Raw genomic sequence first — 72,089 nt, 5'->3', positions numbered from 1 at the left:
ACCAAAGCAAGGAGACATCCTAACATGTTTGGTATGAAGTTGAAGGGATTGATAAGGATTGATATATCAGGAATATCTCAGGAAGTTATTTTGCCAACTTTATGCTCATTTTGTGAGAGCTGGTCATAGTGAGTTACGGCTTTCTTGTTCTGAGCCCTCGAAATCACTAAGATAGTCTTACCTCAGGATCCCGTAGGTTGAGATCGCCACCAAATATGACAGCGTTGTGTACCGCTGCTGTTTTCATGCGTTCAAAAGCAATTTTGAGTTGTTTAACTCTTTCTGTGGCAAAGTCTTTAGTACTTTCCAGATGTGAGCACATTAAAGTTAGATCTGCACCAGCACATTTCACCTGCAAATACAAGCATCATGATGTAATCAGTGGAGGCGTTCCAGTTGAAATCCACACTACCCCTGTGGAAGATTTCCCTGTGGAAGATTTTGGAAATATCTTCTACAGAGGGAATATGTTTTTCAAATGTAATTGTTCAGGGTTGATCATTTTGAAACCTATACACCCCTGTATTATGGTTTTACAACTTCCACAACTGTAGTGAGTATTTCAAATGGAAGTTACCAAATTGTCTATTCTATTTAAAACTCATACTCCCACTGTGGAAGACTTTAGCTAAATCTTCCACAGGGGGAGTGTGGATTTTACATGAAATAGCCCAATGGGTGCACAAAGGTTGCCAGAAAACATTTTAAATGTCAGGTTACATAAAGGTTAAACATATTTTAAAAGGCAGCCACAAAACAGTGTAACATGTTATTTTAAGCAATCAGTGTGTTTTTTTAACCGGTTCGGGTCGGACAAGTTTGGAACTGTCAAGCTTTCGTCAGGAGTAGCTTTGACTTCTTCAGGACACAGTACCATACTTTGTCCACAAATCCTTCCCACAGAGCCTAATCTGTGGTCCTTCCTATACAGGTATAGGTACAATGAACATGAAAAGAGTGTATTGCACGAGTATGACTCAGGCAATGTAATGCCAAAAATGAAAAGGGGTCCATTTCACTAAACTTGTAACCCTTCATAACTCAAGCAACCATTCGTAAGTTATGAATAACCTTTTACTAGACGTAACATAAGGGTCCTGGTAGCAAATCACTATTACTTACAAAGGGTACAGTTTGTAAGTTTGGTGTAATGGAATGACTCATCGTAAGTTACAACTGATTTTGAGACCTACGAAGCCTCGTAGGGCCGTTTTCTTGAAGCATGGCCATCAGGCTTAAGCCCAATTAGTCCTATACCAGTGCTTGTATTTTCACATCTAGATAGATAAATCAATAAAATGGAACCACATTGGTAGGGCTAGCCTGCTGACTTAGGATGCCTGACCACTAGCCAAGCTTCGAGAAATTGGACTGTAAAGTTTAGTGAAATGGACCACAGGACACTAAATTACCGTACTGAGCCTGGAGTATAGTCCCACCTTGAGTAAAGTCCCACCCCAAATTTTCGAGTTATTTATTTTTTTCGGCTTTGGAGTGTCCCAGGACCTAGACCTAAATGCTAGGATCATTCATGGTTGACCTAAAAAAATATAAAAATTTCAAGATATTTTGTATTTTAATATGAAAATTGATAATTTGTATTCATGTCATACTCTATTAATGATTTCAAAATGCATTCAAATTCAATGCATTTTGAAATCATTAATAAATATGACATGAATACAAATATCAATTTTCATATTAAAAATACAAAACATCTTAATTTTATTTTTTATTTTATTTTTAAAGTCAACCATGAATGATCCTAACATTTAGGTCTTTTTTTTTTTTGAAATTGAGTATAGTCCCACCCCCAATTTTGAAAAATGTTCACCCAAAAGCGGGGTGGGACTATACTCTGGCCAGTCATCTGTATTACCTGGACAGTTTGAATTTTACGCTGCATTACAGTTCCAGGAAATGGTTCTATGTCATCAGACAAGTGCTGCACCGTTGTTTTTTTCAGTAGGACTGCTGTAAAATAGTCCTGTTGACCACCAACAATGAGTTTGTAATCTGGAAGAGATGAACTTATAAGGCCACATGAGAGAGGAATAACTTCTTGAAGGTACACTACATCAGGTACATACCTGTAATGGATATAAATCATCATCACCTATTAATTTCATGGTGTACTTCTTATTCCAAAACATTTTTAAAACTGTTAATTTCATCTTCACAACCAGATTCCTATTGCTGCCACCTCAGTGGTACACGGGTTCCCGGTCAGTCTGAAACCCTGTCAGTCCGAACCACCGCTAGTCCGAATTTTAAGCTTACCTAACGCTAACCCTAACCCTTACCCAACCCTAAACCTAGATTCGGACTAGCAGTGGTTAGGACTGACGGTGTTTCGGACTGACGGGGAGACCTGTGGTACACTGCTAACCAGCTACTTCATTGGTACCCTGTACCGGGACCCTGTAGTACCTGTGGGTATTTTAGAGTACACATACTGGATAGATACTGCACCGGTATTCTTAGAGTAGCCACAAAGTAGCTGGGCAGCAGTATAATACCTCTGGGGTTATTGTAAATCAACTTAATTTCGCGGATACTTTATTTCGCGAATTGGGGATTGTCAACATTTTCGCGGAGATTTAATTTCGCGAATTCAAAATTTTGACATGAATCCAAGTCTTCCGAATTTTGAAGTCAGTAAGCTTATGCATTTTAATTTTCAATTTCCACCCCAATAATATTACAAAAATACCTTAATGGGAGCATGCTGTACTGGGTCTATAAAACATGCAGTTCCATGGTTTGAGTAGGCCTAGGCCTACTCTAGTAAAAATATATTCCATCACAAGGCTGAATAATGATTCCATGAATTAGCTGGTGATCGTAAAAATTGTTCTTCTGATCATTAATTTTCTGGCGATGTTTTGATCGTGTTGACAGCTGACAGCTACACCACTGTTGCAAATCCATTAGTACTTCTGAATTTCCTAAACGGCTCTTCATTTTATAGTCACAAAATAGGAAAGCAGATCAATTCTTTATTATAGTAACACTAGTCCAAGAAGAATGGCACGAGTGGTGTGTTCAATCAATTCGATGAGCTGAGCACATGTTTTGTTTTGTGAGCTATGGCTAGCCCGGATGTGCTCGTAGTCTTATTCTAAGTCTCACTTTACTGACACTTTAATTGGCACGCATACAGATCGGTTCGGGGGTGTCAGATGCTGGTGAGGCAGTAAAGTTTGAACAAATTCTATTACTTGGTGAAAGGAAAATGTTTCATAATTTGCCTACAGCAGTTATAAAGAAATTTAAAGATGGAGAGGAAAGAAAAGGAAGGAAAAAAAATATAACAGAAATAAAATAGGGAAATAAAAGACATGTTGACATCTGGGATCAAGACTAGCAAACATGTTGTGACTTTTCTGTGGCCTTCGCTATGGCAAACGATGTCAGTCGGACAGAAACCTTGCATAAAATATGCCATCAATATGCACCAAAATAAATAACTAAGGTAAAATTTTGTCAATATTACAATAGAAAATACTATATTGACATGAAATACTATATAAATTGGGCAGTAAAGTTTAATATTTTTACAGAGAGTCGATGCTCCTGCAGCTAAACAACTTCCATTGCACGATCGTGGCTGTATTGTGAACTGTGTGAGACCATGGTGAGACATTGGAAGCTTCATGCACTGTGGGCTAGTCGGCATGATTTCAAACGCTATTTTAAATTAAGCGTGATATTTAATTTCGCAATTTTGCCTCCTCAGCAAAATTAAATATCAATTAAATATATGATTTACAGTATCAGCAATATAGGAATCTGGTAATGTTGATGGAATAACATTGACCCCTATTCCCCCATCTATGAAGTTTGATGCTGGTATGCCAATCCATTTTGATGAAAGAGCCAACAAATATGTGCATTTGCACAGTGGTGGCACCAGGAATTTTTTTCGGGGGCATGGGGGGAAATGATTATTTGGGGGGGCAAAATCGACAAAATTTATGCAAAATTGCTGCAAAAGTGGAAATTTAAGTAATTTTGGGGTTTTCGTCTCAAAAGTGGAGGGGGGGGAAACTGGGGTGGCAAGAAAAATATTTGGTTGCCCCCGTGGCACCGCCACTGCATTTGCATGCCCTATTTTATACTGTTTGGAACAAAAACAAAACAACATTTAAGATCATGGTATAACTATGCATTATGTGAATTGTCAAAAAGGTTCACTTTTGATGACAGTATTCAGGTGGGGTATGTCTAGCGTCTATTCGCCACTTGCACGGTTCCGCCATTATGCACTATGTGCGGGGAGAGCCTCGAACTGGCAGCATACATGAATGGGAATTGAACCAGTCATAACATTCTGTGTAAGGTTACGTAATTCTTCCTTTCATGTATGCTGCCAGTTCGAGGCTCTCCCATATAGTGCATAATGGCGAACTGCAAGTGGCTGAATATAATAAGACCACACGGTTTATCCATAGACAGCCTTAACAAACACAGGGTTCCTACACTTAGTACAGCCTTAAATCCAAGGACTTTCAAGGACCCATGATAAATTCCAGGCCTTGTAAAACAATGTTTCAAATTCCAGGACTTTGAAGGTTGACTATCAAGGGCCCTGCTTGCCAAGTTCCCAAGATGCAATGTTTACACTTTGCAGTCAAGTTAGCTCAATCGATAAGGCGTTCGACTATGGTGCGAGAGGTTGCGGGTTCGAACCCTGTCGGTGCCTATTACGCTCTCGTGGAAAAATTGAGTTAGCATGAAATTCCCTTGGACAAGGAATTTACTGCTAATTGTCTCGTTGTAACCCGTACGAAACTCGGGGAGCTGATCCTGGTTGCGATGGTTATTTGTGGAATGTCTAGGGTGTGCGCTCTTGAAGCAGCAAAGTCCCTGAATAGTTGTTAAATGGTTTATGGAATGATGTGGGGCCGTAGTGGTCAGCGACAACCTGTAAAGTGTGCGAGGCTTGTGGATCAACGTCTAGGGTTGTGCCTGTGCGAAGCGCACTATAATCACTGCACTTTTCTTTTTTGATCTCAATGGCTATTTTGTTCAATAAGTACATAGCAAGCTGAACAATGGGCAGTCTGAGAGGAGTACAGATGCTCATTTTCAATAAAAAAAAAAGGCTCAATTATTTGCCTAGCTATGACTTTATTAATCTTTTTTACCCCAATTTTGTCTGAAACAAGTGGCCTGCCAGCCCGCCCCTACTCATCGATAGCACTTTAGCAGAAATAAATTTTTATCTGAAGATGTTGATTTGAATTTGAGATAGCTTAAAACAGTTTTCTGGACTGTTAGGGGGCTGGAATTTTCTTCTGAAGGGGGTCACAAATATACCGGGAGGGGGGAGGGGGTCATAAATTTTTGGAAAGAAAAACTGGGGGTTCATACAATTTCTCATGACCAAAATGTAGGGAGTCACAAGATGGCCACAGATAGTGTGTTTATCTTATTCAAAAAGACTGATTTCAATACAATTTTAGCCTGTTTAGGGGGTAAGGTGTATGGATGGTGGGGGGGTCATATAATTTTTGTTGCCAAAATAGGGGAGGGGCGCAATTTTATTGATATCGACTACTTGTAAATTTGGGATCCCCCTTCTGAAAAAAATGCCAGACCCCTTAGTCTATAGTCAAAGTTTTTTTTTGTATCACCATAAATATTCTCTTACAGTTTCACTGCATCACACACTGCCATAGTGCGTTCCTGTAATGTGTGCTCCATTGAATCTAAGCCATCTATATTCCATGTGATCAATCTGAACTTTTGTTGGCTTGGTGTCCCTGAAGATGATTTGGAGGCACTGGTACTCTTGGTTGATGCTGGCTTCCTACCAGCTGCAGATGGTGCTCCTGCAGATGCAGATGGTGCTCCCGCAAATGGTGTTCCCACAGATGCAGATGGCGCTCCCGCAGGGTGGGGTGCAGAGGATGCATCACTGAATAATTAACACAAAAAATCGTTTTACACAACTTGACTTGATGCATGAACATTTAAAAAAAATTTATTCTTTAACACACAAGGCGGGCTTTATCGTGGGTTAGTGCAATATAGTCATATGCAGCACTTTTTTGGAAATTTAGTATTTGATGAATTGTGAACATACCGTAAAGATTCGCCTAATGGCGCACATGTCCTCCTTCGAAAATTCCAACAAGAATTATACGTCTGTGTCCATATTTTGCTGGTGGGATTTTTACAGGATAGTACTTTTAGATTAGTGCTTAAAATTCCAGTTATGTCAAGGTAGCCCATAGATACCCGGAAGGGAGGGGGCACTTAATACAAATGACCAAAATGGACTTTACAACTGTTATGAGTGGCACCAACTGTTTTGTTTTTTTATTGTATTTGTTACCGTTTTCTCTTTCATTTCTTCTTGCCATTTGCAGATATGTCGATTTAAGACCAAAAGGTTACTCAGTTACCAAGACCATATAGGGTGAGACTTTGGTGAGAACAAGAAATCATACGAACCATTGAGACGTCACACCATGGTTCATCATGTTTTTCTTTTTTTTCAGTTCATACCTTGTCTTTGGCCTCTTTGCTGCCGGGTCTGGTACAGAATCTGGTTCCTCAATCAAGTGTGCATCTGATTGCCCCTGTCTATACTTCTGAATGGCTATCTGGTGAAATTAATTACCATATATATTGAAAAGATGTCAATGTTGTGTATGACCGTGTTTATATATATTAAACAAAAGTTGTTATCAACATTGTGTTGTGTTTTGAATTACGTCCATACATAAATTAATTTGCACCGAATTCAATATATAAATAAAGCAAAACAAAAACAAGGCATTATATGTACAAGTGTGTTTGATGTGTTTGATTAAAAATTTAAAGAAAAATGCATCAACATAATCAATATTTGGGGAGAAAGGGGTAGGGGAAAAGATGAAGCTTCCTACAGTGTAACATCCCCTACCCGCACATACTTCAATCTACATACCCTGCGTTGTGCCATGAAGCAAGTGTCGCAAACACTGATTAGCCAAATGCAGTCCGTGAAAAGAAGAAAATAAGAATAATGCAATTATTCTCAGACTATGCCTGATAGTTGACGGTGGCTAGTCCCAATTCTCCTTATATCACCACCCAATAGGCAGTAAATTGGTACTTCTGATCTACTTCCACAACGATTCTTGACAGAATCCATTAGTCAAGATATATCTGCGATTCTGCGTAGAGCTAACTAGTCCAAAACTTTGCACCATTTTATGTCAAAATTGAAATAAAAATGTTTTGCACAAATTAAATTATTTCAATGTATGCCCAAAAATATTTATTTGAATTGGTGAAATTGTCTTTGAATTATGCCAAAAATAGTCATGTTGAGAGAATTAAGTGCCTAAACAGAGTAGACTGCGGAAAAGTCGTAAAATAATAGTCCATCATTTATCTGTTGACCATTTTATGAATATCATTTCAAAACTGAGTTTAGGGGTGGTGCAATAATTATATGCGAACCCTTACTACCCAAAGGGTGATGAATTATAGGGGGGGGGGAACAAACATTTTTTGCAGTCTACCAAAAGGAGGCTAAAAGGGGAGGCATGGGAGGAGGAATTCTTGGCACAGATATTTGGGGAAGGGTGAAATTAAGTGGGAGACGGGAGCTGTTTGGCCCCCAGAAACTCTGTGAAATGGCCCCTGGTTCCATCTCATTTGTAGTTGACCAGGGGACACTAGTAGTAGGTTTTTGCCGATTGTAGCACATTTCTGTATTTCCCGTGTAAATCGCCCCCAACCATCAAATACACAGTAAAATCACAGAAACCTGTCTATTTCCGTGTAAATCGACTCAACCACCAAATACACAGTAAAATCACAAAAACCTGTGTAACTGCCGTGTACACAGGATTATACAGAAAAACATCCTTGCATTTTTAATTCACCCCAATCCAAATTACACGGAAAAATTCCCCCTGCATTTTAACTTATCCAAAAAAAAAATGCAGGAGGAAAAAATTCCTCCTGCATCTTTTTTTATCTTTTCATTTTATTCATTTAAGAAAAAAATATTTAAAAAATAAAATATAATAAAAAATGGAATTATTCAAAAATCATTACAACGTTAAAAAGAAATAACTCTCGAATCAAAAGTAGAAAATAACCGTCTGTTCGTATTTTACAACAACCAGTGGGTTCAACTCAGTCAAAAAATCCAAACAAATTTTACAAACCCGTAACATTGCAGAATCGTTACAATGTCGGTCTATGTAAAGAGTTGGGAATTCCGACAAATAAGGGTAAAAAATATAGTTTGACTTATTACCAGAAAAATAGAGAGAAGTATTGTATGGCTTCAAAAAATATTATGAAAAAATAAAATCCTCGCGATATTGATTTTTTCAAAATAAAAAAAAAGGGTTTAAGAAAATAAAAAAATTGAATATAATAAAAGAAGATGAGAAGAATACTAAAATTTTCATCGAACGCTGAATGGGAGCGTTTTAAAAAAATCAAGAGAGAATATACGGTAAAGGGTCTACGAGTCATTACGAAAAATGCTGGCCTGCAAGGAGATTGGAGACGCACCAACAAAACCGATCTGATAAAATTTCTTCAAGAAAACTATGTCTTAGATCCGCTGGATGCTCCGATACCAAATATTGATGTACCCATTCTTGAACCAACGCTGTATACTACCCCCGCTCCACCGCTGGATGCTCCGATACAAAATATCGATGTACCCATTCTTGAACCAACGCCGTATACCACCACCCCCGTTCCACCCCAGATAGAAATAAAGCCAACGCAAGATTGGTCATTCTTGGATCCCCCCAACCCACCTCCCAGACGAACCAGATTTCAACGAAAGATTGCAAAGCTTTACAAACAGAAGGAAAAACCATTCGAAATTCAAGAAACCGAATCCGCTCTCAATCATTTTACGACTCGGTACAAAATCGATGGACTAGCTGGCTATCGCCAAACACATTTTTAGCAGCAACTAAACAAACTGTTGTGAACCTTTTAACCAACAATCGTCAAACAAAGGTTGTGCTAGTTCTTCGCTGCATGATGGAAAAGACGAATCTCCAAGCGGAGAACTTATCACCAAAGAAGCCGATTTACCTCCACTACGGATGTTAATCTGGAAGCCACCAATCTTGATGAGCTGTACGAAAAATGGAAAACCAAGATCTTGGAAAACATTGCGTCATTTCAAAACAGCGGAAGCGGATGGGTATTCAAATCGATCGTAGACTTGTGCATTCACACAGTTAAATACAAACCGATGAATGGTGCGTCATACATTCCGACTCCAAAAGATCTAGCCAAAAAAAGCGATCATCAATCTTAGAAATTATGACAACCAATGCTTCAAGTGGTCTATGGCTCGAGCCGTCAATAAAGTTCGCAAAAATCCAAATCGGATAGACACAAAACTTATGGTACAAGCCAAGAGCTCAACTGGGATGGTATCCCTTTCCAACCACCCTTAAAGATATTGACAAATTTGAGATGAATAATCCATCAATTTCCGTCAATGTCTTGGGATACGCCGAAAAAAAATTCATCCGAGAGGTTGTACAAAAATGAAGTCTACCCGCTGAGAGAAGGTGCTAGCAATCGAAAACACGAAGTTATTCTTCTTTTAATTTCGGGCAAAAATAAGGATGGCTATGACACCCAACATTACTGCGTTATCAAGAGTATGAGCAGACTAATGTAAATCACGAGAGAGTAAAATGGTCATGCTAGATATTATTGTATGCGATGTCTCATGTCCTACATCTCCAAACAAAAATTGGTGAAACATAAAGAGCTATGTCAAAATAATGAAATCGTGAAAATTGAAATGCCGGATCCAGAGAAGGATTCATCTCAGTATTTTAAACATCATTTCAAGTCTCAGAACGTCCCCTTTGTCGTGTACGCCGACTTTGAATCCTTAACGGTGCCGATACAAACCTGCCAACCGGAAGTTTCTCAGAAGACGACGAAATACCAAAAGCACGAACCATCGGGCTTTTGCTACTACATCAAGTGTTTTGATGACTCGGTGTACACTCAAGAACCAGTGATCTTCACCAAGGAATCCGAGGACCAAGATGTGGCTCAGATTTTTGTGGAAACTCTAGAGCAAAACATCAAAGAGATCCATCAACAATTCAAGTTCCAACAGGAGATGATCTTCGGGAGCAAGAGCGAGAGATCTTCAAAAAATCCACCCACTGCCACATCTGTAAGAATCCACTGACTCCCGATGATAAAGATAATTACAACGTCAGAGACCACTGTCACTATAAGGGAATCTTTAGAGGAGCTGCTCACAATCAGTGCAATCTTGCTTACAGGAAACCAAATTTCTTTCCCGTGATTTTTCATAATCTAGCCGGATATGACGCTCATCTGTTCATCAAGAATCTTGGCAAGACCGAGGGAAAGATCGACTGTATTCCTTCCAACGAAGAGAAGTACATCTCATTCACCAAGAAGATATTGGTTGACACCTTTACCAATAAGGAAGGAAAAGAAGTCGATGTCAAGCGTGATCTCAGATTTATCGACAGCTTCAAATTTATGGCTGCTGGACTTGGCAAACTCGTCGAAAATTTGGATGAGTTTTCTGAATTACCAAAATTTTATCAGGATGAACAACTTCAGCTGCTCATGAGAAAAGGGGTGTATCCGTACGATCACGTCAACTCTTTGGAAAAACTCCAGGAGACTAGTCTTCCACCCAAAGACGCCTTTTACTCCAAACTCAACGAAGAACACATTTCCGATGAGGATTATGAACACGCTCAAAAGGTGTGGGATACTTTTGGAATGAAAACCATGAGGGAGTACCACGATTTGTATCTTAAGTCGGACGTTCTTCTTCTAGCGGATGTTTTTGAGAGTTTTAGAAAAGTATGCTTGAAAAATTATCAGCTTGACCCCTGCTGGTACTACACAGCCCCAGGCCTATCCTATGACGCCATGTTGAAGAAAACAGGAATCAAACTAGATCTTTTAACGGATATTGATATGGCTCTGATGATCGAGAAGGGAATTAGAGGTGGGATATCCATGATTTCAACCAGATATTCAGAAGCAAATAACAAATACATGGGATCTGATTACGATCCGAGCAAGCCCTCCAAGTATATCCAATACCTCGACGCTAATAACCTCTATGGCTGGGCGATGAGTCAACCATTGCCAACCGGAGATTTCGAGTGGATGACTCCGAAACAGCTAGACTCTTGGGATGAAATCCCATGCATTCTTGAAGTGGATCTGGAATACCCTAAGAAGCTACACGACCTCCATAACGACTACCCCCTAGCTCCTGAGAGAGTCACCGTAAACAGGGTGGAAAAACTCATTCCAAATCTTGGAGATAAGGAAAAGTACGTCATTCACCACACGGCTTTGAAACAATGTCTAGACCTTGGACTCAAATTAACCAAGATCCACAGAGGAATCATATTTAATGAGAGTCCCTTTATGAAAAAGTACATCGATCTGAATACCGAGCTTCGCAAAAAATGCAAACTCGGAGTTTGAAAAGGATTTTTTTAAGTTGATGAATAACTCGGTTTTTGGCAAAACTATGGAAAACATCAGAAATCGTGTCAATGTTCATCTCGTGAATTCGGAACACAAAGCCATCAAATTAGCCGCGAAACCCAACTACGAGCGATGCACAATCTTTGATGAAAATCTTGTGGCTGTTCACATGAAGAAAATCAAACTTTACTTCAACAAGCCGATCTATCTTGGAATGAGTATTCTGGATATCTCAAAGACAAAGATGTATGACTTCCACTACAATTACATCAAGAGGAAGTATGGTGGAAGGGCAAAGCTTTGTATGACTGATACAGACTCACTGACCTATGAAATTCAGACTGAGGATTTTTACGCTGACATTTCAGATGATGTGGAAAAGCTTTTTGACACATCCAACTACCCAGTTGATCATCCGTCGAAAATTTCGACTGGAAAGAACAAAAAAGTTCCTGGCATGTTCAAAGACGAAGCCGGAGGAAAACAAATCGTCAAATTTGTTGGTCTCAGAGCAAAGTTGTACTCTTACAAAATGCATGAGGGAAAAGAGGAAAAGAGATGTAAGGGTGTCAAAAAAGCAGTCGTTGAAAGAAAAATTACCATCGACGACTACGAGCGTTGTCTCTTCGATGAGAAACTTCTGACGAGAACGATGAATGTGATTAGGAGTTACAAGCACGAGGTGTACACTGAAACCGTCAACAAAGTTGCCCTAGATCCACACGATGACAAACGAATTATACTTGAGGACAAAATTCACACATATGCACACAGTTACTGTGTTGAAAAACTTGAATAAGAAATTTTACTTCAAAACTCTGTCGGTGGCAACTGTGTACCCTCGGTACTATCATAAGCTCCTGTCTAACAAACACTCTCTTTGGTGCTCCCTTCGACAAATAGTACAAAATTGGATCACCCGGTGTCCTCACGATACTATCAACCGTGTAAGTTTCCAGAGACCAAATGGGATCGGTTGCGCGTCCTCTCTCACCTCCCTCCAACTCTCCGGGAGCGTACAAATACCTTAATCTCACGTTACCTGGAATTTTAATCTCATTTTTCAACTTCTGTGGAGCTGAAGACATCGTTTCAATCTTTTTCTTCTTGATAGTATCAACCGGTTTCATCCCTATCAGCCGAGTCTCTTCGCTGTTCAAAGCTCTGATCACATCCGGAAGCCTACCCACCCACTCGGTAGACCTCACATTTTTTGACCACGAGCTTCCATCAGTATTTCCTGCAGTACTGATAGCCAAACAGTCTTTCAGCCAAAGTTCTGTTGAATCTTTCAACAATTGCCTGAGCTCTATGTTGACCAGGCAACCCTCTTCTGATATCGACCTTGTGCTTTTTCATCACTTCGTTCACTTTGCCCATGAATTCTCTTCCAGGATCGACCTGCAGAAGCTTCGCCACTTTAAAACTCGAGAGTAAATTTTTTCAAATGCCTTAGCCACCTCCCCAGATTCCTTCAAGCTCAGAGGCTCAGCTTCCTTGTATCTGCTCGCGATATCCACCACAGTCAACGCGTTTGTAAAGCTTTTTCCTTTACTCGGTCTGTCGTGAGGGAGAAACAACAAATCGGCTTGATGAACTTTATTAGGTACACTTACGTTAAATTTTGCTCTGGGAATGTACTTCGGCGGTGGTAGGTAAATTTGCCACTGAGTCTGCTTTTCCAAAAAATTTCTAGCTTTTTTTTTCGTCACTCCAACCTCTTTTGCTAGCTTGTCTATCGCAGAAACACCCTTCCAATACCCTCTCGGACTGTAGTAAACCTTAGACATTTTAGTTTCAGCCATCTTTTATTTTTAGCCTCGATTTAAAAATAAAAAACAGTTTAAGAAAATCCTAATTAATAAAAAAGCGAACAAAATGGCAAAACAATCAAGCATAGCGAAGCAAGAATTTGAGCACTTGTTAGAAGAGCAAAAAGATCCACAATTTTGAAATGGGTTGAACTAGAAGAAGGAGAAATTTACAAAATTACCAATTTTGAGATCATGGAAACCAGGGTTGGAAAATCCGGAGTTATCACTCTCAGTGATAACACTCGAGTTTGGAGTTGTTCTACCCTAACAAAAAGGCTAGAGAACTTGGACTTCGGTAAATCAATAGCTTTTGTTAAACCCACGGGCAAAAAAGAAAGCAAAACAACCGGGAATATGTACCACAGTTTTGACCTTGTAGTAAAAGAGTTGGAATATGATGAAGACTCAGACTAGTCGTACAATCTACCATAACCAACAAAAAATCCCCTTTAGACATTCAGTCTAAAGGGGATTTTTTATTGATACAAAAATGAAGTGTACGAGTAAATATAAGCGTTGTTTTTGTAAATTGTGTAAAAAGAAAACTCGCCTTCGAAAACAGGACAAAAAACTGATTTGTCTATACGGTACCGAATTTAATCGGTTGTTTAAAGAACCCGCACGAGTGGAGCAAAGAGTTCCGCCAAAATGTAAAAATTGTAACTCAGAATATATAGTAGACGATGTGTGTTATGATTGTGGTTTAGAAAATGACGCGTCTCTTAACGAGAACTCACCCCGAGTTAACATCGACCAAATTCAACAACCGAAAAAATACTGCGAAACCAAGACCTACCAGTTTGAAGAATACATCGAAATCTATCTAGGAAATGTTACGAGTACTTCTGAGATTTTGATCGACGAGTTTGTTACAAAAATGAAGTGTACGAGTAAATATAAGCGCTGTTTTTGCAAATTGTGTAAAAGAAAACTCGCCTTCGAAAACAGAACAAAAAACCGATTTGTCTATACGGTACTGAATTTAATCAGTTGTTTAAAGAACCCGCGCGAGTGCAAAGCCTGCCAAAATATAACTCAAAATACAGTGGAAATGTTACGAGTACTTCTGAGATTTTGATCGACGAGTTTGTTAAAAATTTAAAAAAAAATAAAAAATGTTTGAGTCCCTTAGTAAAAAAGACTTGTTAAAAGTCTTTAGATCAGACCCAAAAGCCGTTCACAAGATTTACTACAAAATTACGGGTAATTTTCCCGTTGATTTTTGTCACGATCGCATTAATTTGTTATGCGATCTTGATAATATACTGAAAATTTATTTACAAAATAAACCCAAGAGAAATAATTTCAATATTCACTACGTTCTCTTCTACCTACTCAAACGAAGAAATTATCCCGTAACTCTTAACGATTTTCCAGAGATTAGAGGTTCAGCTCCCACCCAAATACTTTTATCCAAAGTATTTGATAGCGACCACACCGGTTCCTAGCAATCCCAGTCCGAGCAAAGCTAATTCCCCGTTCTGGATCGCTTTTGTTTGATCTTCGTCGAGATACTCTCCATCATAAAGATGTGGTTCGGGTGGAAAAGAATCCATCAAAATTCCCGTTAAATTATAATACTGTCTCATCGCGTCATCGGCGTCCGAAAAGGTTCTTTCCGCTGCGTGACCCTGTTTTTTAATTGATCGTTGATGTAATCTATTCTTGAAAGACGCGCTAGATTCCAAGAATCTTGGTCGTGCTGAAGTTTTTCGAGAGCGAGATCGTGTTTTTTGCGTTCTTCCGAACTGAGAGAGTTGAACCAATAATTGGTTCCTGAAAATGCCAAAGCGTTAAACACGGCTCCGATTAACATTGCCATTTTCTCTTTATTTTAAAATTTAAAAAATGAATGTTTTGCAGCCGCGGTTATAATTTCAGGAAGTGGTTGAAAAAATCACTAATAAGCCATAAAATAGTCGTACCAATTCATACATTGTTCGGTTTTATATTTCAAAAGACGTCTCTTTTTCCGTATGGAAAAATAAAACAGCGGGCTCTTCTTTTTTTTCTGACTGTACGGCTACGATGTATAGAGCCAACCAATTATAACAACAAATTTCATCCTCTACATCAGGAATATCGGCCCAAATAAGAGGATCTACCTTTAATCGGTCACCATTGGCGAGGAAGTGAATTCGGTTTCAACATCGATCTTGGTAACTTTGTAATCTTTGTTCAACTCTAGATCTTCAATTTTCAAAAGTGCCATCCTTTTATTATTAATTAAAAAAAACCCTCTTAGCACAAATAGTGCTAAGAGGGTTTTTCTACCTACCTTGACAGAATGTTTTCCTTGGACTAAGCCATAATTTGATCCGGAAGAATTCCTTGATTCACGAGCCAATCTCTGAGCATCGTAGCCGAAAAGACGCTCAAAGTCAACTTTCCAATATCCTCCGCGTCAAGCTGCGAGAGATTAGCCGGCTTCATTTTAGGAACTTTTTCATAACGAACGCAGTTAGCCCATATACCGAGACTTATCGTTGTTGCGTGATACGCGCCGTTTACGATCATTTTTACGTTTGGATTGGTTTCTGCCATCTTCTTTATTGTAACTAAAAATCATCGAAAGGATCGACTTTTGGTTGATGGTCGACCGCTGTGGTCACGGTGGGTGGGCTTTTAGTCGTACCGTTTAAGGTAGAATACCCATATGCCACTATCCCTCCAACGACTTACGACCGCTCCTCCAACAAGAACTGGACTTGACAACCAGTTTGACACGGTTGATTTTTCTGAAGGTGTACATGACGTTTCGTCTATGGTGGACGGGTTCTCCCGTGTTGTTTCCGCTGCTTCATAGGCTTTTAATTTTGCTAATTTTTCTCTGTTTTTTACGGCTAATGCCTTTCCAGCGGCAACCCTCTTTGGGTCTTTGACTTTTGCTTGACTCACTTTTGCTATCACCTTTGCCGGCTTCATGCAGATGTTGCTGTCGCTGTTGACACTTCCACCTTGGACGGAACGTTTACTGATTTGGTTTCTTGATCACTCATCTTTTATTATTAGAAAAAAATCTGAGCAGCACCTGAGCAGCACCTGAGCAAATTTGCTCAAGTATCTGAGCAGCACCTGAGCAGCACCTGAGCAAATTTGCTCAAGTATCTGAGCAGCACCTGAGCAGCACCTGAGCAAATTTGCTCAAGTATCTGAGCAGCACCTGAGCAGCACCTGAGCAAATTTGCTCAAGTACCATGGGAATTCAACCAAAAAAATTCAAGAGGAATAAATACTTCCTCTTGATTTTTTAGTTTCCAGGATCTCAATCAATCACATCAATACTTGGGGAGTCGTCTACTGTGCACTTCGCTTCTGGTGGAAAGTCAACTTTTTAACACCGTTGCTAGTTAACAGAATAGCCTCCAACGGAGCTAGCATATGTCCAAAACTATGATACAGCCCACAGGTCCATTTGTTTAAAGCTAAATCAATAAAGGGTCCTTCGTTCAGAGACTCTTCCAGAGCATCGCGATCGGTAATCGCCAAATTTTTTGGAAGGAAGAGTCCGACCAAATTTACGTAAGCGGTAACGAAGTGCTTTTTCATTGACCTGGTTACTATCCCACCCATGTGAGCCTCGTATCTGGCGTAGAGTCTCATCAGGCTCTTTTGATCAAGCCTATCGATCTCAGCAGAGGTTATGCTCTTTCCCAAATACTCTTTGCTTTTTCCTGCCTCTGCTACGCCTATCAACCGTTCCCGCAGCTGTTCCGTTTCGCCAAACTTCCTCACAGGTTCCTCCCGTGTAGCCGTACCGTCTAAGGTAGACATTCCGCCTATGGGGGGCAAAACGTCCACGGTCATCGCCTCGTTAACTATATCTTCAATTTCAGTCATGATTTTCTTTATCTTACGGCTAATATTGCAAAATCACGTCAGCAAGCATTTTTTTTTTTTTTTTTATCTTTGTACTCAAATCCTCTGGGTGGATGTAGAAATAGATTTAATTTCGAATATTGATTTTTTTCTAGTTTTTCATTCAATGCCTCCCTCTTTTCTTTGGGAACTACTTTGTTCTCCTTCATGATGGTGACGAAATCATCTTCATCTTTGCAATAGAAGGTAGACAGCCATTTGACCTGTCTTCTAATGGTTTTGGGAACTGCTACGTAAGCTTGAGTGAGCATCCAAAGAGAGCAGTTATCGTGTCTGCCGGAACAAGCGAGTTTTGTTAGAACGCTTCTTTTTTGTCGATTCCTTCTTCGGCTATGCTATCGTCGATCAGAAACAGAACCTGGGAGTCATCCATTTTTCCGATAGTTTCCCAAAATACCTTGATCGCTAATTGAAATTGATCGTCTTTGTTAGGAAACCATTCTTCCGGATCGATCATAAATACTTGGTAGGGATTATCGAAGATCCACTGCCTACTGCGGTAAGTCAAATTATTAACCCAGTTCGGACAGATGATCACTATGTAAGCGAAAAATCCGCGATATTCGTTTTCTAATAGATTTAAAACATGCTCGGTTTTGCCGGACATGGTTTCGCCTGAGATTATCGCCGAGTGCGCGTGTTTTGGAAACATCTTTTATTCTACCATAGGCAGAATGTCTAGTAGTTCACACTCTGCAATTTTCCGGCTTCGATATTCACCCGTGCATCCTGTATGTAGTACACGTAAGCGTTCAACGCTCCTGCCGTCTCGGCTTCTTTTTCGATCTCGATCTGAATACTCTGACTAGCTCCTTCAATTTTCCTACCAGATCCATGCAACGTGTCATCATCCGTGGTTCTCATGTCCAACCAAAGACCATACTTGCTCGTGAGATAATCTCGTCTCTTCACATCAGCCAATCCCGCTTCCTTGATTACGTGTGGAGCGGTTCTGAGTTGTGCATCCGGGAGGTGCGTTGGGCTGTCGGTGAAGTGATGGTGCGACAGCATCCCGGAGGAGTACAGCTGATTTGGAACACCGTCGAAGTTGTTGAAACTTTCTTGATCTTTGGGTTGTAGAACTTTTCGGTATCTCGAAAGCGTAATTGGCTCCTCCTCCATCCGCAGCTGGGTCTCACGAAGAGAATCAGAATACCTTTCATGGACTTTGCTCGCGGTGCTAGAGCGATATTCAGACGCTGTCTGACTTGTTCAGTGACTCCTTGCTATGTCTGATAACTCTGTCGCATATGACGACGCTTTTTCCATTCACCTTGTTCCTGATATTCATCGCTAGCTCAGGATCATTGACTACATCAAACTCAAGGGTAATATCTGAGATGGAATAGCTGGCTGCTGTATCCGTGGACACCACGACTTTTCCGTAATTGTTGAACGTCAGCTCGTAACTCAGCCTGTCCTTCATCTCGTACTGAAAATATGGATTATGAGAATTCAGCATCTCAAAGTCCAGAGGGATACAAAACATGTTGTCACCAAAGGACTTTCCTTCAGCGATATCCTTGGCATCTGCACCTTTGTCACCAGCGTCGATTCTTATTTTTCGACCTGCCGCAGACTGGATACCCTGATCAGAGGCGTTCTCTCTTTCCTCGCTTCGTCTTCCAGAGATCTTGGTAGCATAGGAAAATATCAGCATCGTTCAGAGTGAAGATACTCTGCCCTTCCAATTTAACCTCAATTTTTGACACTATCGCTCTTCCGAGATTATTTACGATAGTCCTGTTAAGATCTTGATTTCCACCAGAGGCGGAATTTAGAGCAATCTTGAACCAAAGTAAACTCGTTCCAGGGTATATTCGTCATCTTTTCCAAGACCAGGAAATCTCACCGTAAGAATTCGGTTTGGTCGATGGTACTCGAACGTCGTATTCGAATACTACGTCTATCACCTTTAACTCCTCGCGCTTTGCGAAGTTGTCGGTATGGGTTCAATTTGTATCCGTATTCAGTCGACATCTTTTATTTATACGTAAAATAAAAACCAAAAGATGGAAGATTTTAATCCTGTAGAAGACATTCAGATGGATGACTTCGGTGAATTTGGAAATACGATCAGAAATACCACGGGAGCAGCTGGTGGTACACCGGCTGAGACTGATTTTGGAGGTGGACAGATTGAAACAGAGGTTAAGGTGTACTCCCAGAGACGTAGAGGAAGCGTCGAATGGGAAAATCATCTCACTGAAGATGACATCAACAGCGTGGCGAGTTTAGAACGCCGACTCCAAGATCTTCGCGGCGATGATATTCAAAGAGGAATTCCAGAGGTGACAGAGTACATTGAAACACAGAGAGATATTTACGCAGAACTTTCCGCGCGTTGGAAAGAGTATGTCGAGAATCAAAGGCAAAAATTCTCTCTCGACGACGCTACGAGAGAAGGGGATACGTTTCGCAAGGACACAACATGGTCGCTTGAGCGTGATACTATTTTTGTCAAATACGAAAAAGGCAAAAAAGTAAGACTTACCAAAGAAGGAAATCCACGACAATTCCTAGCTCTTAGCTATATTAAAAAACTATATGGAGATGGAGCTGCGTCGTTTTTACGAGAAACGCTGGGAGTTAAGGATTTTGCAAGCTCTAGTGAAAAAACACAACAACTAGCCAAACAGGTTGAAAGTAGTATCAGTCAAGCAATCAATACCCCCACTGGGCCTTCCACCCAGGGTGGAGCACGTAAAAATCCGTTTGCAAAATCGGTTCAACAATCAGATGAATTGGGTGAACAGTTAGTTAGGGATCCCATTGCAAACCAAGAGGAAATCAGTAATTTTTTGAATGAAGAAGGACAACTAAAAAAGCTGTCCGACGTTTACAACCATCTTGTCGAAAGAAGGGGTGAAAAAGTCACCGAACTAAAAAACTTGAAATCCAAAGGTGATCGTTCAGTTAGTTTCGTTAATCCAACATACGAAGGTGAGGAAGAAGAACCTCTATTACCAGTAAGCGAAGAAGACGCTGAAAGAGCTAGAGAACTGGAAACAGAAATTGAGGATTTTGACAAAGCTATTGCTGACCAAGACATCAAGGTCAAAAATTCGTTTCATCGTTTGCGAGATTCTATCAAAAATTTTATCGATAGCGATGGCTCTTTGCGTGAACAAGTTAGCACGTTATTTCGACGAGAGGGGGTTACTATTGTATCAATCATAACCGCAATTGGTATGACAATTGCTACCGTTGTTGAGGGAATACTCATAGCAACCAAATCAGCAATTTCAGCCGTCACTCCCGCACCTAAGCCTGTACCTCCAAAACCAAAGCCTCCAAAGCCAGGACCAAAGCCACCAGTGCCTCCAAAGCCAAAAACGTGGACCGATTGGATTAAGGATCAGCTCAAAAAAATAGCTAATCTCCTTTTTAAACTTGGAGACAAAGCCCTGACAGCGCTTCCGGGAGTCATCGGAGCCGTGGTGAATTTCTGTCTGAAAGCAGCGGGAAGCGTCGCCGGATTTTTAGCCGATCATCTGTGGACTTTCGCTCTGGCCGTCGGATTTTTGCTATACACCACGGTGACGGAATTTGCTAAAAAGAAAAAGTCCTCTCACTAAAATTTTTTTTAAATCCAGAAAAATAAAAATACCACGGCAGCTGCCAAAATTATACTGAGCTTCTTCTCGTCGTGCGCCAAAGGAATGTCTTCTAAAACAGGCGGGCTTTTTATTACGGACGGTAGCGGAACAGGCGTCTCAAAAGACGGGCTTTCCGCGAAGCGAACGCCTCGAGAGCAAGAGGTTCGCGCTCACCTCCGAGTTGAGTCCGATTCGCATGTCGGGTGTGGCGATCTGGATCAGATTGTTGTATCCGTTTGCAGTTCCTATTAGAATTTCCATATCGCTCGGAATCAGGTAGAGTCCGTGAGCCACGACGAAATCCAGTTTGCTCCGTGCAAATTGCAGGGTCTTTTGATACCTGTCGATCGAATCGGGAAGATTCACGGCTGAATTAATCGCATCTTCGACATTCGCTAGAAATTGCTTCTGAGCGTCGAACGCCTTGCCAGAACCCAGGATGCTGCTCCGAGTCTGAGCCTGACTTCCAAGGGTGGCCCAGACCAGGGTTCTGATGCTGTCGTTTATTCTGGACACTCCGGCTCGGGAGAATTCCTCGGATGAGACGTCCGAAACGAAAGCTCCGATCGCCGCTATTGAATCGCCCTTGTGAATCGATCTGTCGGTTATACCCGGATCGTGGTCGAACTGCTGGTCCATCCAGATCTCGTAAGTCGCGTCCCTACTGTTACCGAGAAAATTTACGTGACCGGGAACGAAGACCGTAAAATCGGTCAGATTCGGATCTTTCGCAATTTCTACTTTGTCGTTCGTCTTCAAACTAAAATCCTCGTGGTAAGTTCGAGTGAATTTGGCGTACCCATTCCGTTCCACGGATCGAACTTTTGCCTCAATTTGTTCTCGGGTTGACTCAATTGAGCAGATTCTCTCGTGAGACGTGCGTGTCGATCCCGTTGTTCGTGGCGTTCCAGGCGGGGTTAGAGGGAAGCGGACAGCTCATCTCAGACAGGATCCTTCTGATCTGATAGTACGCGTGAAATCTGAACACGGATCGAATCATCGGATCTTTGTGACTGAGAAGTTCTTTGGACACCCGCATCCTGGCGTGGCGCACCAGACCGCGAAGTTCAGCTGGTTTTGCCAGAATTGTATCTGGTTGGAGAGCCAGTCATCGTTACACGGTTTTTGTCCGTGACTCTCGGAAGTTTGTACTTTTGCCACAAACTGGGAAATCTTACGTAAAATTTTCCTTTTTGCTGACTTGAATTTCTTGATTTACTGAGACTGAAACCGTAAGTGCGTCGGTTCAATACTCCTCCGGTTCTCATTTTATTGAAAGATAAAAAAAAAAAAATTATTGTCACAATTACCGGCACGGGCAAAGGAAAACCTTATCGCCCGTTGCAAAGTATAGACAATAACGGCAAAAACTTAAAAATTGGAATCAAAAGGATCTCGGTCGAGTAGGTTGGTTCAACGTCGAAGAGGAACTAGAGTGGAGGTACACTCAAGGAGGGCAGGGACCTGAAGAAGCGATAAAAATAAGCCGGGGCTGTATAATTTTGACCTGCTCATGAAAGAATTCACGAGCCAGATCGATGGTTTCAATTCGAAGTCGACAAACGCGATGGGAAACTCAACATGACAATCCCGAGCAGTATCAGATTTGGTTTCGGACCGCGTTAGAAAATGTTCGGATTGACGACGAAGGGTGGCTAGCGGATGGTGAATACACGGGAGATCGGGCAATAGAATTTTTACCTCGAAGAATTCTCGTATACCTAAATCAGCTGTCAACCACGGACAATCTCGTGAGACAACGACGACGTTCTGCAGGGAGGTCGAGTTCTTGGGTCTATCGATCTCACAAACGCCGCGTTCGGAGAATACTTTGTTTCGACCGACAAAAAGCCGAGTTTAAAAAAACTACAAAACGGAACCATCCACGAGCTCGACTTCAACTTCAAAGTAGAATGGAAAAATTCTTCGAGAAAGCTCAATAATCACGCTCAACCGCTGGATTTGGAATTTGAAATCCGATAAAATAAAAGAAAGAATGTCTATCCGGGGACCAACGATCAAAAAAAAATCAACGTCAATAGCTGACGAAGATGTTGATCTTTCCGCGGTACCTCAAAAAAAAACTGGAGCGCGAATGACCGGAAGGATTAACATGGGAGGGAAAAAAATAACGGGGTTGATGAATCCAACCGACCCTCAAGATGCAGCTACTATGGGTTCCGTGACCAGCCTAACCTCATGGTTAAACGACAGAAAAGTTTGAAGGATGGTGACTCGATGACCGGCGAACTTCGCTATGAGCGGCAATAGAGTCACGGGTCTTGGAACTCCCACGGACAACGAGGACGCCAGCTGACAAAAAGTACGTGAGACCTGCAAATTGGACACGAGCACGATACCAGCTTGCATGTTTTGGAGAGAGTCATGGTATGGATGAACGAAGACGGAACGCACTATGTTTCCATCCGAGCCAAAAAAACATCGACTTGGAGAGAGACAAGTTGATCGAAATTAAAAACGGAATGAACAACACTTTCAACGCTAGGCCTATGCAAATTGGCATCACTGCTGGGTTTACTGAATTTACGAATCCCGGAAAAGATTTGACCCCATGCGACTCACTAGACCTTTAGAAATTTTCTTCAACAACCCACATTTTATTGTTCAGCCTTGGAACCTCTCTTTTTCGGTAAAATCGGGAGTGAACCCGCCGAACGCCCCAGCAAACGCTTGTTCTTTGACGTTTCAGTCTAATGTGAATTTCTTCATGTACCTAAATATTACTTGGACCGACGACTCGATATCGTTCAAAGTGTTAAATAACGCGCGGCAAACCCTCTTTTCCGCATCCGTTCAAACGGACACTACTATTATGCATCATGTCTCGATCGAGTACGTTGAAAATAAGCTTTGCTTTTGGATCAACGGAGTTTCAGCAGATGTCTACAGAACTCAAGCCCTGGTAAGTCTCCTTGGAATCAACATGAATTTTGAGCAACTGGGAATACTTAGCTTCTACGAAAAAAATTTAACCAAGCAAGAAATCATACAGCATTTCGTTGAAAACCACGTTTTAAACTTTACGGATGATGAAGTTCTAATTGACTAATTAAATAAAAGGATGAAAAACCTACAGCACCGCAAAATATACCCTGATCTTCCACAAGGAGAGGATCAGGGAGTTCAATTCGACTAAGTAAGATATCCGAAATCCATGACTCCCTCGAAAAGGAAGTTGACCAAAGAGATCAACTAAGGAGAAAATACAAAACAGTTTGGAATGTGTTTTACAACACGGCTCAAGTAGCAGGACTCAAATCGCAGTTGGAAGCGGAACGGAGCTGTCGGAACTCTAGCCACGGGTGTTGGAGCTTTTCGTAAGCATTCCTCTCGGAGGAATAGCAATTTTGGAGGTGTTCTTAGTGGAGCATGCGTGGCTCTCGGAAAAGCAACGATGAAGAAGGTCGAAAAGCACGAAAGTGTCAAAAGAACCGCAGAGTCCAGTTTAAACACGGTGAATGATCTGGTGTCTAGAGCTCTTGAAGATGGAGTTGTGAGCAATGAGGATTTCCATCACATTCTGCGGGAAATGGAAAACTACCGAGGTCACAAGGCTGGAATCAAGCACAGAACCAGAGCGGATCTAATTGAACTTACGACTGATAGAGAACGTGAAATTCGCACAGAGGCAGAACAGGCTGGACTGGAAAGAGGAAAAAAAGAAGCTTTGGAGAGTCTCCAAGTACATTGAATCCGTGAGAAAATAAAAATTAGAAATCAAATTTGTTTTGTATAAATAAAAATAAAATGGATCTTCCAAATCTAACGGACGACAACTGGGTTAAGAACCTAAAAGCGTACGGAGAGTATCGAAAAGAAATGTGGGATGATGAAGGAAAACCATGCGGCGTTTGGAGATGGTACTATGACGAGAAAAAAACAAAAATGAAGGCTGAGATGGTGTTTGATGATAATTATCCCACGTACATGACGTGTTGGTACAAAAACGGATTAGTAAAAGCTGAAGGTAAATACAAAGACGGCGCACCTAGAGAACCGTGGGAATTTTGTGCTGGACGGGATCCTTTAGTTACTGGATAGGCCGCATTTGTAGTAACCTACTTAATTACAACCATTTTAAACTGGGTGTGGTAAACTACAACAAAAACCTCTTGTGATTAATAATCACAAGAGGTTTTTTTTATTCTGCACGACCTACTCATTCCGTCTTTTTAGCATCGTTGTAGGCTTTCAAAATTTTTGTCATACGCTTGACTTCCATCCTGATTCTTCTCTCGGGAGAATCCAAAAGAGCGCTCGTGAGAATCCAAAATGCTACGATCATCTTTATTTTAATAAAAAAAATGGTTTTTCTGTATAATCCTGTGTACACGGCAGTTACACAGGTTTTTGTGATTTTACTGTGTATTTGGTGGTTGAGTCGATTTACACGGAAATAGACAGGTTTCTGTGATTTTACTGTGTATTTGATGGTTGGGGGCGATTTACACGGGAAATACAGAAATGTGCTACAATCGGCAAAAACCTACTACTACACTTTTCTCACAAAATTGGCCCCCTGCTGGCCCCCTAGATAGCGAACCAAAAATATCACATTCAAAGCAACTAAAGCTTATTTATTCACCCAGCACATCTTTATTTTTATTGGTCCCTTGGTATTAATTGGAAATGGCCCCTGGTTCCTCCAAACCAGGGGCCACTTTTTTGCCTAAGTGGCCCCTGGCACAAGCTCTCTTATTTTCACCCTTGTATTTGGGCATAGTTTTGATGCCCTAAACAGATATTGAAACATGTGCAAAATTTTCAGCTTTGCCACTTGACTGGACAATTTTTAGGTTTTAAATTGGGGTCCCCCAAAATCTGGCATGTGTAAAGGGGCAAGGCAAAGCTTTTTGTTGAAAGGGGAGGGGCATGACTCTTGCAACCAAGGTCTTAGCCAGCCATACAGTCTGCCCAACTAATCTAATTTTAGACAGGTATATTTAATGGATTTTACAGATGTGAGAGCTCTAGGAGCAATTGCCGAATAGGGTGCAACTCTACTAGTCTTATTACAAGACTGCCCTACCCCAACCCTAACCCTAAACTCCGTAAACGAGGACTGGACTCAAGTCTAGCAAGTTGCACTCTATTCGGTAATTGTACCGAGCTCTAAAATAGTTGATTTTAAGGGAATATGAACTTGGGACTAATTCAAAGTGACATGTAAAGGCCAAATCAGGACATATTTGAACCCAGTGACCCTTCCATGGGTATAGACAAGTTGTTTTATATTTGAGGGTCAAATTTTGGGATGAGTGGTTTCTGATTTCTGGCTAAGACTCTGAGCAACTGACCAAGATGTCTATCATTTCTATTCATAATGTTCATTTCAAGTGATCGAGGTTGGTATGGTAGAGATTTCTCATGAACCGGGCTCATGAATATAAATGTGCACTCATTCTTTAGAAATTAAACTGCCCAAGCGACGTAATTAGCTTGTGTTTGTCTCTGGCCTCAAATCACTCAGTGTTCCAAAAGCAATGCAATCGGTGAGCAAATTCGAAACTTGACTTCTTGAGTAAGAGGATAAATAAAATAAAAACATATCAAAGCCATGTGTGATTTGCATAAAGAATTAAATCCTAATTAAATGTTAGTTTTCACTGAGACTGACCACATTGTCCCCTTTTAATTTCGAGCCAAACAAATCTCCAGGTAAAACAGTGCCCACATCCCACAATGTGTGTATTAGGGGGTAATTAGCTCGCCGATCATATTATCAATAGTCTCAGATATTATTATCATGCATATTGGCGTAGATCACACAACTAGGACAAACAAACAAGACGTCAGACGAATGGCGATATGCACACAGTACATCACCGATTCAATAAATACACTGTTCATCACCAATCAATGCAATGTGTTTAGCCACCACTCGATCGGTGAACTCTGCACTGAATAAGTCCGCAGATCGCCGGTTTAAAAATAAATACTTAAATTTTACTGTAATTAAAGCACTTCAGGCTTAGTCTTTCACATGGTATTTTTAGATGGTCCACCGGCAGCTACCGGCATTTTTTATACAGAGTCAGAGAATATAGTTATACAATCATGCAAAAAGTAGAAATTCAACAAAAATTGAGGGTGTCGCTGTGGAACAAATTACACATTATGGCTTTAAATTAGTAATCAACTGTTAGGTAATCTTACATTGACATTCCATCCTGAGTCCTCCAGATAAAACTGAGCTAAGCCTATGTCTCCCTCCTCTATCAGCAGTCCTGTCACACTGCAGAATTCGACGCAAGCCGAATATTGCAGATCATTTCCTGAAAAATCAATATCGCTGTTCGCCATACTGAGCTGAATTTAAATATATAATATTATTAGATGATGTTAGGCCATGAAGATGACTGTGGGGTAAAATCAAGCAAAGTTGGGCAGCACAATTCGAAGTCGAATGTTTTCCCGAAATACAAGGTTTGTTTACAACTTGTCCATGTGTCATACAGTATGTCAGCCCTGTGCGAGTAATCAATATTGGGCAATGATAGTAAACAAGAAGAGTCTTTAAAAAAGATCTACAGTCATCAAGCCTTTCCATAGGAGCTCATAGGGCTGTGCAATATTATATGATGAGCACTGGTGGGAAGGTAAAATCGGGGAGGGGAGGAAGCAATTTTGGCAAGCCGAGAGGGGGTAAGCGATTTTTGGTACACATTCATGGGGCGCTTTTTAAATAAAACGCTAAAAAAGAAAGGCTCAACCATGTACGCCTGGGTAGGCCCTACTCATGTATAAAAGTTGTAAACATCCGCGTGAATTGACTTTCAAAAATGAACCTAAGCTGGGATGTTGAAATGTGTCAAACTAGCCCTAAACAAGGATTTTACTCAAAAAATCACCCTAAAAGCCAGGGGAATAAAAAAAATAGGCCTACAACACTATTTTTTTTTGATTAAAAAATATCTTGTTTTGTCAAATAAAACATCCTTCAGTTAGTTCTAACTGGCAATAAAAGTCAAATTTTACTATTTGGTTAATTTATGCTGTGACAATCAAGCCCAAAGACTTAAATTCTACAAAGACTAATTTCAAGTTTTACATTTCAATATTTTTTTCATAACCAATTACCGGTATCAAAAATAACATAAAATATTCAAATTAGGGGCTAACTTTTAGCCTATACCAGTACTCAATATTTTGAATACTTAGACTTGTGTCAAGTCTTAGAATTGTGTGACTACAATAGTAAAGAAAGCATGCAAAATTGTAATTCTGTTCACAGAATACCAGATTTGTATTTTTAAGCCTATTTTACAAGTTGACCTCAAATGACCTTTGACCTCCATATGTGACCTTTGATACCACTAATACATGAATGTAGGCCTACCCATTAATAGTGCACCTATGACCCAAGTTTGGTTGCAATAGCATTTGATATTGTGAAGAAATTAAGATTACATAATATTCAATAAATTTGCAATGCGCAAATTTCTATCAAAATTGCGGCCAAGAATACTATTCCAATTCAAAATTACAAAGACTTGAATAGTGAGGTCACCACCGGGGATCAGGCTCGAGGTTACACTCACATTGATACGCATTGGTCATATGTCCAGAAAATTTTCCTGTGAAAATTTACCTATTAATGTTGACTGCCTGAGGGCATTTAATCAAAATAACCGAAACTATATCACATATTCAAATATTTTATTAGATATTTGCAAAATACAGTGGTGCCACAAATGTGCTCACAGAGCTGGTGGTAAACCAATCATCTAATTACATGCAAAGAAGAAAGAAACTTAAGGGATCTGGAATGAGCGTTTTGAGCGTTTCGACAGTATTTTTTGTGGGACACAAGAGCACATCAGACCTATCGAATTGCATTCTGAATACGAAAAATGTCTTTCTGATATCAAATAATTTTCATTTTTTGAAATTCACGATATAATACAAATTTTATGACAAATTATTAAAATTTGATATTTTTCACACTTTTGATATATAACCAAATTAACCATAACAGTCCTCAAAGTAAATTTTATAAATCTAACCATATATTCTTAAAGTGTATGTAGCTGGGAGGAAAAGCCGACGATCAATTGAAAATTTTGACATTTCATATTGAAGATACAGATTTTTTTCCCCAAAAGACCTAATTTTTTTTTGTTTTTTTGGAAATAAATCCATATCTTCAATACGAAAGGTCAAAATTTTCAATTGATCATTGGCTTTTCATCCCACCTACATACACTTTAAGTATAAATCATCAGATTTATAAAGTTTACTTCGAGTACTGTTAAATATCAAAAATATCAATTTTTAATCATTTGTCATAAAATATGTATTACATTGCGAATTTCAAAAAATTATTTGATATCAGGACATTCTTCATATTCAGAATGCGATTTGATATGTCTGATGTGCTCTAATGTCCCACAATAAATACTGTCCAAACGTTCATACCCATCCCTTAATACATACAGCCATACGGAAAAGTGATTACATACAACATAGTCTTCTGCCTTATCAGGTGAGACAAAAATTAATAAATATCCAGCTGAATATAAGCCGAAGTTAAATAGTGGCATCCCCATCTAATGATTTACAACACTGCTACATAAAGCAACAAAAAGATATGTTTCAAATATGCTTCAGAGAATAAGATTTATTAAAATCATCAACAGCTGCATTTAATACATTAGGCAAAAAAACAACCCGGTTTGTCTTTTTTTTTTTTAGTTTTTCCAGAAAAATTCGGCGAAAATCTGATTTTTTTCTCCAAATACCATGAAAAAGTCGGAATAAAAAAAAAAAAAAAAAAAAAAAAATGCATTTCGCATTTGTTTTCAAACCACTCGTGAGCTTTGAGACAAACCATTATTTTTTTTTTGCCTTACAATAATATAAATGACCCAACATGGCCAAATGAGACAGATGATGGTAAATTTCAAGAAAATGGCAAACATATGCCTGATAAGTGTAAAATATCAAAGCATACTTTTGTAATAAACAATTGGTAATTGCTAATACCAAACTGCAATTTCATAATTTTGTAACATCACTGGGTCATAATGACATACATATATGAAACAATTCAAAGTCCAAGCATCAAATTTTAAAATAGAAATAACAAAAATGGGCATCTATGTTGTGTTGATGCCTCATTTGTCCAAATACCCCTACAATTTATATTGCCATGGTGACCCCGGCAAAGATAGATTCAAAAGTTGCACTGAAAAGCCACTACTAAAGCCAGTGAAACATTACAGTCTCTATGGTCCAATTTCTTGAAGCTTGGCTAGCGGGCAGACTTCCTAAGCCAGCAGCAGGCTAGCCCTCCTAATAGCTCCTTTAATGTCTATCAAGTTTCTTGATTTATCTTTCTAGGTGATGTATGCTGTGAAATTGTGAGCTTCCCTATGCTTAGGAAGCCTGACCACTAGCCATGCTTCAAGAAACTGGCCCTATATGACTGGTCAAAAACCCAGGGGTTGAAGATGACCATTGATGACCAGGTACTCTAACAACAGCTAACAACAAGCACAACATTTCCAATAGGAAACTTTCGAATATGCATCTTTTTCATTCAAAGGTTGCAGAAAATAGCTGCGCTTCTTTTTTCTTTTTACAATGTAGTGCATAGATTTCTGATTATTGCATAAGGGGTAATACTTTTTGTGATGTACTTAGTTAAAATCAAGGCATTTATTTAATTGCACAGATATTACAAGACAAATCCAAATTATAATTTGTGTTATAAGGAATAACTTAGAAAACAAAAAAAAATTATAATAATAATATCAATATTGCACATGTACAAAATTAAATTCACAGGTTAAAAAAAGAGAGCTAATAATGTATTTTAATAGCTCATTTTTTTTGTACATTTCCAGCATCCAGTCTATACTGCCCCACCCGCCTCCTCAACAACTGACCCCGAAATACACCACTGTATACAGATTGTTTATTACTAGATTATTTTACTAATAATAGGAGGGGTATTGAGGCATTATTAACCGTAACGCCGAGGGTGCTTTTTGGCGAGGGGAATGAAAGAAGGAAGGAAGGAAGGAAGGAAGGAAGGAAGGAAGGAAGGAAGGAAAGCAGAAAGAAGCAAGAAGATAAATCTTTTTTTCTAGACTATGGTGCAGTTTTGCGATCTGAGGGATCTCAGAAAGTACTAAACGTCATAACCATTCCAACTCAATGGTCATATAGTTTCTGAATATGTAATTTAGATTTCAGACAAATTATACATGCTATGTATACAGGAATGTGGGCTAGAACTATACCATAAAACCTCCTCCACAAGCATATAATATAGTGTTTTTCATGAAAGCTACATGAATATGAAAACCGTAAATATGGCAATACAATAGATCGGTCTTATAATACTTCTTTGCATACTCTTGTATTGGTAATTTACTTGCTTAAACTCCATAATGTTATTATTTTGTTTATGGAGGGCATCTGGGTTAATTTAACTTTCATCAAAACACTCTATATGTTTGTATAGACAAGGTTTTACGGTATATTGCAATTAAGTTAGGAGAACACAAGGGGTGTTAAAAAGAGGTGCTAAACTGCTAATTAGATTTGAATACATCACATCATCATTTACTGGACTAGTCTTAATTTGTACATAATAACAAAGATTAAAACAAAAATACATACAAAAATTTTCAGAGGCATTACATGCAGGCCTTATATTAAGTATGCCTGGACCAGGAGCTAAAATGAGCTTCTGGCCCCAAAGATGGCTCCTGGTCCTATAGTTTTTAGTGTAAAATATTGGACACACCAGGAGCCAAAACTTGGCAACCATGGGGTAAAAAAAGCCTGGGTGCCTGGTTAATATAAGCCTTGATTACATGCCCAAAATACTGATTCAAGATGGCCGAGGAAAGAAACAAAAATGGCCTATTTCAGTTATTAAAATTGCTTGACATGCTTGAAGCACCATTATTAGTTGCATGACTTAAACATTTCACTTGGTTTCTTCAACTTTAAAATCACATACAATACCCCAGTGATCACTTGGAAACGTTTCGCAAACTGGTAAACGTTTCTTGCCCACAAGCATAAACCGTTCTGGAACAACCTTGAGCCCCGAAGCGGTACCCTGCTTCAAGTACAGCCTATCAAATCGGCACTTCGCTGTCATTTTGAATGGAAATTCAAGTTTGTCATTCTGTGTTGGGTCCCACGTAAATTCTGCATCAGGTGGTTCACCACAGAGTGACCAGATGTCAAATACTCCATTAGGAAGGCCACCTGCCTTTGTAACCTGCATTAAGGAAATAAATGCAATGAATAAGGCCAAAAAAGAATTTGTTTCCTTGCCCTCCACCAAAAATTATCATGACCATATGACCTTTAAAATGAGTGCAAGCAAGCCTAGTATTGGTTCAGTGGTTCTTACCCAGGGGGTTCTTAAGATAGCTTTTGATATTTTGAGAAAATATCTCAAAACTTTGACTTTATGTTGAAGCCTAGGGCTAGCATGCAGATTGCAGAGTATTAAACTGAACAGGAAGACTACTAACAGGATATGGCGATAATCACATTTATAAATAAATATGGGGAATCGCAAAAAATATCATTTTCATCCCTACCAACTGTGCTCCATACAGTGGCATAGACAGAGAGGGGAGATATGGGGAATTTCCCTTCTGTCAAGATCACAGACCCTGATAACCCCAAATGAGCTGACATTTACTACATGTGTCTATGCATGGTCATGCGCGTATTTTTTTTTTGGGGGGGGGCCTTTGGGGTAAAAGTAGGGGGCGGCAAAAACGAATTAGCAAAGAAAAAAGGGCGCAAAAAAATTGAAAAAGCGTACAAAATTTTGAAAAAGGTTGCTTTTAGGGCGTAAGCGCCTAAATTCTTTTTTTTTTTTTTTTTTTTTTTTTTTTGCTCTTCACTTTTTCAAACGACCGTGAAAAAATTGGGTCAACCTTTTCGGGCTGTTAAGGAAGGGGCGGCAAAATTGTTTCTTCTTCAGCCCCCCCAGGGTTGGGATGGCCACGGTACGCCACTGATGGTAATCTTTCCAATTTTGCCATCTGTGATCATACTATCCCCCATACCTTTGCCACCCCTAGATCACAAAATTTAAGATAAATAAACAGTAAATATATGCCACAAATAGCAAGTCTTACCTCCTTATCTCGTAGATTAAGATCGCCACCAAATATGACGGCGCTGTTTGAGGATGCTTCTGCTATGCGTTCAAAAACAGTTTTGAGTTGTCTGACCCTTTCTCCTGCACTTTTCCCCTGGCTTTCCAGATGTGAACACATTAGTGTTAACTCTGCATCAGCACATTTTGCCTGAAAAATAAAAACAAAGAGTCGTCCACAAATGGATATGTAGTAGATAAAGGGTGAGAAACAGACCATTACCATAGATAATCAGTGTCGCCGAAGGCGAGACTGAGCATGTTGGAGCTCGGGCGATGCGAACCATACCTCAACAAGACACCGATTATCAACGGTAATGGTCTGTTTTGAACCGCTTATCTTACATATACGGTGAGCCAAAATAAACGAATTTGTTGTTATGGTTTATTCATTTTCCAAAAGACAAACTGGAAAAGCTGATATGATTATCTTGTGTAAGTTTAGGGTTTTCCAAAATAAAAACACACCGAGACAGTGTAATATTTTTCCCATGTGTCCTGCGTTTGAGTCTACGAGTCTTATCTAGTGTCAATTGAAAGTGATTTAATCAAATCAATACAGCATTGATTTTAACCGGAGATTCTATTCAATTCACTTGTGGTCATGTCCCACTCGATTATACATATTCGTAATATTAATAATGAATATGTAAATAGTTCAAAGGTCAAAGTGGGTGTGTTTTACCTAGACATGGCGGTAACTCATTTAACACCATAGAATTTATATTTGTCTTTAATATACTTATAGAACAAATGTCCTGAACCAAATCAACGCATATTCCTGGGTACCTTCCTCGACCTTTTTTGGTTGGGGTTAGGCCGCAGATTGTTGTAGTTTTTCTACATCTAGTCTTGTGGCCTGTAATGTACTGCATTTTAGGTGCAAAATATCCTTGGTTGAACTTAATTTGTAAGACCTCATGGCTCTTGTTTTGTTACCTACTTTGTCGGAATCTGCGTTAGTTGGGAGAGGGGGGGGGACAAAGGTAGATTGACATCCTCGTCCTAATTATACAGGCTTTAAGACATAATACAAACTAATTTGCATTATTCAATAAAGGTGTTCTTGGTGTCATTCAATACACACAAGTATTGTTTACCATCTTCATTTAAATCTAATATGCATAAACTTGCATAATAATTTATGCTGATCGTGTAAAATATATTAAACTTTGATGCATTTTAAGTTTGTTGAAATGTCCAAAAAGTCAAATAATGTGGCCAGTGTTTCTAAATATGAACATGTACTTCTCTTGTTCAAAATTTATTGACCTGTCCACATTACTTGATATAATCGACAGTAGTTGACCAGACTTTGAACAAAAGAAGTACAATAGATAATGGAACAAAAGAAGAGGGCTAGACGTATATATCAAGATAAGATAATACTTTTCACAATTACATGCAAATTTTTCTGCACAAGTACAAAATTGATTCCTTTGCATGCAGACTTTAGCTGACAAAATACAGATTTATACATTTATCATGATTTATGTGTGTTTGGCAATTTGCTTTTTTCTTTGATAAATCATGAGAACATATTTTACAAACTCTACAATAATTATGAGCTCCTGGGCAGGGTAAAATTTCTGAATGGCCTGCAGGATTGCTTTCCCATTCCCTTTAGCACATGTCAATTTTGGGGAAAACCCAATTTGCAACTTTAAAATGGTCTGGATATATGATGTGAGTGCAGCGAGCAGAAAAACTTGCATATTTTGACTGTTTAGTGCTCAGCACTATGTCGAGTCGTGTGATTCCGGTGTTAAAAGCAAACTTTCACTTGATGTTGTCTCTTGTGGGGGTAAATAATGGGAAAAAAGATGTTTGCATTTTTTTATTTCGTGGGAAGTGGTAAAATCCAAGATGGCCGCCAAAATCCTATAAAACTGACTGACACATGCAAAAAAAGCTATATATCGCTCTCAAAATATGCTAAAATGTAAATTTCAAACACTGGAACTATGTAGCCTTGTGTCAGACACTCAAAGAAAGATGTAATATTTCGAGGTAAGTGGTAAAATCCAAGATGGCCGCCAAAATCCTATAAAACTGACTGACACATGCAAAAAAGCTATATATTGCTCTCAAAATATGCTAAAAACATAAATTTCAAACACTGGAACTATGCAGCCTTGTGTCAGACACTCAAAGAAAGATTTAATATTTCACGGTAAGTGGTAAAATCCAAGATGGCTGCCAAAATCTTGTAAAACTGACTGACACATGCAAAAAAAGCCACATACCTCTCTCAAAGTATGCTCAAAATCTAAATTTCAAACACTAGAACTAGCATTGTGTCATGCACTCAAAGATAACTTTAATATTCTAGAATTATGATTATTATTCAATATGGCGACCAATATGGCTACTTATACTGCTTAAATGTAAATGCGTGAGTTTGTTTTTATGATCACGTTTCCAAGTGTATAATTATGTCTTTGAACCAAAAGCACAATGTTTTACATAACCAGCCCCCTTGCCAGGTCCAAGATGGACGGCATATCAGATACAGTACATGGCACTAGTGCATGGTTATACACCACTAATAGGCCTGGGCGATGCATGGAAATGATGAACTATCTATTTGCGTGGCATCTGAAAAGACTGTTTAAAATCACTGTAATTGACCAAGTTTTGATGCTTCGAAATGGTATATTTTTCTCATTATATGACACCTTTTAGCATATTCGCCCTATCTAATTAATTGTATCTTTCAGCTTCGAGGGCGCAAGAAAAGTCTCATTTCAACCTATGTTGATATTTAACTATATTAACTGTGAGAGTTCTAAATTTGAGAAAATTTCACCCAAAATCAGCCATTTTCCCATTGACAACAGTGTAATGGGTTTAGGGGTTTAGACTGCGTTATCCTAGATTCACGTCCCTCTCGGGGGTTAGGGCACCTTATCTGGGGTTTAGACTGCATTATCCTAGATCCACGTTCCTGATCTGGGGTTAGGGCACCTTATCTGGGGTTTAGACTACATTATCCTAGATTCAGGTCCCTTATCTGGGGTTAGGGCACCTTATCTTGGTTTACTGAGATTTAGACTGCCTTATATGGGGTTTGTGTTCCTTATCTAGGGTTTAAGGTGCCGTATTTGGGTTTTTTAAACTGCCTTATCTGGGGTTTCTGGGGTTTAGATGCCTTATCTGGGGTCTAGACTGTGTTATCCCCAGTTAACAACCCTTATCAGGGGTTAAGGCAGCTTATTTGGACTTATTTTAGATTGCATTATCCTATATTTACATCTCTTATATGTGGTTAAGGTGCCTTATCTGGAGTTTAGACTGCCTTATCTGGGGTTTGCGTCCCTTATCTGGGGTTAAGGCGCCTTATCTGGGTTTTGATGCCTAAAGAATGGATCTGGGATTTAGACTGCCTTATCTATGGTTTACATCCCATTTTTGGGGTTTTACATCCCTTATGGTTTACATCCCTTATTTGGAGTTTAAATGCCTTATCTGGGGTTTAGACTGTGTTATCCTAGGTTTACGTCCCTCATCTGAAGTTAAGGCGCCTTATCTGGGATTTAGATGCCTTATGTGGGACTTAGATGCTTTATCTGGTGTTTACGTTCCTTATCTGGTGTTAAGGCGCCTTATCTGGGGTTTAAACTGCCTTATCTGGGGTTTACGCCTCTTATCTGGGGTTAAGGCGCCCTATCTGGGATTTGGTGCCTTATTTGGGCTTTACGACCCTTATCGGGGGTTAACAATCCTTATCTAGAGTTAAGGCACGTTACGTGGGGTTTAGATGCCTTATCTGTGGTTTATGTTCCTTATTTAGGGTTAAGGCAACTTATTTGGGGTTTGGACTGCTTTATCTGGAATTTATGTCCCTTAATCTGTGGTTACGGCGCCTTATCTGGGGTTTAGATACCTAATCTGGGGTTTAGACTGCGTTATGCTAAGGTTAAGGTATCTTAGTCCCAGCTAAGGATTGTAAACCCCGGATAAGGCCGTATAATCCACTGATAAGATAAGATATAGGCTAAATGCTGCATTTTAGAGGTGGTTATTTTTAAATTTTGGCGGCCATCTTGGGATTTAAGGTCCTGTGCTGTTTTAGATTATACCAATGGATTTCTAGATCCTGTAAACATGGGTATAGACACCAGCTTTCTGCACCAGAGATATATAGCCAAATTAATTTTCACTGGCGGCCATTTTGAAATTTTGGCAGCCATCTTGGAATGATAGGCAAAGGCTGTTGTAAATGACTCTATTGGATTCCTTGACCCTGAAAACATGGGTATAGACATCAGAATCGTGCTGCTGGGTGCTTCTCTGACCAAGTTATGGTGATTTTAAGGGATTTTATGCCATTTTGAAAAACGCCTCTACCAAGAGTTCCCCACACTTTTCGATGGCGCAGACCCCTCTCATTTTATTCAGAGTCAGCAAATCTATAAAGTAACACCTTCAAAACTTCTTGTACTGAACCCGAGAATGGGACTTCCATTCTGTACCCTACTGAAGTGCAATTTATGAGTAAAATATGGCAAATTTTCCATCACGGCGGCCATCTTGGATTTTAGGCACTAAACGGTCTTTAAAAAAATGAAAACATGTTTTATTTCAATCTTTACCTTTCAATGTAATGAAATCAATTGAGAAATTGCTTTTAACAACAAAATCGCACGACTTCCCCTTTGTTCAACATAGCGCTGTGCACTAGTTAGCTGGTGATGCAACCACATAAATACACAGATTAGAACCTGGGTCTGAGAAATCCAACATTACTCTCAATTTGAGATGAGACAGACTATAATGTAAATCTCAATAGTTTGAAGGTATTTATTACCCGGACAGTTTGTAATTGACGCCCTTGCTTTGACCCAAAAAATGTCTCGATTGAGCCTGACAAATGCTGCACAGATGAATTCTTCAGCAGTATTGCTGTAAAGTATCTGCCTTCAGTAGCAGGAATCATTTTATAATCTTGCAATGTGGAACGTAGTAGGCCACAGGTGGATGGAGTTACTTCTTGTAGATATACAACATCAGGTGAATACCTACAATAAGAAAAACATAACAATTATGTTACTTGCATTACAATAAAAAAAGTCTTGACTAAACTTTGTTTTGGCTCTCGAGTTTGATAGTAGTGACATCAGTGTGTGTTTAAGTCATAATGTGTGATTTGCTCCACAGCGACACCCTCAATTTTTCTTGAATTCCTACTTTTTGCATGATTGTAATGCACGATGGTGTACTAAAATACCACATGAAATTCAAAAGTGCTCTAATTTCAGTAAAGTTAAAGTTTAAATATTAAATCTGCAGATCTACGGTCTTATTCCCAGTTCACCGATCAAAAGGTAAACACACCACAAGCATGTGTATCATTGAATAATTGATGTATAAACTGTGTGCATATCACTATTCTTCTTACGTCTTGTTTGTTCGTCCCAGCTGTGTGAAGCGACGCCAATATTCATGATAATAATACGATTGACGAGCTGATACACACATTATTGGCGCTTGAATAAAATAGCTATTTTCTTCGTTTTACCTCATAGGTTTGGCTCGAAATTAAAAGAGGACAAACATATGAATAGGAATCTATTCTTTATGTAAATCACACATTATTACTTAGTAATGCGCAAGTTAGCATGCGCAATTATACTGGGTGATACTTGGCCTGAATCCCCTGGTTTTACCCTTGCATGATCGTAAGATGTAATGAGCACATGGCGTATGTGAACTATTTTATTGCGTCAAAATGGTCTACTTTTTGTGACAGTATCTAAAGATTCAAATTGATCAGCTTAACATTAATTTTACTTAAATATTGACATTCATCTCTCTTACAGTCCCATCATTGGCATACTTTGCTTTGACGTACTGTCAGGGCCCTGACACTCAGTTCAGAAGTATGTTACTGCGTGGAAGCGGCCATTGACCCTGTAATCGCGTATCCAGGAACTACCTACCGGCCGCGGCCGCGTAGGTGCACTTGTATGCGCCCTATACGCGTTATTGATCGCGTTGGACATCGCGTTGGACTTGTGCTGGCGACGCGTTCATTAGCACCCCAGCACCCATTAGCACCCCATGGCAGCGCCCATGTCAATTTGTGGTCCGCGGGATCATTTTTTTCAGGCTCTGTAGCGTGCAAATTTGGCTGTGCGATTTTACAGTCTACCGTGTGGTACTGTGTTCAGTGATAAACAAGTCATGTGTTAGACTTATAGATTGCATGTTTTTGGCCAAACATTAAAATTTGACTCTCATTGCCAATTAGAACTAATTCAACGATTAGGATTTTTGTTTTTTCATTTGGCAAAACAATGTAATATTTTTTTAATACATAAAAGTAGTGCTGTATTTTTCTGGAATAGGGAGTATAGGCATTTATTTCATGGCCAATTCAAAGTATGTTACGACACATCACCTCTGGTTACCAAGATCATTGTGTTATGTTCTGCTGATATTCATGCAATAATGAAATACTGAATACATCATCTTTTGAAAGTTCAAAATACATATTAATTTCACATGCTTGTTAAATGATGTCCACCCCGGGGGGGTACTCAAGATTTTGGAAGTAGACCCATAAATATACCAATTTTTCAAGAAATTTGGACCCATTGCTATACCAAAAGTCAAAATTTTAAGCCGAATTTACCCAAAATTGTCTTAGTTTTTACAAATTTTTCTAAAATTTTGGGAAAATTTTGGCTAGATTAAGGAAAAATTGGGCTGTTTTCCAAAAAAATTGAGAAAATTTTGAAAATAGGACCCATTCATATACCAAAATAGGCTTTGAAAAAGGGGTCATTGATATACCAGAAGGCTGAAAATGCTACCCATGTTTATGCACGTCCCAGTATGGTCATTTGTACTGAGTACCCCCCGGGATGTCCACATCAAACCATATGCCACATGAGTAAATGTGGACTTGTACACCCCTACATACTAGTCGTACTACTATATTTATGATATCAGATAACTGGCTAGACATTGCTTATAAACTCTTACATTTTCACTTCCTCACATTGCGCCAAAGTACATTCCCGTAATTCGTCCGGCTCATGATCCAATCCAGCTGTGTTCCATGTCATGAGACTAAACTTGTTTCTGACTGTCGATGTAAGAGCAGCAGCGTAGGAAAACGATGCAGCACTGAAAATAAATACAAATGTTGCTCAAGCTGAACACAATCATTAAACTATTTTAATTTTTACACTTTCTTTTAGCAAAAAACCGCTAGGGTATTTACTGGGTTAAATTAAAAAGAAGATTCACAACAGGGCTTGCAGAATGCCTCGCCCAGCCAGCTGCCACAACCAAAATTTGATGCCGGGCAACCAGAAACGCTGACATATGGAAACTGGATATAACTTGACAAATATGATCAAAATTATGAACTTAATATGGAAAATATGCAAATCAAGAACTTCCACAAGGAAAACAATTCCCACATTTTGTGAATTTCAGTTAGACAATAATGTTGGTATATGTGTAACAAAATTTGTTTTCTCTCCAGAAGCATATTGTAAAAATTGCTGCTTAAAGGAGTTTGTGATCCTAGCATCTTTTTATGACATTTTTCAGTAGATATCCACGAAAAAAACTTTCCCAAAATATCAGTTGATTCTGATTTTGCGTTTGCGAGTTATGCATGATTATGTGTATTACACTGCTCCATAGACGATGATGCATAGATGATGCTGTGGATCACAAAATGCCCTTTTAAATCAAATATTTTTCTTTTTGCTATATCATTTATGAATATGAATGTCAACTCCTTACCTTGCCATACTGGGATTGGTGGCTGTTGGATCCGATCCAGGCTGCTCAATCTTCTGGGCATCTAACTTTGCTTGTCAATAACTCTAGTCTGCTATCTGGTGAAAATACATAAGGTTGTTTTATCTTTCTCCTATCTAACCTCATTAAAATCTTTTGTCCTGCTTCTATTGTATATTATTGTGTTATTGAGCTTAGTTTCTGTAGTTGATGACATCATGTCTAAAGGGCCGCTATACAGACTCTGTCTATTCGATGTAGAATAATTGATGTGACATGTCTTTTATTTAATCCCGTATTTAATTTATTCCCATTCTATTTCCAGTAATGTTTAAAATTCTAACGAATGTTTGATGGCATAAAATCGATAATATATGTTAGGCCAAGTAAAATAAATAACATGTAGATGTAGGCCTATCGTCCCCATCCTCACCTATTTTTGGAGATTTTCAAATATTTTTGTTATTTTTCATATTTGCTTCCTTACTTTATTTCTAAAATTGTTGGGATGAAAAATTCTTGGTTATCATTTAATCATTTATAAACACATTGTAAACACTTTCTTCAAGCTAGGTAGGGCTTTGGGGAAATAACAAAACATGAAAAGGTTTGACTACAAAAACGATTCTCTTATAAATGCATCTATGGCTACGCACAGATTCCACCTCGATACACCTGAGTACATAAAACTTTCCAGCACAGCGAGGGCGAGTCTAGTCTCCACGCAGTCTGTGTTATACTAAACGGTTGAGTGCATAGCATCATAGCGAGCTGCATGCCAAATGGTAGATTCAATATTTTTGTAAGTGAGGCCAATTTGGCGCGCCCTAGTGGTAGTGCCCGGGGCATGTTGCCCGCCCCCTAGTTACATCACTGGACTCAAGTCTAGCAAGTTACACCCTATTCGGTAATTGTACCTGAATTTCTTTAACAGAATTTGGACAGTTTTAATTTTACATAAAAAGTAATCACTTTTCAATGTATTCAGCACTGTATTAGAAAATTTGAATGAATCAATTTCCTTCTGTGCAAAATGCGGTCATCTATAAATTGAGCTCCATTGTTATTTGAAAACAATAGAGTCAAGTGCCCCTACCTCCATAGCCCATTTCCGGCTGATTTCGACCAAAATTCAACAGCAAGTTTAATTTGCTGTCACAAATCAATGACAGACTTTGTTCATGTCTAATAGTGTTCGTAGTTTTATAGAGTAGTAATTATAGATAAGTACGAGACTTGTTAGAGCAAAAGCAAAACGGGGAATTGCCATTAGGTCTAATACCATTTTGTCAAATAACCTTTTTTGTCTATATCCATTTTGTCTAAGCCACTATATCTATATCTACTACGTCCAATAAGGGGCTGTGCAATAATTATATGAACACCCGGGGTAGTAAAATTTCCGAACAACCCGCCAAAAATCGCTTGCACCCCCCGGCCTGCAAAAAGCCACTTGCCCCTCTCGGCCTGCCAAAAAATCTTTGCCCCCCCTTACACATGCCAAATATTTGGATCCCAATTTGCAAAGCTTAAAATGGTCTTGATATATGTTGCGAGCGCAGCAAGCAGAAAAATTTGCATATTAAGCGCCAGACTGTTTTCCTAAGCCTTTTAGAGCGCTTTTATTTAAAAGGCGCCCATGAATGTGTGCCAAAAATCGCTGTGCCCCGGCTTGGCCAAAAATTGCTTGCTCCCCTTTCAGCTCGCCAAAATTTCTTGCCTCCCCCCAACTTACCCTCCCCCAGGGCTCATAATTATTGCACAGCTCCTAATCATTTTGTCCTATGACCATTTGGTCCGATTTATAACCATTTAGTCTAATACCTAATAAGTCTACACCATTTGGTCTAATAATGCTTTGGTCTAAAAAGCAATTGGTCTAATGAAAGCTAATGAACCATTTGGTCTACAAACCATTTGGTCTCAATGGTCTGACAAGCATTTAGTCTACCAACTGATTGGTCTAATAATAGCATGAGGCTGTACATGCAGGCACAAAAACACGCATACTGTGCGGAGATTATACTCTCAGGGGTAACCATAGTTGGCAGTGGTAACCCACCCTTGTTATTTCAAACCAACCCTTTTTATTTTATACCCTTTATTATACCAAAACTCCGAAACCCACCCTTTCTAAGCGTGGTATTACTGATCATAAGTGGTTGGTCCAGGAGGTGCAGATTTGCATCCAAAGAGAATATGCCTACATCTTTTTGAAGTTTTTAGTAGGCCTACAGGGATCTATACAGTGATAAAATTCAAATTGAGAAAATATTCTAGGAGCTTCTAGTCTAGGTCAGACAGGGTCTAATTCTGCATAAAACCGGGCAACGTTATTTCTATAGATCTGCTGCGCATTCAAATTGCATTGCATTGCATCGTAATTTCAATTGTGTCTATGCTAATTATGTTTACACAACATGAACTCACATGTTTTCAAGCAAATTCGCTGATAGGTGATCAAAAGCGATCGGAATGTTACAAAAGTACAGATCGCATTCAGCTTTCTTTCATATGAGATGATCTTTGGTGTTTGCGGAATGCCATGCGGTAAAATATTAATACGTTGCGGCAATTCATGCTTGACAACTAACAATCGGCGTGTCCTTCGTATCTTCCACTGTCAATTTCTTATCCACTCACTAATCCTCACAAAAGCTTAATGTTGATTACGTAATGTGTGGAGGCAAATTGCAATCAATGAAATCATATCAAAACCTTTCTATGTGAAAAGTAACATGTTTTTTACCCAAAATAATATTCACTACACAATGAAAAGCAATAGTGACCTTGATGAACGCGAGCTGTGTGGAGTCATGCTAAAAATAGATCGATAGTCCATGAGTCTCACGCAAAGTCTACGCTTGGTCGTATTTCACGTGTCAATGCTAATTATGCTGTGCCATATAGGCTGTGACTAAGACTGGCAGACCCAGCGAGTTATCGAAGGGACTAGAATTGACTTCTGAATAGGGGTACCCATAGTTTTTGTATGCTTGGCGAGACTAAATTCAGGTCTATCATAACTATTTTTATATGACCATTAGGGAAAATGTCTATACAGTCGATTAACCCGAGAACATTTTTAATAACGTGGCGCTATTTCGTAGAGTGACTGTTGGAACAGGGCAGGTTTGACAGGAAAACACAGAAAAACTTGATCTCACACAGGGAAAGGAACAAAATGAGTGAAAAGATGGAATAAATAAAAATTCAGGCGGGTTTATGGAAGCACCTACAGCTTCAAAAAAATAATTTTAGGGTTAAAGAATATCTCAAGGTAATATAAACGTGGGTATAGAATTCTGAGTTCACTAGTTCGAAATTGACGGCGATTTAAAGAAAAAATTTGGTCATTTTTAGCCAGTTTTCTGTTGCGTTTTGAATGGCCAAGTCTGCCGTGAATTCACTGATTCTGAAATGTTACTAAAGGTTTTGATATGAATGAGTAGGGCGGGCTACGAGGCGGGTTTCTTCTTCATCTTACGTAACAGTATTGTCAGTCTCCAAAAAAACCCGGAAGCTTGTCGTTTGGAGCTCTAGCTGAAATACAGCAAGACAGTAAGATAGTAAATGTAAACCTGTACTTTAGCTAGAGCTAAGCTAGAGCTTAGCGGAATGTGTGATTGTTGTGGTGGCATCGCAACATGTCTCTGAACATCGCTCCCGATTTGGGTCAAAATTTTCCAAGGATTTTGTCAGAATTTGCCTTCCACTCATGAACAGTTGTTTGGGGTTTTTCTCAAGGTATTATCTGGTTGGAAATCGCCGGAAGATGTGTTGTTGATTTGGATATTTACTTGAAGAAACTTCACAGCTTGACTGAACTGGGTGAGTTCGATCCAAAATGGCGGATTCCCGCCGTAGTCTACATGCATTGTTTACATTGGTTACATTGTTTACATCGCGATCATGTAACACCAAACAGTTTGGCTGCTTGCCTGAAGTCACTAATTGCTTCTACCTATGGCTGATGTTCCTTCTCATCTTGCTGAGTGGGGATATTGAAGAAAATCCTGGCCCTACCAAATTCCCTTGTGGCTTGTGTAATAAACCAGTGGCATATACCCACAGAGGAGTTGAATGTGATGGCTGTTTTCAATGGTTCCATATTAAATGTGGTGGAGTGTCTGGTAAATTGTACAAAGAATTCATGAACAGTCAACAGGGGTTCAGCTGGATTTGTCCGCATTGTGCCATGCCGAGCTTTAGTAGTAGCCTATTTGGTGACCTGATGACAGACACAGAAAACTCATTCAGCTTATTAGCAGAATCCGACTCTGATTCTGATGAGCCACCCGATAAAGATATTGATCCTGATCCTGTCCCGATGACTTCTAGTCCTGCGCCTGCATCAAATCAGGGGAAACCAAACACAGCCCGTAAACGTCCCCAACGCAAGTTTAAGCTCATGACCGTCAATTGTGCTGGACTGAAGGGTACAGGGAAAAGAAACCAACTTGCTTCCTTGATCAACCTTGAACAACCTGATATTGTTATGGGAACTGAGTCCCATATTGACAGCTCCTTCAGTAGTGCTGAAGTATTTCCTGCCAACTACAAAGTCCAACGCAAGGATAGAGATAGAAATGGTGGCGGAGTTTTTGTTGCGTACAAGGATGATATTGTTGCTAGCGAAGTGACCGGAGTTGGGAAGAAGTGTGAGCTAACCATGATTAAAGTCAAATCTGGGAAATCACCACCAGTTTACTTTGGAAGCTTCTACAGAGTTCCAAATAGAGACAACTCCAGCCTGCTAAGTCTTCATAGTGATCTTGAGAAGCTGTTCAAAGGTCGTACCATCCCCAGAGTTATTCTCATGGGTGACTTTAACCTGCCATCAATTGATTGGGAAACCAACACAATCTGTCCAAATCCACAGTATGGCTACTTAGTTAATGAGACAATGCTTGATATGACAAATGGCTACTTCTTGGATCAACTTGTGATGGAGTCTACACGACTGGATAATACTCTAGATCTGCTGCTTACCAATACACCAGATAGCTTGGCCAGAGTTAGAGCCATTCCAGGTATTAGTGACCATGAAGCTGTCACGGCCGACTGTAACATCGACATCACAAGGAATAAGAAGAAACCCAGAACCATCTACTTGCACAATAAAGCTGACAATGAGACTATGGAGAAAGATCTTACCTCCTTCAGCACTGATTTCTGTGAGACTTGGAAATCAAGATCTGCATCAGCCAATTGGTCTTACTTCAAGCAAGAAGTGAAGAACATAATGGATAAGAATGTTCCTACTAAGCGTCTTAAAGCTAGTGGAGACCTTCCCTGGATGACATCCGAGATCAAACGACTGATGAAGTGGAGGAAGCGGCGGTACACCACCTATAAGAAATACAAGTCTAAGAAGAACTGGGACAAGTACACTTAAGGCTTCAAACCCTCATCAAGCAAAAGTTGAATGAAGCACATACTGATTACATCAATGGCATATTTGAAGAGCCAGACAGTGGTTCCAAGAATCTTTGGAAGTATGTCAAATCTTTGAAAAGAGATAGTATGGGAATAGCATCCTTGGTCTCCATGAATCAAGTCGTCACTTCTGCTAAGGAGAAAGCTGAAGCCCTGTCCAGGCAGTACAGCTCAGTATTCACCACGGAAGATACTTCTTCTATACCATCAAAAGGTCCAAGTCCATTTCCGACAATGCCTGACATCACCATTACTGTAGCTGGAGTTGAGAAGCTGCTTGCTTCTCAAAACCCTCGGAAAAGCATCAGGACCAGACCAGGTTCCAACAAGAATCTTGAAAGAGCATGCTTCCATCCTTGCACCTGTACTACAAATCATATTTCAGCAATCTCTTGACACCGGGATATTCCTGAAGATTGGAGGCAAGCCAATGTGACAGCAGTCTTCAAGAAGGGTGATAGGACCCAGCCAGCCAACTATAGACCCGTCTCCCTAACTTGTATTGCATGTAAGGTGTTAGAGCACATCATCTCCAGTAACATCAGAGCTCATCTAGATCAGCATAACATCTTGAATGAATTTCAGCATGGGTTTAGGAAACACCATAGTTGCGAGACTCAGCTGATAGCAACACTGGAGGATCTAAGTAGTGGCATTGACCAGAAACAACAGATTGACTGCCTGATATTGGATTTCTCCAAGGCTTTCGATGTTGTAGCTCACAGAAGACTTATGTACAAGTTAGGATGGTATGGTATACAAGGCACTACCAACACTTGGATTGAAAGCTGGTTAACATCTCGCACTCAGGCTGTTGTTGTTGATGGTGAGAGGTCAACGGATGCAACCGTGGATTCCGAGTACCCCAGGGTACTGTGTTAGGACCACTCCTCTTCTTATTGTACATCAATGATATTGCTGACAACATCTCATCCTCCATCCGATTGTTTGCTGATGACTGTCTACTCTATCGACAAATCAACACCAAGAAGGATGCTGCACTTCTTCAAAAGGATCTTGACACCTTGACACAGTGGTCCAATGAATGGCAGATGAAATTTAACCCTGCAAAGTGCTCCCTTCTTCGCATCACAAACAAGAGGAAACACATTGTCAAGTCGATCTACAATATGATGGGGACTGACCTACAACAAGTTGAACACCATCCGTACCTGGGTGTAGAACTCTCGTCAAAGCTAGACTGGGGTCCACACATAAATAACATCACAGGCAAAGCCCGGAAATCTCTCAACTTCCTTCAACGCAACCTACACAAATGTCCTGAGAATATCAAACAGCAGGCATACACTTCTCTAGTAAGACCGATCTTGGAGTATTCGTGTACAGCATGGGATCCCTATCACAAGAAGCACATTTCAGCCCTTGAATCAGTCCAGAGGAAAGCGGCCCGCTTTGTGAAAGGGAACTATCAACGGAAGGCCAGCGTTTCCGATATGCTTCAGGAGCTGAATTGGCCCTCTCTTCAAGACAGAAGAACAGCAACACGTCTGACCATGCTGCACAAGATCAACTCAGGTGATCTTCCACTCTCCATCCCCGAGAAGTTTATATCTGTTGATGACATTCCTGACAGAGCAGAAACCCGTAGCCAAAGACCAAACCAATACATCAACCACGGTGCCAGAACCATGACTCACAAGTATAGCTTCTACCCCCGTACCATCACCCAGTGGAACATACTTCCTGCATCCATCATTCACGAGTCAACATCAACCAAATCGTTCAACACCAAGGTCTGGAGCTACATACAGACTCACTCAGCTCAGCTGTACACAGGCGAGCCAGTGGATTCAACCCCAGCCTCATCAAACTAAGCCACTCTGCACCACTTACACTGTTTTTATGCGCACCCTTGGATTATGCACCCTCAGTTGAGTTGTTTTTAGACATTTGTGATGCCACCAGAATCTGGACGTCGATACCAATTGGTCCTGTCCAGTATTTCTTTAGATAGATGTCTCGAGCTAGTCTAGGTAGGCCTACGTTGCACTAGTTTTCGACTAAACAGAATGGGATCATATTTCAATATTTTTTTGTGTTTCGGAAATTACAAAAAGCTTTGAGAATGCAATTGTCGACTTCTAAACCCACCCTTTTTTTAGTGTTTGAAGGCCTATGCTTGCATACTTACGGCTCTTTCAAGACACAGTCCGCATCAGTAAATCCCCGGGAGTAAATCACGCAACACTCGATCTCGTTGATGAAATCAGGTGGTGTATGACATGCAGTCCCTGAATTCAGTAACTTTTTGACTTTGAAGAATACTTCGCAACGCTTCCATACATGAAGTCAAGCGCGAAGGGATGTGAGGGCGCGTAGGTTGCTTATGCTTGTTGTAGTTGCTTTCTTCTTAAGTGATCTGTAACTTCGGTCTTGAATGTTGAGGTGATTGGTATGTTAACTATATGTTCAGGCAGTACATTCCACTCTTGAATTGTTCTTGGGAAGTACGAGTCTCTGTAGCAGTTTTTCTTTGCTCTTGGTCTGAGATATGCTAGGCTGTTGTTATGACGAGTGGGGCGGACGACTGGTGTGAGAAACGTTTGCGCCGGTATGGCAACCTGGCCAGAGTTGACTTTGTGAAGCATAGTCAACCTTGTTGCCTGCCGACGCATTTGGAGAGAATCCCATTGTAGTGATTTCATCATCTCTGTGACGCTGCTTGTTCTGCCGTAATCTCTGCAAGCGAATCTTGCTGCTTTGCGTTGGACAGCTTCCACCTTCTGTATGAGTTCTTTATTAGCGGGGTCCCAAACGCAACAGCTATACTCAAGGTGTGGGCGTACCAAAGCTTTATATGCTGTGGCTTTTAGAGTAGTTGTACAGGGGTGTAAGTTTCTACACACAACTCCAAGCACTCTCTTTGCTTTGGCTACAGCTTGGTTAACATGAACATCCCATTTTAGGTCTTTTGTAAGGTGTACACCCAGATAAGTATGAGTCTCAGTTTCTTGAAGTATGTTTTGACCAAGTTTGTATTGATGGTCTGGTTTTTGTCTAGAATGAGTTATTTTTAAAGTATAACATTTCTGCACGTTAAACTGCATCTGCCAGGTCTTTTGCCAGACATCCAGTTTATCCAGATCTTGCTGGAGGGTTTCAACATCAGAGTTGTCGTGGATGGGGCGGTACATTACACAGTCGTCCGCGAATAAACGGACCTCCGACGAGATGTTATTCGGGAGGTCGTTTATATACGCTAAGAACAATAACGGTCCGAGGACGGTGCCTTGGGGAACGCCCGATCTAACTGGCACCCACTGCGAATGGTCGCCATCCACGACAACTCTCTGTTTTCGCCCAGTAAATTTTCATCGTCAACCGTGTAATTGAATGGGATTATTTTGAAATTTTAAAACGCTTGAAATATCACAAACAAATAGGCCTATGTTGATAAATAATATAAATACAAGCTAAAACCGTTGGGGTTCGATAATGAACCCCACAAAACTAACCGAGTATATTGAAAATGCCATACGGCCGGGCGGTTTCACGAGTTGCCGGCGCGATCATGTCATCCGCCGCCTGGATGAAATGAAAGTTCTGCTTACTATAGTTTTGGAGCTGGTAGGTATGTCAGCCCTATGTAATTACGCTTGGCTCTTCATTTGGAAAAGTGTGCTACTTTTTAATAGTATTTTAAATGAAATATTCTTAATATTAAGTAACCATGTCATCACAAATAAATATAAGCACACTCGGTATGTTTTTATATGTCTATATTTAGTGCTTTTGTATTATTATTGTCAGGAAAAAAAGAACTCCCATTTCAAAATGTCACGAAAGAGGCTAAGATGGCAGCGCCCATGAAGAGCTTTTTTGCATGCATGGATTAGGTTGACATAGAAAATACCTATCACGTATTAAAAGAAGAGCTTTTCTATCTCTACGATAAACAACGCGTCTAACAAGCTCAATTTCGGCAGGTACTTATAATAATAATAATAATCTTTCTTTATTGAGGGTTACAATTCCACTCCAAGCAGGCCCTCATACAATTATTATACGGTAGTGCCGTACTATTACGCTGACTTTCGTATTCGGCGAGGAGGACGATTTCGACCTCCTCGTTTGTTTACAAACAGAGAGGTAGACAAAGGAGACTGTCAAACCTGTTCCGCTTGTCCAAATACTCAAGTATCAAAAGGATGGTCCACAATAGAGACTAAATCAGTGATTCACGCAACATGAATAGGGGATTAAAAAACTGTGAAGTAGCACCATGTGCTTCTATTGTCCAATTTGCCATCAAGATTTCGAATGAAAACAGTTCAGACCCAGTTCACGATAATGTCAGAAATTAATAATTTGTTCTGGGTCTGATTATTCGGACTAATTATACGGTACCCCGGTACTGTAATACATATTGATACACAGTAAATTTACATATTATCATGGAAGAAAGAGATATCTCTTTCTTCCATGATATTATACACATGGAAAATCAATAACATAATAAATAGTATTGAACTCATATGGCAAAGATTATACAAAATACAAGCTAAAGTTAAAATGTCCTTATAAAAAGTACAATTTATAATAAGGGAATAGAAATTAATCCCAAATTATTTAGCAGAAATATTTGTTTGCACTTTAAATTGATACAAAGACATATTATTTAATTCTTTGCGGATTTGAGGTGCAATTCCATTCCAAGTATTAACAGCTCTGGCATGGAAAGTACGCTTGCCTGAATTTGAATTACATTTTGGTACAACAAGAGTATATTTGATGAATGATTCCTGGTAATATGCATATGACTATATCGACGTATCGTGAACAAATTCAAATTGAGATGATAGATAAGATGGACCCAGGTTTCTTAAACACTTAAAAACTAAGATAAGAAGTTGATTATTCCATCTATCATTTACTTTTATCCACTTTAGTGCACTTATTAAGTTACTTATTGGTGTCGGCATACGTGTCGTAAGCTTAGCTAATATCATTCACGATATACCAGTTTTATCCATCAATACCAGTTTTATCCATCAATCATGACTTACTCTAGACTGCGGAACTCAGTCCTCAATGATAGTCAGTCACTTATCTTTTGGTCGTTATATGACTATCATTTGAGGACTGAGTTCTTACCATACATCTTCCGAGGTGCAGTTTCAGACAATAGCTTGGGATTATTGGGGCAGAGGTTATCTATTGAATCCTTTCATGACCACTGAAGCATATATAAGTCAAGTCTGGCAAGGACACTCAGCACGAATTGAAAGACCATGTCACTCTCGACAAAAGAATGCATGCATGTCAAAGGTCATACGACACCAATTTGGTGTTTGTTATGCTCCTCGAATGTACTTTGCTCGAGAAGTCGGCCAAGAATTTGCTCACCGATAGCTTCACATTCTAGGTTAAAGACCATTGCATTCAAAATCTAGTTAGATTCGTTGAAGCATGACACCGTATAATATAAAAATATAAAGCAATGGAATTTTGAAGTAAACACAGACAGCAGCAGATCACGACAGTCGATTGGCGAGCGCATCAAAAATGTTGCTAAAATTACACTTCACTTCAGCATAATTTTTGACTGTTCAAAATAGGCAAATCTTGCTTAGAGAAAGATACAGTTGACTCATATTGAAATAACTTTCATCCAAATTTCAACATTAGGCCCTTTACAATTGATTCTTAGTTTCCTGTTTCCCGCCCGCATAAAGTAGAGAATTGCAAAATATTTAATTATTTCATTTATATTTTGGATTTTCTCTTTTAAAATAACTTTTAATGACTTCCATTTGCTACTTTCTGACTTTGATCATATCAACTATAATGATGAATAAACAAAGAACATAACTGCAGGCCTACCATTACTTTTACATGAAATCAAACAAAGTTGTAAAATAATTAAATGCATGTTCCTTGTCAAAACGGGTTGATGTAGGTTGCGACCACTTTTTTGAAATAAAGAAAATAATAGATAATTAATAATTAAAAATTGCCTCATCCCTTGTTTTCAACCATGAAACAGGAAACTAAGAGTCAATTGTGAAGGGCCTTAACAGAATAAATTAACCTGTTGCAAACAATTGCACCGCTGCCCGACCGAAAAAAATGATAGCAACACACTCTAGCATCGAATACCTGGTACGTTATAACTATTGTGTGCAAATTTGAAGCTAGGTCTCGAGTAAGACTAACTCAGTGTTTCAATGCTGCCATTGAACACGAGCCAATCTAGCAGGAATGGTTCAGAACGGTTTGATATCTTGTTGGCATAGTGCTTAGATATTAAATGCCGCCTTGAACTTGCCCTTCTCTTGTTTCTAATTTAGGGCTCAACAAATCAGATCGGATATTGTATCAGCCCAATATATGCGATATCGGTATCGGATCGTTTTTTGTTTGTTTTTCTCAAATTTTTTGCCGACTTTGAAGAATCCCTGGACCTATTCTTATTAGTCCTGGGATCATTCACATGCAGTTAATTTGAAAAAAAAAATAGGAAAACAATTATGAAAAAAACTAAAGAAGTATTTTGTGATCCTAGCATCCTCTTATTATGACATTTATCAGTAGATATCCACGAAAAAGCTTATTCCCAGAATGTCAGTTGCAGGGATGCAAATTGTAATTTCTTCCTCAGGAGCAAAGGTTTAGGCTAAAGATTTCCACAATCATGCCAGACCATAAAATAGCTTTATTCTGCACTTCGAAAGATGAGAATGGTAACATATCATGTTCTTTAGAGAGATTCTATGTGTAAAGTCTTTGAACCTCCCAAAAAGGGCTTTATTGAGCGTCATTAAAATGTGCGCGCGTAGCGCGCATAATTTTATTATTTTACACTAGTTTGGCCCCATGATTGGGGTGAATTTTGGTGGAACTCAGGCTCCTTTCCTTTGCCCCTCCATTTTCTCTTTTATTTTTATCAGGGGGCACTTTGCCCACCCTCTGCCAGGTATTCCTCTATTGCCTCAAGCACGTTTGTAAACTTCTTCACAAATCTTATGTCAGAAAGCACATCTGATAATTAGTTTGATAGACTTGTCGACAAAGTCATGGTACATTAGTATTGTGTTTTGTCACCAATCTTCAGTCCAGATCGTGCTCTCCCCACTGGCACTTCTGATTTCTTAGTATTGATACACTGATTTTCCTTTCTGAATTTTTCCATAACATCCTCATTGCCGCCTCTGTATAAATTTCCTCAGATATATGTGCCCTATATTTCCACCTACCGGGCACCTGTACCTTCACCCAACTTCTCTTTTTCCTGTTTAATTATTGATTACCTCCCCTGGAGGTATGAATTGTAAATTTCCTCAAATATGAATTGTTACCCATTTTCATATTCTAACACCAAAACCTTCCTCTTTTAAGGCTCTTATTTCTTGAACAATCATGTGAAGTCCTCAACACTTTGCACAACCAGTATCTTGAGATTTCCTTTCTTCCATTCAGCAGCTGCACTGCCTCACAGCCCTCACCTATTAACTTGTTATCTTTTGCTAAGATATGTATCCTTTTTCGTCATCTTCTACCTCACTCCTCCGCCTTCTCCTCTCCTTCTTCTTTCCTCTTTTTCTTCTTCCTCTCTTCTTTTCTTTTCTTCTCCTTCCTCATTTTCCCTCTCTTTCTTTTTTTTTCTTCTCAAGGCATCATTTCCTCAATTTTGACTGTCATATCCTAGGAGCGGTGCTCCCCGCTCCCGCACAATTTGCATCCCTGGTCAGTTGATTCCGATAAATTGCGTTTGCGAGTTATTATGTGTATTACCGTGCTCCATAGACAATGTGTTGTAATTTCGTTCTGGTATACCAGAACGAAATTACAATTTCACGATAAACATTATGTAGCCAGAGGGTTTCCAGTGATTTAAAAATCTCAACTTTTTTTGAGAAAAGTGGGGGATGCTGTGGATCACGAAATGCCCTTTTAATACCGTACCTCTTCATCTATCACATATTAGGCCAAGTAATAAAAAAGAAACATGTATAATCGTCCGGACTTTTTCAAAAATCGGTGACGGTGGTCCTTATTTGTTATTATTATATTGTTATTTTTTTACCATTCATTTCTGGGTAATTGCAATTGCAAAGCCATAAAATCGAGGAGGCCCCTTAATATTTTTGTTATTTCCCCAAAGCCTACCCTAAGCTTCAAGAAAGTGTTTGCAATGTGTTTATGATTTAACCAAGAACTCCTAAACATGTCTTTTCATCACAACACAAGCAAATAGGAAAAATATTTGAAAATCTCCAAAAATCGGTGAGGTCGGGCAGGCTCAGAAATCCGACGCGAATCGATTCGCGCAAAGATTCTCGTAAAACCGGGCGAATCCATATGGATTCGCGTAGTGCATTGGCAGTTTACAGAAAGAAAAAAATATGTACCAAGTTTGACTCCCGGTTTGACTATTTATACATGTACTTCATTTTTTAAGCAACCGAACCCCCAAAGTGGCGAATTATGGTATAATTTACTTAAATCATTAATAATTTGTACAATAATACTGATTTGAGAGGGCATTTTAAAAGCAAAAACAGCCATCGGTTGCGGGCCGATCTTTTGCTCGCCAGAGTCGCCAATTGGATGACTAAATCAGACTGTATGTGGGCAGTATTTTTTTCAATCATTGTGCAGCGGGAGCGGGATGTAGGATTCTCGCAAAATTCTCTTGCGAGAATCCAAATGGATTATTCGCCCGCACAGGCCACACTGCCACGGATTTCTAGGCCTGGCGGGGATGACATGTTATTTATGTTACTTGGCCTTATGCATGGAAAACCAATGCATTGCAACTATAGTATAATATATGTGACTCCTCGCCACAACTGAGCCCGGATGTAAGCCAATCATCATTTTGAGATATTCAACCAAAATATTCTGCTTGAAATTAGCTTTAAAATGATGTATATCATGTCTATAGTACTTGACATTTAAGTAGTGAAAAATCAATAAAACAGTCAATAAATCCTTTCTTTCCTATTGTTTATTGTTAAGTTCGATGGAGCATATCTCAATAGTGGCACTGGCGACATCCGGGCTCAGTTGTGGCGAGGAGTCACATATGTGATAGATGAAGAGGTAAATATTAGTTTTAAAATGGTTTGCATAATTACGGATAACGAACTGTAATTTTTTTCCATTTTGTTTTTTTTCAAATTAACTGTGAATGATCCTAGCACTTCAGAATAGATCCAGTGGTTTCTCAAAGTCCCCAAAAACTTTTTATTTGTAATTTTGTAATATTTTGATGTCTTATAACGTAAAAATTGCTCAATTTGGCCTGAGGGCCACGATGCTTTTTAATAAAATGAAATGAATGAAAAAAAACTTTTTTTTTGCTTTACCGAGATCAGATCGGATATCGGCCAATATTATAAAATCGATATATTATGCCATTTTGCCATGAATTGGGGGCCAAAAATGCTTATTAGTCAGGCAGAGAATTACAATCCAGCAATGTTTTTGGTATGAATGAAAATTTATAACAGTTTTTATTTGCTTTTATTGTATTTTGAATGCCTTGATGAGCGTTGGACTGGACGTAAAACTTTTTGTTGATTCAATAATCCAATCAAACTCCCAGACAAAACTTCTACAAGTCAGAAAACAATCATGCTATAAAATCACAACTCCTTGACTGACAGCTCCACACGTGCACCGATACTTGCTTCAAGGGGTTATCTCAATTGATTCAATTACGATAACCCTATGATGTCACTTCCTTGTTTAAAAAAAAGAAAGAAAAAAAAAGTGCAGTGATTTATAGTGCGCTACGCACAGGCACAACGCCTAGACGTTGATCCACAAGCCTCAGCACACTTTACAGGTTGTCACTGACCACTATGGCCCACATCATTCCATAAACCATTAAACAACAATTTAGGGACTTTGCTGCTTCAAGAGCGCACACCCTAGACATACCACAAATAACCTTCGCAACCAGGATCAGCTCCCAGAGTTTCGTACGGGTTACAACAAGACAAATTAGCAGTGAGTTCCTTGTCCAGGGGAATTTCAAGCTAACTTAATTTTTCCAAGAGCGTACTAGGCACCACCAGGGTTCAAACCCGCAACCTCTCGCACCATAGTCAAACGCCTTATCAATTGAGCTAACTTGACTGCCTGTTTAGGCCTATACATTCTGGATAAAATAGCGATACAAAGTGTGTAAACTTCCTGATTCTGAATCTGCTACGAGAAAAATTGTGGAATTACGAAATGAAATAATACCTTTATTTGGTAAAATTTTCAACAAACTTTATTTATTCTTTATTCTCACTTGGCCCGATTTTCAGGGCGGATCATATTATCTGTATGAAGTGGATGATGGGTGGTTGAAAAGTTACGTTCACAGAGTGCATGTTCAGTACAAAAGTTACATGCACAAGCAAAAATCTACATGCCCTGGTGTATGTGTGCACCCAGGTAAATCGAACCCTGCCAGCTAGATACATAAAGCATTAGGTTTACATGTAGAAAGACTTTGAGATAAACCTGAATGCAGCGAAAGACAACATTTTTCACTTGAAAATGAAATACTGCTCCGAAATGGATGTGATTCTTGTTTTGAGGAGCAACAGATAAACTTTAGTAATGCAGTACGTGCATGGCTAAATACATCTGCATTTCATATTTCATGCTCGTGCGAGTGAGTCTACGCCTTCCCTATAGCCTTCAAGGTGATGATTTTTAGATATCCAGGACATGCAAATTGAACACAAAATGTCAATGAATACCTGTAAAGTACAAATTATACAACATGTTTTGAAGGGAAGTACTACTGGTCCCGAGGTGTTGGCTGATTTTGAATACCGTACCGTACTTCCCAATGTGCCAGCACCAACAGAGGGAAGTAGTCAAAATTAGCCAACACCAATAATTATTCAATTCCAATTTTTTTTCTTGCAAAAATAATCACAAAATATCTGTAAAATATGTTTTAAAGCATGTAGAAAATAATAAAATTGTGTGATTAACACTTTAAAGGAGTATTTTGTGATCCTAGAATCCTCTATTTATGTCATTTTTCATTAGATATCCACGAAAAAACCTATTCCCAAAATTTCAGTTGATTCCGATTTTGCGTTTGCGAGTTATGCATGATTATGTGTATTACACTGCTCCATAGACAATGCGTTGTAATTTCGTTCTGGTGCACCAGAACGAAATTCAAATTTCACGATATCTTTGCTAAACGAATTAATCTGCAAGAAATATTTTGTACATAAACATTATGTAGCCAGAGGTTTCCAGTGATATAAAAATCTCAACTTTTTTTGAGAAAAGTGGGGGATGAGGCTGTGGATCACGAAATGCCCTTTTAAATTAGTGAAAATATATGTATAAGAATATAAATTTGGAAAATTCCAAGCTTTTTTGACTGAGTTTGAGATGCATTCCACATTGGATTTAAGAATCTTCACTAGTTTTGAGACCTAATATTTTAAAATTTTGTGTTTCCAGAATAGCGGATGTTATTATTGTTATAAGAAAATGGCACAGCGACAGCGAAGAAGAGTAGAAGTCGCAGCTGATGCAGCAGCAAATGGCGATGCAAATTCAACACAACCTCAAGGAGAAGAGGAACGTGATGCTGGTGCTGCAGGGGATGCAAGGCACAGACGAAATAGAGGGGCAAGAAGACAACAGCAACAGGTTAGCATGAAAGCGTTATGGCTTTTTAATTTAAACTTGGCTCTTAGGTGGACATAGCTAGCCACCTCTTCTGTTAATTTTTTGGGACATGTCTTAGCTGTACATACATGTAGTTTGCTCTTGGGATGTGCCAGGCAAAATTAATATCTATGACAAAACTATTCTAAATTAGCTGTTGAAAATGTGTTGTTATTTTTATGATCAAATTCAAAGCATTAGCAAAGTATATGTGTACAGTGGATGGGTTTAGGGGAAAAGTGGGGGTCCATCCAAGGGGAAGCTCTTGAGCATTGACCATTTGCGGGCTGGGGACAACTATCACTGGGGAGAATGCCCTAATAATACCATCCATCCCCTGCACTGCTGCTGACAACTTTCAATTTTGAATTTTATGTGCTATGAGGTATTGTCTGTCTCCTGTGTTTGTGTCCCTCTCCTGTTTTCTGGTCAAATATCTGTACCCAACTGGCACACTGCATCTCCTTATGGTAAATCTAGGCCTGTTCATTTTAAACTTATTTAATGTTCAGGAAATATTAGCATGCATACATGTAGATCCAAGAATGAGTATTAGCTGTTTAAAAAAATGAGCTATAGAGGAAAACTTGTGATTCAATGTGGAATTCCACAAATGTAAACTATGCGGGTTCCGGTTGACAATGCAGCCCAGATACTGGGATTCGATTTATATAGATGAGTTGACTTCTGACGTCAATGCCTGGCAGTATGCGCACGCATCATCACAATTTCCTTTGTTTTTTACCTGGCAGTATGCACACGCATCATAATTTGTTTATGGCTTGTTTTTAAAACTCCTAGCCACATCTCAATGAGGCTATTGAACAGTGCAGTGGTTGCATGGGGTTCACTCAAGCATATCGATATTATATCGATATGCTTGACTGGTATAATACCAGTCCCTTGCCTTTGTTGATAAACATTGAGGTCAACTCATCTATATACTCAATAATATTGTTTGCTTTATTTTTGTTACAGGAATCCAGACCTGGGTTATGTTCCCGATGCTTCCACATAGGAAAATATGTCATACTTCTCTTACTACTACCAGCTATCCTTAACCATGCATCACTTTTTAGAGAAGCGGAACACCTTAAGCCAGAAGGTAATTATCCACAGTACAAGGAAATCAGCATCAGGGAAGGGATTTGGGATGAATTTCTTCTTCTTTTTTTAGAAATTCCCTAGGATTTGTATGGAGAAGATGTTAGGTTTACAGCCCTTGACCATGATTACATAATAACTCATTATCAATATCATAGATTATTGCATGTACCATATTTTCTCTCCATTAATTCAAAGAAAAAGTGACTGATATGCAGACATTTCCCCATGTCATATGTAGCATTCAAGCATTGTAACTGGCATGTCATGATCACAAAATTACATGGACAAATTGTACTCTTACATCGCCACATTATAGTAAAATGTTTATAAATAAAAATACACTTACAGATCTAATTTTTGTAGTATTTTCCAATAATATGTGGTGCCTGTATGTTGTATTTCAAACCAGAAGTCATACATGTATTTCAGGAGTTCTGTGAAGTAGCATTTTGCAAGATTTCTCATTAAATATTCACTTCTAATAAACGCCCCTTATTCACTTCTAATAAACGCCCCCTTTGCGAAAATGTTACGTCCCCAGATTAATTACTGAGAATACGGTATACCTTTTTTACATGAAGAAAATGATTTTGATGCATTGTCATTTAAAAGTACAAACATGGTAGTTGGTTAGTTAAAATACAGAAATGAGTATCAGACTAATATTATTAAAAAGTATTAGTTAATTGGGAGATACAAGTGTGAAGTACATTCATTGTATGGTCAGCTATAAGATTGGTGCTATATCATTTTTCAACTCAACTAATTAATTAAAAGAAATATGTACTTGTATGTACAATAATGCAATTGTGTGTATTTTAACAACAGGTCAAATGTATGATGTTGGATGGAATCACAAGTTATTCTTGAGTTGTTCAGGAGAAGGGTCCCCAACAGGTGAGTAGGTTTACAATGGGCTATTCCATTTAAAATCCACACTACCCCTGTGGAAGATTTTGGAAATATCTGCCACAGGAGTATGAATTTCAAATGGAATGAGCACATTAGGCAGCTCCATTTGAATTTCATACACCCTCTGAGAAAGATTCAACCTGAATCTTCCCCTGAGAGAGGGTAAGTTTCAAATGGAGCTGCTAATGTGTAATTCCATTTGAAATTCATACTCCCCACTCCCCCTGTGGAAGATATTTCCAAAATCTTCCACAGGGGTAGTGTGGATTTTAAATGGAATAACCCAATGGAGGTTAGAGAAAACACATAATTGACAGACATCTTCACAAGTTTACAGACCAGCATGAAGGGAAAAAAGCACAGTGATTTATAGTGCACTACGGACACGGACAGGCATAGCACCTAGACCCTAGACGTTGATCCACAAGCCTCAGCACACTTTACAGTTTGTCGCTGACTACCGCTCACATCATTCCATAAACCATTAAACAACAACACAAGGACTTGCAGCTAAGAAGCGCATACCCTAGACATTCCACAATTTACCTTCACAGCCAGGATCAGCTCCCCAAGTTTTGTACAGGTTCCAAAGAGACAATTAGCAGTAAATTCCTTATCCAGAGGAATTTCAAGCTAACTATACGCAAGAGCATACTGACCAAGAATGCAAGAATGAACTCATGTTGCAGTATTGTTTGCTTGGTGCTACACGTAACATTTACCAAGTACCCCATCAAGTTAAATTTTGAATAGGAATAATGTCCTGAATAATATTATGGGGTGAGAGAGAGGGAAAGTTGTAGTGTTCTATGTGACTGAACCTTTTCAAATACTAAACATTTTTTTCTTATTCTCATTTCAGTGATTTTAGATGCACCAACTGGCATGTCTCTAGATGTGTGGTATTTGGTACAGACCAGGATAGCAAAATTTACAAGGGTAAGCAGTAATTTATAATGTGCTGATGTGCTCTCGCTGGAGTTTGCTAGGCGCTCGCAATTTGGACATCTGGATCAAAGGGACCCCTACACTGTGCGTAGGTTTCGCGCTTAATGCTCACACTGCACTCTCGCAATTTTGGATGTTGATATTGGAGGGAACTGCACCAGTTCTACTCTTTTCACTGATATTACATGAAAGAACAAGTTGTTGAATTTATTTGATGATATGCTTTCAGTATTCCAAAGATTAACATAATGTACAGAATCACCTAAATTTACATGGTCATGATTTCAGATCATCAAAAAACTGTGCCTATGTTAGTGTAAACATAGACAGTAGGCTCTCTACTGTCTGTGGTATAGAGGCCGTCAGCGTGACGTCATATGCCGCCATCTTGTGGGTACACGCTGCGATGGTCATTTGATCTCCGTGCGTGATGACGTGTGATAACAGCTAGCAGCTGCGCGTGGCAAGCTGCGCCTTGCGCGTAGTGTCCGACGCATGAACACGCGTAGCATTTGTACCCACAAGATGGCGAAAGGCTGACGGCCTCTATAAATAAATGTTCCCCTGTTATGAAAGTAGAGTGTCACTCCAAAAGTAAATGCTTCATGACTGGATTTTTCAAATTATCACCAAGAGATAAATTATACTGTATAAAGACTTTAAAAAGACTGGACTCATGAAACATCTAAATATTGACTCAAATTGATAAATGAAATGACTTGATTCAACTGTGAGTATTATTCTGACCAAATGTAGATTAATTTTCTTTTCATTTTCTACCCACAGGTATGCTCATATGACAGGGCTGGCATTGGATTCAGTGAGAGAGTACCACTGGTAAGATTGAGATTTAGTTCTAAGCATGTTCTGTGTATTTCATTGATATTTTTAAAGTAATTTATATTACCTACATTAGCAGGGCCAATAATTTAAAAATATAGAATGAAAAACTGCAGAGATATAACTTTTCTGGATTTAGGCTGAAATTCGGATCTGGTGCCATAAATAACAAATTCTGGATATTTTTGAAATAAAAAATCCATTTTTAAACAGGTCTGGAACTGGCTGATATTTAAGCATCAAATTTTCCACGGGGTGATATAGACGAATCCAACGAGCCAAGTCATGGTCAGGATTTGGTCGGCCATCTTTGGTTTCCCGCTAGCACCAACCTGGGGTTTTGAGCACCCGATTGTGCAAATAAAAGCCGCCTAACACCTAGAGAAGATGCAAAGACGAGGAGGGTTAATAGAATAATAATATACAATAGAGGTAATCCTATCGCATCTATTCATGCATAGTCCTTTTGTTCATCCATTTGTACATCTATGAATAGATGCGACGGGATTACCTGCGGAATTATCTCTATTGTATTATTCTATTAACCCTCCTCGATCTTCTCTAGGTGTAAGGCAGCTTTTATTTGCACAACTGTTGGAACTGTATTGTGTTGTAAACTTCTTTTGTCTACCTGTGTTTTCGCGGAAGGTGTAAAACAGGTGATGGAATGCAGTTTAAAATTTCCGCCAAGACCGAATCATTTCACATTTTGGATGCATTGTAGCCGACGGGGACCCAACTAAAGGCTGCTAGTCAGGTGTAGGAATGCTTGTATTTGGATTCGTCTATACCATAGTCTATTCCTTGGATTTGAACAAGTACCTATGTTACATCTCTAAAACTGACAAGATGTCAATTTCTTCAGCATGTGCTGCAAAACATTTTTAACAGTAGCGACAGAAGCATTAAAATTTAAGGAGATAAGTGTGCTAGTTTTACTAGGACATTAGCGATAGTCTGACATTTTAAATTTCAGACTATTTGAGCCCCAAATGAAGGTGAATCTTGGTAAATGTGCAATATTATGATTTTAAGAATAGTTCATCATCATCTGTTCATGTATGTTTGCTTCATGTGGTTTCCTATGATCACATTAGAGACATTAAAAGCAATGGGTTATTCCATTTTAAATCTACACTACACAAGATATTTCCAAAATCTTCCACAGGGGGGTATAAATTTCAAATGGAATGAACACATTAGAACCTTTCACTGAGGGAGGATGAGTTTCAAATGGACCTGCTAATGTGTTCATTCCATTCGAAATTCATACTCCCCCTGTGGAAGATATTTCCAAAATCTTCCACTGGGGAATGTGGATTTTAAATGGAATAGCCCAATGCATGCATCATCTGTCACTTCAACAGGTCTTGTGGTTCTAGAGGTATGGGTTCACATTCACACCTCTATGGTCTTTGCTCAAGAACCAAAAGACCCAATGATATGATTTTGCAATATTTTAACTCTGGGCAAGTTTACTTTTAGAAGCAGCTAACAATTTTGATTTTCAATATTTTTATTTATGGGAAAATGTTTTAATGTATGAGTAAAAAAGTAAAGATTAATCAGTGTGACACTCATTCCATTGTTTTGCATTGATATTATTTAGAATTTTACCTCTGAAGAGAGACAAGTGGTGAATCCAGAGAGGGGTCAGGAGAACACTATAGAAAGGTAATTGTTCTGACACGGTTATGCCAAACGTTATTTTTTTATTTTTTTATTTTCCCAACTTTTTTCATGGTATTTTGAGAAAAAGTCTGATTTTCGCCAATTTTTTCTGGAAAAAAAAAAAAAAAAAAAAATCCTGCATTTCTTTTTTGTCAAATCGTGCGATTTTACAAAACGCGCGCGCAAACTTTTAGACAAACCTTTTTTTTTTTTTTTGGCCTTACATAGTTTGAGATATGCGGATTGCTAGTCTACCCCAGGTCAACCTATCTGATATTCCATTTATCCTGCCATTTCTTAGCATGACTGACTGACTGACTGACTGACTGACTTACTGACTGAGTGGCCGAATGACTGAGTGAATGAATGGTGATTGAATGAATGAGTAAACAAACAAATGGATTATTTAAAATAAACTAATAATTAATTAAAGAGGTTATGTTACTAAAAAAAACCTATTGTCATTGTTCCTGTAGGGTATTAGACACCTGTATTTTTTTTTCAATTAATATTCTTGTTTCTCTCAATATATTTTTTAGGATGGTGGAGGACCTTCATTATCTAGTAACCATTAGCAGTGATCAGCCAAAACCATTTATTCTAGTTGGATCAGAGCTAGGATCACTTAATGCAAGGTTCTTTGCACAAATGTACGAAAGGTAAGACTAAGGCTGAAGCTCCTAAATGTAGGGATTTTATTTGCTACTAAACTTTGTAGCGAAGTTTTAATACACTCAATGCACTTGCTATGTACATGATGTATGGAAGGTGAGGTCAAAATATTTGTTCTGGTCCAATTTTAATTAATGCATGGTGTCTGTGAGATACTACTGGTTGTGCATCTTGAGCAGGTACTTATGCCTGGGGGGGCTGTACCAAAAAAAGAAGCCACAGCTGGCAAAAAGAGAACTTTATATCAAATTAACAACTTATCCCAAAAACGTCATGTAAAAGAAAATGTAAATCTATGAAGAATTTATATCAAATTGCCCAAGAAATTTTATTGTGTTAATTCTGTAAGGAGTATCAAAAATATAATTTTCTTCCCTCAGAAGTCTTCTCAAGGCAGGGAAATAAAGGTCACATTTATCATCTTGGGTTCTGCAAATGGGCTAGTTTCACTTTTGATCCCATGAAAAGGTCACTTTTGTAGGTCCTTGTATGAGCAGGGCAAGCTGATTCAATGTGGTGTCAAGTAAAGTCTGCATTTTGTAAATGACAGCATTACCCATGATACAAAAGAATTCATACTGGCAACTCACATGTTAAAAAAGCAACAATTTAACTGTTTATATATATATGAATAATGTATGTTTGTGAATTTGTTGATTTCAGCGAGGTATCGGATATAGTGTTAATCGACCCATTGGTTGAAAGTCTGTTTGAAGTCAACGATGGAGTTTGGAATGAGTTTTGGTATGTACTTGTATATTAATTTAAAAAAATATTAAATTGTGGATTTAATCTGTGTTCAATTCATTATTTTACTTCCGTTTTTTAAGTACAATTAATGTGCGATATCAAATAGTACTTATGGGATTAACCGAAAAACCTCTGGCATTAAAAAGTATGGGAGTTCATTGGTAACCCTGGAGTTGGTAATTATTGGAAGTTTCACGCCTAGGTGTTTGTTAGGAACAATACAGTATGTTGTTTTATGCACTTTTTAAATAACCACAACTTCCAATAAAATTATAATATTTTGTTTTAGAAACAGACACCTGAATTAGGGAAGAAATTCCCTGAAAAAAAGTACAGCTTAGATTCAACTCTACTCTCTTGTGAAAAATGTCCATGATAAATTTGCATTATTAAGTCACTCTTCATAGCTGCCACAAAAGTTCAGTATCTATCTCCTCCTCATATGAGATGGGCTCTTCAGCGATGTTTGTCGCTATGCTTTGATTGAAGTTTTTCATGAACCATCATGAGCAAGAGATAGACAGACATAGATCATGATATATATAATTATCTTTGTGACAATTTACTTTTATATAGTAATTTGCATTGTCTATTACTGCTTACTATTACTGTTGTTACAATTGTGATTTGACCAGGTTTGAGCATCTAGTGCCTTCATTGCAATCACTTCAGTTATCAGCATCTATTGGCATAATGAGGATTGCATTACTCTTAGGAATGATAGAACAACCAATCACAGGACAGGTTATATCTGATGAAGTCCAAAATAGACAGGTATGATAGAATGACCAATCACAGGACAGGTTAAAGGTTATATCTGATGAAGTCCAAAATAGACAGGTACATTGTCCAATTAGATAAGTCAATCTATCAGTCTCTGTAGCTGTACAGGTTGAGTTCTTCAATTGTCAAGCACCAAGCATCTGCCTTACACTAATCTACACATACCAAACACATTCTCTCTGAGCCACATGCAGGGGTGTGAGAGTTCAGATTAAAATCTGAATTCAGACATTTTGATCTTGCTTTTTATCTCTTTTGGCACTTCTTCTGTAAAAAAAAGTATAGTAGCTTCCCAAATTTCAGACTTTTTTATCTGTGGGCACTCACCCCTGAAGATAGCAAACAATTGCATAATAACTGCAGTCTGCAATGCCAATGTTGTATCACTGGTTTCTGTCTTCCATATTATTAAATTGTCTTTTTCTCAATTTATAACTTGAGGATGGCGTATACAATAGATGTGATAGGAGTAATCAGAAACCTTTTTAACAAAAGACTACTTGGGTTTTCATATCATATGCAAGTCCAAATCCTGACCTTAAAACCTAACCCTGAGCATAATCTGAGTGACATTACAATATTATTTCATTTAGTTTGTCTTGCCTCATACCAATGTCTAAAATCACTTTTGTGATTTAGCAGTGAGATCTGAGATGAAAGATTCTGTTTACATAACTCACACAAGACAAACTTAATGTATAAATTACTTTGGTGGCCAATCACTTTGGTGACCTGCAAATAAAGTCGCTGATAGGAATAGAGTAATTGGCATTTATGTTTTATGGTACAAAATGCATTATAATATAGGCACTAATTCTACATTAATTTTTATGATTTCTCCTAGAAATACCTCATGTGCTACCCAAGGCATTTAAGTACCAGTGTGGATGAACATTACTTTATTAATGTTAGTCTATCACAAATAAGGTAAGCCTTCTTGGTGTGTGTATTGTTTAAATGTGTATCAAGGCCTTTTTCTGCCAAAATGATATATTTGAGGTGCAACATATATACTCGGATCATAAAATATTTTCAGGTGATATTGGAACAGGAAAAATGAAAATGATTAATATTTTTAAATCAGCCCTTTTTGGATGATCTTTTCTCACTAATCAGGACCATTGGAAGTTGGAACAATTCATTGTTAATACTCTGTGTGCTGGCTATAGGCTCCAACATCATAAAAAAGAGATATTTTCTCAAAATATCAAAAGTTATCTCGAGAACCACTAAACCAATACTGGGCTTTTTTTGTTTGTACTCATTTTAATGCATTTTTCATGCTGATTCCAAATATGATTATGCAAATTTACAATTCTAAAATGATTGAATTTTAAACAATTTTTTGAGATTTGTCGTCTGCAGTCGACACCCGTGTGGAGAGGGTTAAGTGCCTGATGTACATAGCTTAAACCTTGCAGAATCCCACCATTATAATGTGTGAATTAAATGTTCTTTTCACTTTTTTAATCTCATAGGACTGTTTATAGTGTGAAACCATTCCCAAGGGATGTGTCAGTTACAGTGATAACAGGCAACTATTATGATGAGCAGCTACCTAGTACATTAAATAAGGTAGGTAATGTGTATTGGGCCATTCCATTTAATATCCACACTACCCCTGTGGAAGATTTTGGAAATATCTGCCACAGAGGGAGCATGAATTTCAAATGGAATGAACATATTTGGTAACTCCATTTGAATTTCATACACCCTCTAAGAAAGATTCAATTTGAATCTTCCACCGAGGGAGGGTAAGTTTCAAATAGAGTTTGCTGATACACTAATTCCATTTAAAATTCATACTCCCCATGGGAGATATTTCCAAAATCTTCCACAGGGGGAATGTGGACTTTAAATAGCCCAGTACTTGTGTCATATAGAAAACAACTGGGGTGATGTTTGAAGAACCAATTCATGTTTGATAGTGGCTAATGTGGCAATGCTTTTCTTTACCTTTTAAAAATCAAGACATTTAACATTTTTAATCCAGCAGTATTAAAGTTTTAATGCTGAGCCATTCCATGTCAACTCCTGGGATGTGCAACGCAGCACCTCTTCAATTTTTTTTTTTTTCTGTGTGGTGGTAGATATTGATGAGAAAGTAAAATCCTGACAATTTGAGCTTCATACGCTATTTCGTTTTCCCGTGGCATCAATTTGAAATTCTGATGCCAGATTTGAACTCTACATAATTAAGTGCCCCAGGATACATACTTTTCAAAGTTCCAAAGGAGGTTCCCTTTATACATTTATGGACCTCCAAACATCGCTTCGCGTTATACACATTTTTACGCTGATCCCCTAAATTTCAAATTGATGCCACGGGAAAAAGAAATGGAGTATGAAGCTCAAATTTTCAGGCTTTTACTTTCTCATCAATATCTACCACCACACAGAAAAAAAAAAAAATTGAAGAGGTGCTGCGTGCACATCCCAGGAGTTGACATGGAATGACTCTGCTCTGCATGCTGGTCATAGGCTTCAACATAAAAAGTCAAAATTCTTAGATATTTTCTCTAAATATCAAGAGTTTCTTAAGAACCACTGAACCAATACTAGGCTTGTTTGTACTCATTTTAATGTATTTTTCATACCAAGTATGGTCATGTAAATTTACAATTTTGAAATTTTTGTGTCAATCCTTCATGTAATTATTTCATGTAAGCTAATCCTAACCCTAACCCTACCCCTAATCCTAAACCTAAGCTAACCCTAACCCTAATTTCGTGTATAATTACATGAAGGAGTAACCAATTTTTGAATTGAAAACAAATTGAAACTTGTCGTCTGCAGTCGACACCTGTGTGGCGAGTGTTGAGGACAGATTAGTGATATTCAGAGTCTAGACGGGATTGGTTGCACCATATCCCACAATGCAAATTGATTGAGGTGCAGGTGGGGTTTATATTATCGTGCAGAATATGCATGATGGGATATCATCTGGGATTTAGATTTCTTGCAATGGGCTATTCCATTTAAAATCCACACTACCCCTGTGGAGGATTTTGGAAATATCTTCCACAGAGGGAGTATGAATTTCAAATGGAATGAGCACATGAGGCAGCCCCGTTAGAATTTCATACACCCTCAAGAAAGATTCAGCCTGAATCTTCCCCTGAGGGAGGGCGAGTTTCAAACAGAGCTGCTAATGTGAAAATTCCATTTTAAATTCATACCCCTCTGTGGAAGATATTTCCAAAATCTTCCACAGGGGTAGTGTGGATTTTAAATGGAATAGCCCAATGTGGTAGGTATAATGTGCTACAACTTGCAACTTTCTTGGACAGTCTCAACAAACGACTGGATGTCATGTTTGAAAGTATCCAGGGAATAATTTCCTGGATACTTTATATCATTTACATGATACGATAAACAAATTATACAATTATAATGTTGGTTTATTTTGTTTATGTTCATTACAGGCTTGGGCCAAAGCTCAGCAACATTTAATATCCAACGTCCATCCAGGATGCAAACATATAGTAGTGAATGGTGCCGATCATCACATGCTATATAGGAATCCAAATGCCGTAGTGGAACCAATTAAGAAAATAGTCAACAAATGGAGGCAAAGAAGTAATAATAATCAAGAACAGCAACAACATCAGAATAGTGAACAATCATGATTATGTTTATAAAATAATGATTTGTTAACAACCGACATCGTGAGCGACACCTGTCATGATGTCAGTGGCTGGTAACATTGCTGTCAGATCAGTGCAATTACAATCTGGTATTTGCCCGGGGATACTCAATACAAATACAGTAAAGATTCGCCTAATGGCTCATATGGGCTCCATGGCATAACTGGAATTTTAGGCACAATATAAAAGTGTCCTCCTGTAAAAATCCCACCATTAAGTAAGGCCACAGACTCTTATTTCTTGTTGGGATTTTCAGAGATGAATACTCCCAATTTATATTTGAAAATTACCTAAGGCAAAGAAGCCCATGTGTGCCATCAGGCGAACCTTTACAGTAACCATATGGAAATATGCTGCAATCATGGGGTGCATTTTGGTACCAACTACAAATGACCATACAGGAATTTTTGGTAATTTGTTATATCAATGACACCATTTTCTAGGCTAATTTTGGTGAAATGGTTGGTACTTTTTCCCATTTGTTTTCAATTTTGGGGAAAAATATCTGAATTTTGCCTCACTTTGGCCAATATTATTCAATTTTACCAACAATTGGAGGGAAAGTTGTAAAAATTCAGTAAAGTTATGTTACATTTGGCTGAAATTGTTGACTCATGGTATAGCGATGGGTCAGAATTTCTTGAAAAATTGGTAAAGCGATAGGTGAACTTTCAGATTCTCAGGGGCACTTCCCCACCCAAACCAAACTTGAGTACCCCCAGGTTACCTGCCAGTCTAACAGGTAGCAAGTAGAAGATAAAGGCCCAGCCTTATCTGCAAAAGACTAGAAAGAAAGTCTTTCTTTACTATCACTTAAATTTATAGATAGTCACTCACACTTTATATTCACCGAAGTACCTTGATTTTGAGCAAAACATCAAGAGAAAAAAACACAGAAAAAACACTATTAACTTAAAGATAGTCTCACTTTATATTGATCAAGGATCCTTGATTATAAGCAAATCATTAAGCCACCTGTCTTGCTGAGAATGCATACGAGTATGCATCAATACATTCACTATGTGCATATAATGGAAGATACTTATGATAAACATTCCGTATCAACATTTGTCAGTACTATTTTGATTTTTTTTAATCCATGATATCTTGTTGTTTAACACAATATTTCACTTTGATAACTCTCACAAAGTGAACTTAATAGTTGTAACATTTTAGATTGAAAAAGAATAAGATGTATTTTGATGTATATTTTAATGTGATCTTGGACCTCATGGAAAAAAACAGAGGATACTTTAAAGTAATCACGGAATGAGTAACCCTTACCCAGGGAAAAGAAGAAAGAAACAGACAAAAAAGGGCGGAGAAGATGGGTTTTGCCCTCCTGTGACTCAAACAGATACATGTCCAAAAGCATCTATTTTTTTGATCAAATTGGATGTTTTTTATTTCTGTTTCAAACATTGCCAAGCACAATCATGTCAGTACTACATATATTTATATGTTTACCCGATCCATCATTTTATTACCAGACAGTGCATTGGACCAAAGCTTCAAAGTCATGTCATAAAAGGACAAAACAATATCACAAGCTGTAATTTTAAATCATTGGTTTTTTTTTAAGTGAATAAAGTTTGACTCTGATCAGTCCTAAATAGGCAGGCCTTATAACATTTCAGATTAATATCTTTATTAAACCCAATGCAAATCAGCTTTTTTTGTAGGAAAAATGCACAAACGGTCCGTTTTTCAGGAAAAGTTAAAATAAGCCCTTAAAAATGTTGGAAAAGGGTACACTTTTTAGCTCTCTGCACCCTCCCCCAATAAATCCTGAGTTTGGGCTGGTCTTCTATTCAAATGGGTTTTCATTCTTATCACCACAAATGGCATCATGTTGGCCTTTATCTGTTTCCATTTTTATGTAGAAGTTTAGACAAAGGCTCTTTAATGTTAAATTTAGCATACCTTATTAATTTATTCTTAAACATTTTTTTTCTTGGGAGAAAAGTAAGAAAATCAAGTTTTGAAATTTCACTGATAATGTTCATGAAATGTCATGATTAAATGTTTTTCTAGAAAATGTGTGTGTCTGTATTGATGTGTTTCTTTCATGCAGTGTGTAAACTTGTCTATGATTGATCATGTGTTTCAAGCAATATAACGTATCTTGAGGGGTCAGTGACACAAAGACGTAACTCCATTTTGGCCATTCTGGTCCACATTGACTTAAGCCTGTTTCACTGGCCATTGATTTCAATGAGGTGCTAAATGGAGTTACTTCTATGTGTTTATTGGAAAATGCTCATGTTTCTGAAAATTTTGATATCAAAATACAATTTTTGCAAAAAATGGAGTTACGTCTTTGTGTTACTGACTCCTCGATCTACTCAAATGCAAATACCTCGGTTAACCCCCGAGTTAACCATAGAATTTTTATAAATTTTATATAATAAAATATAAGCTATACACTCTTATCAAGGCAAGTGCTGCTATGCATGCTAGCCATAGGCTTCAACATAAAAAGTTTTGAGATATTAAAATATCAAGAACTTCTTCAAGAGCCTCTGAACAAATTACTAGGCTTGTTTGTACTCATTTTTTTAAATGCCTTTTACATGCTGATTCCAAATTATGGTCATGTACAATTCTGAAATTTTTGGAATTTTTAAAACAAAATTTGAAACTTGTGTGCAGTTGACACCTGCGTGGAGTTATGGAACAAAACACAAAATAGATTTAAAAAATGTACTTTTCGATTTAATGTTACATTTGGATTCATAAAACAAGTGCATAAAATGACCCCCCCTAATGATCTGTATCATACTTGTTATGATGGACCATACAAGGAGGAGACCATCCCTGGTAACACATTGTGTGAGGGGATGACCGACTTGTGAGATAACGGGTAAGCGCCCTGGTCTACCCTTGTTGGGTAGGTCCTTGTTGTCTCTTAAAATGTAACATTAAATTTTTTGCACTTGTTTTATGAATC

At 38.7% G+C, this 72,089-nt stretch overlaps 5 protein-coding genes across 6 annotated transcripts in view; 3 read left to right on the top strand and 2 right to left on the bottom strand.

Moving 5' to 3' along the window:
- LOC140159045 (tyrosyl-DNA phosphodiesterase 2-like) overlaps window positions 1-27,349 on the bottom strand; it is a 29,061-nt gene extending 1,712 nt beyond the window's left edge. Inside the window, exons 1-5 of the mRNA XM_072182372.1 lie at window positions 26,966-27,349; window positions 6,517-6,614; window positions 5,657-5,923; window positions 1,880-2,090; window positions 182-352 (exon numbers count right to left, since the gene is read on the bottom strand). Of these exons, the coding sequence (XP_072038473.1) occupies window positions 182-352; window positions 1,880-2,090; window positions 5,657-5,923; window positions 6,517-6,614; window positions 26,966-27,112 (894 nt within the window). The 5' untranslated portion in view covers window positions 27,113-27,349. The remainder of the gene's footprint in view (window positions 1-181; window positions 353-1,879; window positions 2,091-5,656; window positions 5,924-6,516; window positions 6,615-26,965) is intronic.
- A 4,287-nt stretch (window positions 27,350-31,636) lies between these two features.
- On the bottom strand, window positions 31,637-48,376 carry LOC140159044 (tyrosyl-DNA phosphodiesterase 2-like). 2 transcript variants are annotated; one of them, XM_072182370.1, is made up of 6 exons: window positions 48,301-48,376; window positions 40,713-40,807; window positions 39,939-40,082; window positions 37,759-37,969; window positions 32,929-33,099; window positions 31,637-32,051 (listed from the first exon to the last, which is right to left on the bottom strand). In XM_072182370.1, the coding sequence occupies exons 2-6, from the start codon at window positions 40,718-40,720 to the stop codon at window positions 31,752-31,754; spliced, it is 834 nt and encodes a 277-aa protein (XP_072038471.1). In that variant the 5' UTR covers window positions 40,721-40,807; window positions 48,301-48,376; the 3' UTR covers window positions 31,637-31,751. The 2 variants fall into 2 exon arrangements, with proteins under 2 accessions (XP_072038471.1, XP_072038472.1); XM_072182371.1 differs by having other exon boundaries at window positions 40,713-40,803.
- Window positions 44,557-46,107, top strand: LOC140159539 (uncharacterized). Its single transcript, XM_072183029.1, has one exon. It carries the CDS (start codon window positions 44,557-44,559, stop codon window positions 46,105-46,107), a length of 1,551 nt encoding a protein of 516 aa, XP_072039130.1.
- LOC140159538 (uncharacterized protein B0403.1-like) lies at window positions 47,279-47,983 on the top strand. The gene has a single exon (XM_072183028.1). The coding sequence runs from the start codon at window positions 47,279-47,281 to the stop codon at window positions 47,981-47,983; it is 705 nt and encodes a 234-aa protein (XP_072039129.1).
- A 1,592-nt stretch (window positions 48,377-49,968) lies between the features above and the next one.
- LOC140159043 (uncharacterized) lies at window positions 49,969-71,180 on the top strand. Its single transcript, XM_072182369.1, has 13 exons — window positions 49,969-50,095; window positions 57,600-57,791; window positions 58,788-58,914; window positions 59,745-59,813; window positions 60,691-60,767; window positions 61,563-61,613; window positions 63,226-63,290; window positions 63,827-63,946; window positions 64,623-64,703; window positions 65,345-65,483; window positions 66,337-66,419; window positions 66,971-67,067; window positions 68,918-71,180. Exons 2-13 carry the CDS (start codon window positions 57,630-57,632, stop codon window positions 69,119-69,121), a joined length of 1,275 nt encoding a protein of 424 aa, XP_072038470.1. The 5' UTR covers window positions 49,969-50,095; window positions 57,600-57,629; the 3' UTR covers window positions 69,122-71,180.
- The last annotated feature ends 909 nt before the right edge of the window (window positions 71,181-72,089 follow it).

Source organism: Amphiura filiformis, chromosome 8, assembly GCF_039555335.1.
Source record: "Amphiura filiformis chromosome 8, Afil_fr2py, whole genome shotgun sequence".
Classification (NCBI taxonomy): domain Eukaryota; kingdom Metazoa; phylum Echinodermata; class Ophiuroidea; order Amphilepidida; family Amphiuridae; genus Amphiura; species Amphiura filiformis.
This window is presented reverse-complemented; position numbering and strand designations above follow the sequence as displayed.

What these genes read in the sequence shown, in the direction of transcription:
- LOC140159043 (XM_072182369.1), top strand. Translation starts at nt 57,630, where the DNA reads ATGGCACAGCGACAGCGAAGAAGAGTAGAAGTCGCAGCTGATGCAGCA. An exon ending in TTTGCACAAATGTACGAAAG is followed by an intron (nt 63,947 to 64,622) that starts GTAAGACTAAGG and finishes TGTTGATTTCAG; the next exon opens with CGAGGTATCGGATATAGTGT. An exon ending in GGAGTTTGGAATGAGTTTTG is followed by an intron (nt 64,704 to 65,344) that starts GTATGTACTTGT and finishes TGATTTGACCAG; the next exon opens with GTTTGAGCATCTAGTGCCTT.
- LOC140159538 (XM_072183028.1), top strand. Translation starts at nt 47,279, where the DNA reads ATGATGGGGACTGACCTACAACAAGTTGAACACCATCCGTACCTGGGT.
- LOC140159539 (XM_072183029.1), top strand. Translation starts at nt 44,557, where the DNA reads ATGGCGGATTCCCGCCGTAGTCTACATGCATTGTTTACATTGGTTACA.
- LOC140159044 (XM_072182370.1), bottom strand. An exon ending in GTCAATTACAAACTGTCCGG is followed by an intron (nt 33,100 to 37,758) that starts GTAATAAATACC and finishes TTTATTTTTCAG; the next exon opens with GCAAAATGTGCTGATGCAGA. An exon ending in TTAATCTACGAGATAAGGAG is followed by an intron (nt 32,052 to 32,928) that starts GTAAGACTTGCT and finishes TCCTTAATGCAG; the next exon opens with GTTACAAAGGCAGGTGGCCT.